Raw genomic sequence first — 71,709 nt, 5'->3', positions numbered from 1 at the left:
GAGGGTGATCCTCTGTGGCTGTAGGGAGGGCAGGCCATGGTGTGGGTTTCTTACTCTCCTTTCTAAGGAGCCGTGTGCTGTGTTGTGTGGTTTCAGAACACAGCTGAAAGAATTGAAGTCGGTTGTGAGAAATGGGACATGTGCAAATTGAGAACATTGGCGTAGCTATAAGTTATGTATATATGGCAATAAATCAAAGTTGGTTATGCAAGTAGTGCTCATCTTTGTACTTTATTATTGACAACAATAACTGTCGGTACTTTTTTCCAAGTTTTCAGAGTAATGTATCGTTATCTAAGAGAATGTCACTTTGAAGTTGCATGGCTTTTTACGGATGTAGTGGCAAGCTGTTACATCGATCATGCTTGTTGGCTCGTTTTCAAGGGATCAGCGTTCAGGTGATGAGCTTGTTAGTTTGGTTGTCCTATCAATCCCCTTCAAGGTAGCAATTGAAAGGGACTATTTTTTATTCTTGTTGAAGATAGAATCTCATCAAACTAATATATACACTGGCAATTATTTACCATTTAGTTCTTACTAGCTATTTATTAACCTAATATCTAACTTGATGTTGACTTCGTCAGACGATCAATATGAACTGATCTACTCCGAGTGTCCAACCTAAGTAGTACTTTGTTTACTCCTAGTGGCTTCAATTTCAACAAATGAATAGTGTGCAACCATAAAACTGTATGTGCGTGGACCTGGAAAAGGAAAAAAAGATCCAGATGAGGTGGAGAGAAAAGAGCTATAAACGTGTGATGGGGCAGTGTGATCCTCTGTTGTTGCTAGGAAGATCTGCATGGCGTGTGTTGTTTCTGGCATATTATTACTATATTAGTGTAGCTATATACTCCAAAGATAATCATGTGTATGATATCAAGGTTAGGTCTGTATAATTATGTGGACATGCTTTTTTTGTGCTATATTCGACGTGTGGATGTTGGTATCTTTCCTGGTTTAGTTCTTGTAGCTCATTGATTTTTCCTGGTTTTGCAACGAGGGTATCACAAATTAACAGAACTCACTTTACTTTTGAGTCTTACTAATGTGCTGCTTGCAATACTTTTCGTCATTGCACACTACACAGAAGCCATTATGTACTGGATTGCCATATATTAGTTCCATAGTTTCTCGTATGTGCCAAGGATGCTACACCATACACATCTGAATAAAAGAGTAATAATTTCTCCTTTTTTTTTGCGATTACACAGTACAACTCAGACACTCACAATGCATGTACACTCACCCCCCTATGAACACACATATGCAAATCCTACACCTATGAGTATCTTCAAAGACTAAGTCGGCAAATCCTCGAGATTGACGAAGTCACCAAATGTGTCTCGCTGTGGACGGGAACGTCGCCTACAACTGAAAGCACAACGCTGTTAAATCCTAGAATATTCGATCCCACGAGAACCACAGGTGCTACTGAGGCTTGGAACCATCAGACTATATATAGGCCCTTTTGTAATAATAATTTCTCTTCTAGGATATGTTTTTTAGCGATTCATCCCATGACCTCCAAATTGTACTATGTGGTACTACAAGCTAGGAAGAGAGTTAACATGTTCTTTAATTTTTGTACCTTATTCAACTTCAAATTTAGTATATGCAATACTCCTACTTTTCTTTGCTCATTAATTAGTCCATTTAAATGACATGATGAATCGCAACCCAATGTCCTATGCACTTCAACCAAAGTCGTAGAAGATCGGAACCAGGTGGAGGTGTGGTGGAGCTAGATAGAAAGTGAAAGTGAGTCCAGATGGAATCAAAGGCAGTTGATGGGAGAGAGAGAGAGATCCCAAACCCATGCATCAGGTCAGTGGTCACCACTCACCACACCCCAACACACCATCCCCTCCATGCAAATCTTTTTTTTCACACGCTTGTGACTGGCGTCCTTGTCCTCACACGTTGTCCTCTTGCTCGACGAGTGTTGGGCGTGGAATAAAGGCCTCACAAAGAGGAACTCCCATGGTGGTTTGCATGCCTGCATGGTATGGTCATGGTGGCCTGCTCGTGGGGGTGGTTGCCATGTCCGTTTCAGCCGTGGGGCTGCTGGAAAGGTCGATCTGGGCAGACGGCGTCAATAGGAGGAGGGCACTGTGGAGCTTTATTGCCATCAACGTACGGTTTGTTGGGAGAGGACCTTGATAGAGTGTTTGTCCAAACATTGGGCAAGGTGTGTGTGGTTGCCCTAGGGGCATGTTTAGGGTGGAAAAAATGGACTAGAGGGAGACATTGGCTAGGAACTCAATTGGAGTTAACATTAATTTTTGGTTTTATTTTGGCAAATGCATATAGCTGACAGTAGATGATTGCAAGCCATTTCTTTCACTAAACTACATAATGTGTATCTTGTAGATGTTGGAAAGTGGTTATCTGATCCGCAGCAACGATCGCGTGCTTGGAAGAAAGAATATTGCATCCCCCATAACATGATTTGGGTTAATTATGTTCCGAAGGTTTCATCCAACTTTTTAGAGACCTTTGATTAGCAAAGGGGGTTTAGTATACTTTTGTAACTATGGATGGGCTTAAGATATCTTTAAGTTTTCTATTCTTTGCTAAGACTTGAACTTGGGGAAGCATATAATCCAATTTTCTAGCAGCAGTTTTTGCCTCGCAGATTTCCTCGGACTTTTAATATTATCTGGATCTCCAGATCCTAAAATAATGTTTACTTATCCTTGAAGGAACTTAAGCTTAATCTGTTTACTTAACTCACTAGTATGGAGCACCTCATCCGTGCCAGTGATGGAGCTAGCACCATGAATTCGATAGTAATTGTTGCAGCAGTGATTAGAGGAGACAGCTAAAATATTTTGAACTCATTAGGACATACGCAAATGTTTGTGCAAAACCAAAGAACTATGTTTCATTTTCTACACAACTCTTATGGTATTAAATCTTAGAGTGTGTTTTGGAGTACATTAGCACTCTATAGTTTCTTTCTGAAAATATCTTACTCTAGAATCAAGGTTATTATGCATGGCAGCATATATAACAGTCACAAACTCACAATGCACCTCTCAATTTGAACAGGATGCAAATGAAGCCAAAGGGACCAAAACAACTCAATGCAACATTGGTCTATGCACAGCAAAGATGAAATCGTGATGCCCACGTTTTCCTGGTGCGGGGCCAAATTAAATTGACACTTTGTGCCGAACAGGAGACTGTTTCTCTCTTTGGTTTTTTCTTTCTTTTGGCCGGTCGGTTTTCTACTTTTTTTGAAGACATGTGCTTGGGCTTGTACTGTGCTAACTTTTAGTTGTTGCCCGTCGGGCACCCTCCTTTTTAATATAACGGGCAGCTCTCCTGCCGGTTTGTTTCAAAAAAAAATTTAAAATTGCCCCCAAATCATGGTGGCACACCGACAAAATCGCGGTAGGTTGATCTTGACAATAATTTTAATTGACACTTTGTGCCCTCTGGTCTCCCTAAAAATGGTTTATGTTTTAAATTCATCATTTCATCACCAAACATAATGACATACGAAAGTGCAAGAGAAATTGCACCACAATTCCTTTCCAGCTAACACATGGGTGGTGGACCAAGCTGGTTGTGCTCACCAACAGTATAGGGAAGCTTCCTGTGTGGGCCGGCCGGGTTAGGTGCATGGGCTGCATCATCACTCATCAGCAACTGTGGCCCTTGTCATTTTGCATCATGGGTCACACCATAGGTGTGTGGTTGTGTTTGGATGAGGACATGAATGAATAGGCACCCAATTATTTGGTGCTTGGGTTTATCTTTGGACTTTGGAGTCATGTGCACAGTTGCACATACATGTAGAGTTGTGGGCAAAGGGATGGAGAAGAGGAATGAGAGGAGATCGTGCTTGTGCCAAATGATTGTTGCTTGCTAGATGGACAGTCATTTGTTGCAAGCTGATTGGGGTCCTAGATAGATTCCTACCTGTTTACCTGTTTTTTAAGCAACCTCGCTTTATATTGACTGGTGAAACTTCAACCAGGAAGGCATGTGATTGCTTCCAGTAGTACTTGTTCGTGGACCATAACATATAGTATACATATGGCAATACTCGGCCCATTGGTCAGTGTTGCTGATAAGGCCTTGTCCAACAGAACTACAGGGTTTGATGGTTCACAGATGGGAAAGCGAGAGCTGAAGTATCTTCTCAATGCCATAATAAAAGGAATATATACTAACCTCTGTTTCCAAACACTTTTCACTGACAAAGGCAACGTAGCAATTTTGACTTCTTTTTCTGCAAAAGAATTACATATGCTTGAAACATTCTTATAACAGATTTATTATCATGAAGCAAATTTTTTTAGTACTATACACTTCAGGCCTGGTAAAAAAAAAACACCAGGCGAGGCCAGGTTAAAAGGGCAATAAATATTTGTGAGCCCGACCTGAGCATGATCCCGGACCAAATATTTACAGCCCATGGTGGCCCTTTTTGAATTGGGCTGTGTTTGAGATCAAATGTTTGGAGCCCGCACCCGGCTCCATGGTGCTGTAGGCTGAAGATACGTGCTAATTCATTCACCCGGTTGGTCAAGAAGGTTTGGACTGGGCGCTGTTCGGGTGGGCCGAGTAGTGTTTGTCAGGTCGGGCAGCTAATGAACATGTTTATTACAGTTTTATAAGAATATAAACATTTTTTTAGAAAACAAGTTGTCCAAGTTGCTACAGTAATTTAGTAGTGACGAGTAATCTGAGATGGAGTTACTGAGTCAGTACCAAATGATAACTGGATTTAGATTCTCTTGTTGAAACTTGGGACAAATATGCAGAGTTCAGAGCTTGATTTACCTTCGTCTCCAAAAAAATTCCATTTTTTTCTTAAAAATAGCTTGATTTACCGGCAAAAGAAATTTCTTGTTAAATATATTCAGCTGGAAAATAGCAACAATTGTTCCCCGTTAGTTCAGTCTTAATTCTTGCTTTCATTAACTGAACTCTAGGTATAGCTGAATATAGGTGAAAAATAAGATAAAAGAAAACACGTTAGCGTCATCAGCATGTATGAAACGGTAACGAAGCAACCATATGTATTTACCTTATAAGAGATCTTGGAAAATGCCAGCAATATATGCACTCATTGATAGCCGGAGAATGATATTAGTTGGAGACACCAAATGCAGTGTACATATGTATATACGTACCTTCTTATCCCCGAAGGAAAAGGATTTGTCTTAAACGGCTCTGCTTCCTCGACGTGGCCACGGCCATCCTTGCTTTCCCAACAATTTAGTCCGGTCAATATTGTCTTAAACGATAGTGCTCAACGGTTAGTAACTCTTTATTTAGTGTTTACATGGTTTGAAACGGTATTTAAATAAAATTAAACAAGTTGAATGATTTTTATATCATATCATCAAATATGTATATTCATGATTGCAAAGTTGAGAATTTTAACTGATATATGTATTTATGCATACAAAGATCAAGCGTATATATTTATGCATGTATGGAATCAAGTATACATATATAAATATGTATACATGTAAGAATGCAAGTGGATTTGTCTTTATTTTACTAAATAGTATATTAACCGGACATTTAGCCTATCTAATAATATTTAATTCTGTTTTGTTATCCGTCCATGCCATTTACACCTTTATTTACCATTTATTAAACACCAACCATCTAATAATTAATACACCATTTACCGTCTAAATATTAGAGTTTACTTCTATTTGTGGCCGTTTAACCTGTTTACACGCCATGTAAATGTTGCACGGTGCCTAGATGTATCCATTTAATCAACCTTTTATCCCATTTAATGATCATATAACCCGTTTAAATGACCGTTCAATCCGATAAATAGCTAAACAATAAGTGACTGGTCGTTTAGCGTTTAAAGTTTACTGTTTAGACTAATATTGACATTTAAATGCTGTTTAAATGGCCGTTTAGACGAACATTGAGTGTGAATCTTCTTCCTCCTCCGCGATCACGAGCCTCCAAGCGTGCCGTCCTACTCAACTTCGTAGGCATCCTCCGTCTCAAGCTTGCCTTGACCACGACACCTCTTGAAGAAGGCAAGGCAGCGCCCGCACCCGACACCCTACAGCCCCTCTTTGTAGGTTGGCGCATGATGAAGAGTTCGTACGATGGCAACCACCGGAAGAGCCATGAGGAGGTCAAATTCAGAGGTGTCACCAGAGTCACTCATGCTTGGATGCAGTTCATATCGGTACTATTTATACAACTTTAGGGATTCTATAAAAAAAAACTAAAACTAGGGCATTCCCTTTACATTCTCAATTTCTTTGAGTGGTCAGGCTGAGCCACCATGTGTAATTGCGAAATGGGCCAACCCACTTGGTGATTTCTTCGTAAGTGCAGAGCAGGCAAAACAGAATGAAACGCTGTAAAAGCACATAACTACTATTGCAGTCACGACATATATTGTACATACCTTGTTTAAAAGAAGTTAATCACAATATATATTTCCTATACTCTGTACGGGTGCGGCGTTAGGATGAGAATGGGCCGGCCCGGACCTGGCCTTGGACCTGGCCCCCATGGCCTCAAGACCAACTTCTGAGGCCATGGACCGACCCAATCAACATTTTTCCTATGGCTTTGATGGTCCAATGGGCATCACGGGTCGGCCCAATTAAACCTATGTATATGTAATCATTTCAGGCATCTGCATGTCCCATTATGCAAGAGATATCTTCACAGTTGGCAAATGCTATTACAGTTATAAATCTCTAAAGTTAAAGGTCATTGCAGCAACAAGGATCAATTCTTTTTTTTTTTTCCTATGTAGACTTTGTTGCTATATAATCGCACTGCCAGTAGTGCATATACCTGGATTCAGATTAAGGGAAATAATGCGAACCAAGCAGAGAACACCATGCGTCAAAAGACAGAAACTGCCAGGACACGTGACTCAGGATGTTGCATCTCAAAAATATAAATAAACAGCAACCATCCTTAGTATTTGCTGACAGCAAATAAAAGGGACTAGTAATGATGAAGCTAGATTTCATGGACAGAGTGAACTTTGCTAGTAACAAATAAACAACAACAGGGGTAGAAGCATTGAGGTATGTACCTATTAGACCTCCAGCAGCAGTACCTTTTGCATCCATCGACCTGTACAATTCAGACAAATTAAACGCATTGGGAGGCGATTTTGCTGTGGCTGCAAAGATCTTCGAGCAACCCAGTAAGCAGTAAACAGTTTCTTTGCATCGGCAGTCAGATTTTGTACGTGTGCGCGGCATCTCCCGCCCGTGCCTCTGCTGCTTGGGCCCGCCGAGGCAGATCAGAGGAAGGGGCAGAAGTCTTTTTCCTCAACTCAAGATTTGAATTGAACAAATAAGGAATGATTCAAAGACAGCATCCAAACTGATTTCCATTCAATTCATTGATAGATAGATCGGGCTTTTGCAGCCTTACATCAAAACAAAGATTGAGAACACTACGCCACCAAGATCTTCCGTCTGACATCTACTCATACTAACTAGGATGACACCAAACTTGGTAGATTGATCGGGCGATGAGGATGATCCTACCTCCTCCTACTCAACTACCTTGGGAATGGTGATAAGGAAGACGCCATCTTTGATGGCACTCGCCTCGACCTCCTCCAGCTTGAACATGTCTGGTGGGAAGTACAGATAGTGCTCCTTGCCATCGTCCTCCTGGAATATCCAAGGTGGGAAGTCGCGCTCCTCGCCATCCTCTTCCCCCCTGTAGATCAAAATATCTACCACTAGGTGTAGTGTGCCAGGTCTACCCCTAAGGCTGATGAAGCCGGGAAGCCAGAAGTCGTGCTCATCCTTCCAGCACGAGGTCATGACCACCTTGTGGTCCTTGCCGATGTCCAACTTGGTCATGACCCGGAGCCTCAGGGATCCCTGGAGGATCGCCGCGCGTCTCCCAGCTGTTGTGGGGGTCAATGCATTGGTACTTGAGAAAGTCCTCCCAAACATCGAACTCCCAGCCGGAGTCGTCGTCATCCTCCTCGCAGGTGGCGGAGTCGGTGACGATGGAGTCGTCGACGGCGGTGGAGTCGTCGTCGTCCTCCTCGCAGGTGGCGGAGTCGGTGACGGCGGAGTCGTCGACGGCGGTGGAGTCGACGATGACCTCCTCGCCGGTGGCGGAGTCGGAGGAGGAGGAGGGAGGCGGCGCCGGTCCGGTGTCGTAACGGCGGCAGAGCAGGCCCCTCAGGCCAATCGGGTACTCCACGAGCCGCCTCCCCAGAGCGCTGGAGCACGCGGGGCGCCTCCTCCTGGATCTTAATCTAGGCGCGACCCTCCCGCTGGAGCAGCGCCTTGCTCAGCTTCCGCGCCGCCGCGGTAGGCCCCTGCCCCGCGCCGGGAGGCGACACGCGCCAGGCACAGTGAAAACATCTCTCACACTCCTGCCTCTCCCTCTCTCTCCTTCTCCTTCTCTCTCTGGCGTGGCGGCGGCGGCGGTGGCAGCTAGGTTGCGGAAAGGAGTGTGACCCAATGTTTAAAATAGCGGGTTAAGGCATTTAGCGTTTGGTGTTTGTAGAAGATAAGAAAGGCTATAGCGGGTATAGTGGGCTATAACCTAGCTAATCCATTTAGCGGTTCTATAAATACCATGTATTGAGAAATCCGTGCCCCTAACCTTGACACTGACTTCTGAAAAGTTGTACCTAAGTAGTTTGATATCAGTTCTTATGTGGATTCTGCCGGGTTTTTTAACAAATCCATGGCATCAATTATTTGCTATTAAGGCGCTGACGCGCCCTAAGCCTTTTCTTGGCTTGGAGGTCGCACATTCTCCTCGTGGATATTTGGTATCTCAGATCAAATAACGTCATGACTTGATCACTCGAGCTCAACTCAATGATGAGAAGACTGTTGACACTCCCTTGGAGCTTTACGTTAAACTCCGTCCGACTGATGGCTCACCACACTACACCAAGAAGGCCTTCACCTAAACACTAATATGAGATATCAACTCTATATGGAAACTTAACTCTTTATTCACCATAACTTATTACAACACATGACTCTTGCACTCTTTATGTGGCTACCCTGTCATGACACTACTACACTATATGGCAATCTTGCCATCTCCTACTTGAGACCTTTTATGCTATGGTATGACAAGAGGGGAGGGGAGTACTGCTATTTATAGGACTCCATGGCTTATATGGTTTTTTCATATTTTCATCTTTTGCAGACTTCTTTACAAATATCTAACTCTAAAATTTTCTTCATACTTATCTAACCATACAAATATCTAATTTCCAGAGTATTCCATATTTCACCAAGAAGCATGGTGACCATGGTTCATGCATACTCTCTAATATTCTAGGAGCTTCTCACAATTATATATTTCTATCTCAACATCATGCATAAATCTCTTAGTAATTTTGCATATAAACATGAAATAAAAAAATCATGTACTAAAGTACGTCTTGAACTTCATTCCCTCACTACATCGTTGACGAAATACTAAATTTTGTAAATGGCAAAGTTCAATACTAAACTAATAATAAATAAAGACTAACTATATGATTTAGCTGGCTATATAACCATTAATTTAGCGGCTATAGTGGGATATAACCTGCTATTAGCGGATTTAGCCTTTTAGAGCTAAGCGATGGATGTCCTAACTTTCTCCTCTCCCAAAAGCTATAGCAGGCTATAGCGATGGCTATAGCAGGCTATTTAGAACCTTGACTGGATGTTACTGCATCGTTGTTGCTATATTATTATAGTTAAAGGAAATATCAAGAAGTTTTTTGTTGGATTAAAACATATCACAACAGATCTGAGTGGAAGAAACAAGAAATCTTAGCTACAGAAAAAGAACAATCGGGTGTTGGCTTGATAAGGCCAGTACGGGCTCTGGAGATTCAGGGTTGGAACGGCGGACGAGCTCTCGTGTTCAATCAAGCATGGAGATCTGACGAAGAGACATCGTGTGGGAAAGGAAGGAGAGACGAGAAGCTTATCGGAGGGGAGATCTGCCGGAGGGGAGGGCGAGCTGCCAAGGGGAGGACAGCGCACCCGCCGCCGCCTACTCACTCGCCTCCATGCCAAAGCGGAGGAGTCTGACGGCGCACTTGTGGAGGGGTCACGTGGGGAAGTATCACACCATGGGTCGACCCTATCGTCCCATCGAGTCAACAGGTGTCGGCTCTAAATGGACCGTTTCTCATTTAAGGCCGACCCGGTGGCCCATTGGCCTTACTACTGTGGGTCGGGCCAGCGACCCAATGGGTCAACCCGGCCCATTCTCATCTTGAGTGCGCGCGGAGCGCGCCGTTCGTCCTAGTATGTATCATGTATGCTATGATAAAGGAAGGGACAGCGTTTGTTGGTCTGACTTGGGCTCTCATGGTCGTGGGCTGCTGGCCTATTAGTACTCATGGCCTGCTAGGCTGCTTGAGATGGTTATTAATTTTAGCGAGCTGAAACATGAACTTGGCTTGATTAAGGAAAAAGTCTTTATCACCTCCCATCTATGAGAGGTGGACTACATAACCCCAACCTATGAAATGGTCTATATCATATGCTGAACTTTCCAAAACCGATCAAATTACCCCCTAATGTAGTTTTGAAAAATCATAATAATCCACAGAAAAATCATAAAATAAAAAATCAAATTACCCCCTAAAGTAGTTTTGAAAAATCATAATAAATCACAAAAAATCATAAAATGAAAAATTAAATTGTGTTAGACTCCAAATGAGTAGATCTACACAGTGAATATATAATATGGTATGCTTCAATATATTTTTTGCTGTAGCTTTAGATCTATACTTTTCTTCATAGCTGTAAAAAAATGTACTAAAGTATACCATATTATATATTCACTGTGTAGATCTACTCATTTGGAGTCCAACACAATTAGATTTTTTATTTTATGATTTTTTTGTGATTTACTATAATTTTTTAAAACTGCTTTAGGGGGTAATTTGACCCGTTTTGGAGGGGTGATATAGACCGTTTCATAGGTTGTGTGGTTATGTAGTCCACCCCATAGGTGAGGGAGTGATATAGACTTTTTCCTGTAGTCTACCCTCCATAGGTGAGGGGGTGATATAGACTTTTTCCAAAAGATAATGAGCCGAGCTGAGTGAGAAATGAGCTGTGATTTAAATGAGCCGTGATTTCTTGTCAGGTTTAATGATTACAACTTTACAAGGTGGTAATTTTCATAAAAATTCAAAAGGACATTTAAAATTATTTTTAATAACTTAGATACAATAGGGGTACTTTAGATTATTTTCATAATAACTATTGGAAAAAAATCCAATTTATTTCCTTAGACAAAGTTTGAATAACCCACTAAACTATAACTTGGTTCAATTTACCCCCTAGACTAAGTAATTTTGTCCATTTTACCCCATATATAATTTGTCTTTTTTCTCTCCATACACAAGTCGAATTTTAATTTCAAATTTTGCAGGTTAGTAGAAGACATCACAATGCATATTAAATTTTTTTATAACTTTTTATCATTATTTTTCATATAATTTTGTACTTCAATGATTAATTTATTATTAAATATTCTAACCTATCAAAATATTGATAAAAAAATTATGATTTTTTTTCTAAGATGTGTTATGATGTGTATTATCATCTTGTACAATTTTAACTTAAAACTCCACCAATGCATGGAGAAATGAAAAGGACGAATTGTATTAAGGGGTAATCTGAACCAAAGGGCATAGTTTGGTGTGTAAAATAAACCAAACGATTGTTTAGGGAGTTATCCAAACTTTGACTATAGTTTAGGAGAGTAATTTAGACTTTTTCCATAACTATTAGATTTTTTATAGAAGGCCATTTAGATTATTTAAAAAGAGATAGACTAATAGATTTAGATTTATGGGTTACTATAGATTTAGACTTCTAGTGGCAGATCTATGTGATGTTTTAGAAAACAGAACATATATAATCACTACAATTATCCATAATGATTCAAGTCTACCAAATAAAGTAGATGATTCCCCGTATGTTGGTGCAAGATTTGAGAGAGCTTTTGGATAAACTATGATAGATAATACAATAATTCTTCAAATAAAACACTATGGAGGGAGCTTTTCGAGAACTATGAGCAAAAACTGAAATAATTATTTGGATAAAACGCTATGGAGAGCATATGTTATTACAAATAAGCAATTACACACACATATTATATCAAGTTATCAAAAAAAACTTAAAATGGTATATTTTAATAAATAAAATATCATATAAATGGTGCATTTGTAGAGATGACGATGTTGGAAGCCATATGACAAATCTCATGCATCAAAATCATCATAGACTTCTGAATTACTCTTTGGTTAATTAATGAAATAAAGAGGAGAAAGAAACCAATAAGGTATGCATCTCATGGATAGAGACATGCATGAAGTTGATCGGAATGTAGATGACATGCGTAATTCAGAGAAGAGGGAAATAGTAATAAATACTTATTAGTTGTCGTTCTTCTTCGTAAATCGATCTGTTCAGCGATTACAACATGAACGATCATGACACTTTTCCAGAAACACACTATCGATCCCATATAACATCGACATTGATGACATGATGAAGTCCACCGCCGCCCTTCATCCCATCTCTTGCCCTCAGTTGTTGTTGTCTCTTTAGTGTAAACACCCGTTCTTATGCTCCTCTTCCCACCGTTGCTACCTCCTGCAGTCCTGCTAGTACCACGTCGCCACGGCCTGCTCTCGTGGCAGTTTATTAATTGCTTGTTAGTGGCAACGTGGATCATGTAGTGGATTGAAAGGGCAACAATGCAATTAAAATGACTATTAACTTTTTGAGTAATGACTGCCAGTCTTTCAACAATCAATGGGGCCAAGGTGGGTGTTGCATGCTGCCATTTTCTTAGTTGCTCGCAACAATGACTTGAGTGGAAAATTAACTGGTGAGACAACATCCAACGACCCAAATGAAGATATCATGTTACATCTGATGTACAAAACAATTGAGGTGATGTGGCTGCATGAGGATTGAGAGAAATAGCATTTAATGGCTTGGTAGTGGGGACCAACTATATATGTTTTATAGATGTGGGGATGTTTTCAATCTTTAGAAATTTCTAAATTTTTATATTAACGTGTCTCGTGAGTTTAACGTGGAGGCTCCCAAAGGAGTCCTCCAATTAGTAATTGTAAGAGCCTAAGAGGGAAGTATGCTTTATAATTTTTCACAAATATTATATGTAAATGATGTAGGTCAAATCAATTCAAGGTAAATTAATGAACCAAGAAGATTGAGCCTGATCTCAAATTGGATGAGAAGTATCTTCAGAAATCTCCCAATAAATATTTTCAAACAAAGTGTTATTTACCATTTTTATATATTATTGGGAGAGAGAGTTTTACAGTTCCCCAATGATCATATCTCAGTACGGGAGTGATTCTTCGCTCCCTTTATTTGAGGGAGTTGGGGTGAAATGTAGGACAAACCAATAATTATTAGGACAAGAAAGATGTATTTGGAAAATGTTTCAGCAAACCTTTAAATTTGTATCGAACAGACTACAAATTTGTAGCTAAATTTCCGAAGTCAGGTGTTGGGGTTGACAAGGGATCACTCCCCACCGCAGGTTATAATTGGGCAACTCAGGAGCACCCGTGCAAGTTTAAACGGCGACATGATTTACCTAGAGAAAAAAGCGCGGGAGCCAGGGCGACCTCCCGGTATCCTCAATTAGGCGCTCCGAGGGCACCCGTGTCACGTCCCGTTCCCCAAACCTGGTGGCCGCCCGTCCGCAGCAATGGTCGGCGGCCTGTCACCGCCCCGGCGGACGCTGTCCATGGGGAGCGGCGGTGCCATGGCGCGCCGCGCAGCCGCTGCCGCCACCGCCACCGCCACCGACAGCCCCAGGCCCGGGCTCTCCCGGTCCATGTACGCATCGTTCTTCCACGAAGACACGTTATTCGTTCGCCTTGCGCGATTGAACAACCTGATCGGTCGATCTCTGCCATGACCATGAATGGGATGAACGCATGCAGGACCATGGGCGGCGAGCGCACGGTGAAGCGGCTGCGGCTGTCCCGGGCGCTGACGGTGCCCGAGAGCACCACCGTGCTGGAGGTCTGCCGGCGGATGGCCGCGCGCCGGGCCGACGCCGCGCTCCTCACCGACTCCAACGCTCTGCTCTGCGGCATCCTCACCGACAAGGTCTCCCCCTTTTCTTCCTCTTTAGTTTTCCTAGCTAATTTCCTTTGTAACCAACCATCGACGAATGGTCGGAACAAGATCAAATGTGCCATGGCTTCCCATGCGTTAGGACATTGCAACGAGGGTGATCGCACGGGAGCTCAAGATCGACGACACGCCGGTGTGGAAGGTGATGACGAGGCACCCTATCTTCGTCCTCTCGGACACGCTCGCCGTCGAGGCGCTGCAGAAGATGGTGCAGGGCAAGTTCAGGCACCTGCCGGTGGTGGATAACGGCGAGGTGGTCGCCATGCTCGACATCGCCAAGTGCCTCTACGACGCCATCGCCAGGATGGAGAGGGTGACCGAGAAGGGGAAGGCGGCCATCGCCAACGTGCCCGATGGTGACGACAAGTTCTCCATTGTTGAGGCTTTCAAGGAGCAAATGTGCAGGCCGTGCTTGTCCGCAATCGCCAGCACAGACTCAACGTTGGTTCGAACACCCCTTCCATGGAAAATATACTGTTCATCATTTTCTGCAGATTATTAGTCAGTCTAAAGACATCATCTCACATTTGTGAACTGAACCTGTGGATCTCGGACAGAGTCGTCATGGTATCGCCCGGTGATTCGGTTCTCGCAGCGACGAAGAAGATGGTCGAAGCGCATTCGAGCTCAGCTGTAGTGGCTGTGGGGAATAAGGCTCAAGGCATTCTGACGTGAGTGCCTGCATTGCTCTCTTGTGTCCATCTAAATTGTCTGAAATTTTTTCCTATTAATTTCGTACCGTTTTTGGTTCCTGATCATGCTTGCCAGTTCAAGGGATATCTTGATGCGCGTTATCGCCAAGAATCTTTCTTCGGACTCGACTCCGGTTGAGAAGGTATGTGCAATTGAATTCCATAAACCAACTAATTTCGCCTAAAGAGAAGGCCCAAGGGACTGATTGAGCTTCAGAGGTCAAGGGATTTACTTGATGCAAACTCTAGGTAATGACTCCTGATCCCGAATGCGCCACGATTGACACGCCAATACTCGACGCGCTACGGACAATGCAAGAGCGCAAATTCTTGCATCTCCCTGTGATGGACAGAGGTGCATCATCTCAGGAAAAAAAAACGTTCACTACAACCTAAAAAAACGTTCACTACAACCTGCAGGTTGTGACCAGTCTCAAGATTTTTTTTTCTTTCCGTGTCAGACGGCTCCATCATTTCCATTCTTGATGTGATCGATATCACACATGCGGCGATCTCCATTGTAAGTTCTGTTCACATCCATGATCCATATGCCAAGCCGATTGCATGTTCGGGTTGTCCAAGATGCCCAATTGATTGTCCAAGATGGGACAGGTTGAGAGCAGCGGCGAAGGGAGTGAAGACGCGGCGGCCTCGATGATCCAGCGGTTCTGGGACTCCGCCATGGCCCTGGGCCCCCTGGACGACGAGACAGACACCCAGTCCCAGATGAGGTTTGCCTGCACAAGTAGTCCTGAACTTTCTGAATCGAGCGATCACCGTCTGCACCTGTCAGTTTACACATGCTTCGTTTCTTTCTCCATCGATCTTTGTTCGCCTAATCAGTGAGGCGTCGAGGTCCCAGATGATGTCTGAAGCCCAACACGATTCTGTGGCCGGCAGCGAGGCGGCGTACCCCTCTGTGTTCTCGTTCAAGCTCCAGGACAGGCGAGGCCGGATGCACCGGTTCAGCTGTGGTACGCTAGCATACTGAAACTTGCCGTTTTCACTACAGTACACACAGCTTCTGTTCAGCAACCATTGAGCACTGTAGCATTTCCGACAAAGTGAATCTTCTCCCTTTCAGAGGTCCAGAGCTTGACCCCGCTGGTGACAAGCATCCTCCGGAGGCTCGGCGCCGACCCCGACCGCCTGCCGCAGATTCTGGTACATCATCGTTCCGGCAAAGAAACACAACATATAGTATCGTGTTGATCGATGCTATATATAGAAGCAAGTGATCAGTAAATTGTGAAAAAAAAAACTTGCAATTGCTCCTGTGGGTGCAGTACGAAGACGAGGACGGGGACAAAGTGGTGCTCGCGTCCGACGACGACCTCGCCGCCGCGGTGGACCACGCGAGGCTGGCCGGATGGAAGGCACGCATGCTCAGCTCAGCGAGTTCCCGGCTCTTCCTTTTGGATTCAGCCGATGCGTCTGGTCTCTGACTGTCTGTGCTGAATTTTGCAGGGCCTGAGGCTGTTCCTGGACTACTCCGGCACCACGGGGCGTAGGAAGGCTGTGGCCTCCTCCTCCGGTGGCGCCATGGCGGTGGGCATGTCGAGCCGGGATGCGTGGGCGGCGGCGTACAGCGGCGTGGCCGCCGGTGCTGCCCTCGTCACCGGGATCGGCGTGATGGCGTATCTCCGAAGATCTGGATAGCTACTGATACCACGCCATCAAGTTTTTGCTATCTTGAGACCGTCGTCGTTAGCATACGTGGGCAAATTCGAAAGTCTCGAGCGTGAATTCAAAAGAAATTCGAATATGTGGACAAATTTAAGTGCGTTTTCCCTGAAGCAACTTTAAGACGAGTTCAACCAAACCTAGAGCACGAATTCGAAAGTCACAATCTTGTTTATTGCTAGAAACAGGCACGATGCATGCCATCACATCTTTAATTTTTGCGTCCGACGACCGATCTGACTGGTAAAACACCTGATCATTTCAACTACTACTCCATCAACTTGGACGGTAAGGATCTGAAGACCCACTCCAAAAATCCTTTTAATGTCAAACCCTAACGCACTAATCCAAAGTAGTTCATAGATTGACCACATGTGAAATAACAATTTGCGAAGCTATCCGTATCTTGGTTCAAATGGTAATTTGGTACCAAATTTTTATACACAAGATCTCGATATATCAAATTATAATTTTGGTACTTCTCTGTACCTTTTCACGGAGCATATAAAACCCCATATATTAAAAGTGACAAGAATTTTCTTACAATTAAATAATTAATGGACCCAAAATTCTTTCTAGGTCAAATAAAATAATTTTCGTATACCATTAAATTAATCTGGAGCGAATATCCTAGCTAGTCCGCTCAACTTGTCTAGGCACTTAATTCAAATTTTGTAGTCATTAAAACATTCCCGGAATATATGACCACGTCAGTGGCATATGCGTCATTCAATGCATATATTCTCCAGGCCTTTAGAGCAACCTCAAATAAACTTATGATTGGGCTGGTCCACCAATCCATCGAGGTCAATACCAACCCTACCAATCCTTGAGCATCAAGAAATTAAACACAGCCATATATATATGATAAAGAAGAAGGACAGGAGACAGATAACAAAGAGCAGAAGCCTCAAAACTTTTCCAATCAAGCTTGCAACAACAACACCTCGCCAATAGGCCACTGTTGATCTGTTGCTGGAGACAGGGAAGGAGGAATTGCTAGGCCACCAATAACTAATCCAGGTATGATACTCCATGGAAAGTGGCAACCATTGAAGCTGTGGATTTTTTTTTCTTTTTCACTCAATATGGGTGTGCCATCATATCAAAAAGATCATCTCTTGGTTTTGCCATTAAAAATTTGTGTTACACATTAAGTTTGTTCCCATTTTTCTTTCCATTTTCACCCTGAATGTCCACTGAGGAGTGTTGCTTGATTTTTTGACAATTGTTTGGCTTCAGTTGTAAGCAAGGCAAAATACCACTTATTCAAACTTATAGTGTACTTCCTGCTCCTCATCTAAAAGTTGCAAGAACGAAATGTATTGGAAACTTTCGGTGGTAAAAATGTAAGCTAAGTTTATTTGTTGACACCAGGGAAGATGGAGATTGCAACGAGTGAGATGAGTTCCCTCCTCCTCAAGCTGGCTGAGCTGCTAACTGATGAATACAAGTTGCAGACAAGCCGAAGGGGTGAGATCATGTTTCTGAAAGCCGAGTTCGAGAGCATGGAAGCTGTCCTCGAGAGGGTGTCGAAGGCTCCTATAACTGAAAACCAGGTTAATATATGGACAAATGAGGTGAGGGAGCTGTCCTACGACATCGAGGATAGTATGGATAAATTCATGGTGTGCATTGACACCCATCCATCAGCCACACGACAGGGATTCAAAGAGTTCGTTAGTAGGAGCATGAGATTGTTGACAGCTGCAAGGACTTAGCATCAAATTGCAATGGAAATTGAGGATATGAAGACCCTTGTCAAGGAAGTGGCTGAGCGCCGCAATAGGTACAAGGTTGACACCATTGTAATCCCACCTTCTTTGGCAGCTGACATCGACCCTCGTTTGCATGGTATGAGTGGCCAAAGAGAGGAGTGGCCAAAGAGAGGAACTATTTGAGTTGCTTGTGCAAGAGGGCACATGCAAGCAACTGAAAGTGATATCCATTGTCGGAGTTGGTGGTTTGGGTAAGACAACTCTTGCTAATGTGATGTACCAACAGTTGAAAGAACAATTCGAATGCATTGCTTTTGTGCCAGTGTCCCTAAATCTTCATATGAAGAGAATTTTGAGCAGCATACTCTGTCAAGTTAGCGAGCAAAGTTATACGAGCATTGAAACATGGTACGTTGTTGAACTCATTAACAAAATCAGAGAAGTTCTTGAGAATAAGATGTAACACATACGCTCACTTTAGATCTACATTCTGTCTCTTCATATCCCAGATTGATTTTTTTTAGTTTGAACTTGGAATAATTAAAATTTCTCAATGAAGCGTCCCCTCATAAGAGAAGACTTAAATGTGATACAAAACACCAGTCCCAGGAGGCTGATGCCACATTTATTACATCAGATGGTTCAAAACCGTACAAACCTTGGAGGACACTCGATACAGATGATAATAATAATTAACCAGGCTACGACATAACACCAGACCGCGAACCACATAGGGTCTACTACGGGCTCAGAGTACTGCGACAGCGGAGGCATCTCAACAGGGCCGGTTCCACAGGCAAGGTTGGGTGTAGAACGATAACCCTACTCGGCGTCGTCTGGTACGAAGTCCGGGTCTTCTTCTGTAAAAAGTAAGAGTGGGGTGAGTACAAACGTACTCAGCAAGTCCAACCACACCCACGGAGGGGGTTATAACAGAATAATATGCATAGGTAAATCAAGGATAAGGTTACGGTTTAATTTGCAGAAAAACGACATTTTATGCAGGGGTTTATTTTACGAAAAACCTTTTAGAAATCAGTTTTTGCAGTAACACAGAGTTCAGGTTTTAAAACTGCTACCGGACTCCCCGTCCGTCGTAGCACACGGCACAACTGCCGGAACCAATTCCAAAACAACTCACACCAGCCCATCCCAAAGAAACACTAGTTATGTGACCACACCGTAACTCGCCCAATACCGTGGGCACGGACTATTCGAATAGATTCTTAACTCTGCAGAGGTGTGCAACTTTACCCACAAGTAGGATACCACAACTCGAACACCGTCGTGTCGGTGTAGATCCCAACATAGCCATTACCCACCATAGCTAAGCCTGACTAGCCATCACGGGATGCACCAAGGGGTCATTGACCATTCACTTAGGTATAACCGGGCATAAGCCACTCGGGGCTTATCCCTTTTCCTTAGTTACCCGTTGCTCTCAGCTCTCCTGATGGCTACCACACCAACTAGTGGGATTTATGCTACGCCGTTGCCCATTCAACGGTCGAGTGGTTTGCACGATAGTGGAGTTAGGTGAGATGACACACCAACTCGGTCCTTAGACACGACAAGATGGATATCTCCCTTCTTTGCCCTGCCACACAGGCATAAGCACACCAGTCGGCAATTCACACAGAAATGCCGTCCATCCCGTCCATACTCATCTTTCGAAAATCCACGTTTTATCCCTTCCCTCACGCACACATTTTCTTTATCAAATAAATTATGTTATGAGTAAAGTCCTAAGCGTTCTAATATCAATTAACGTCCAAGCAAAATCAGACATTAATCTAGGTGGTCAAGGAATGGTCATCACAAATCAAGGGGTAGCTATCCAACCGTGTTTTCATGCAAGTAAAACATATGCAACTTTATAAAACAGGCCATTGGGTCGTGTTTATAAAAACTAGGACAGAAACATGCATCAAAGGATGGGGTTGAACTTGCCGTCTTCAAAGCCTTCTGGGATGTCCTGTCCTTCGGGCTCGGGGTCGTGGAACGGGTCCTCGTTCACTTGCTCACAGTACTGCTCACTGACGGGCTCTCCTACGTTCACTCCGTGGTCTACAGCGTACACAAACAAGCACACAATCAATACACAGAAAATAAGGGTCTATCGTTGAGCTCGATTCGGGAACACATAAGATATAGGGTATGGAGTGATATTTTTGGGTGTGCTTCTAATGGCATGGTCAAAACTATATTAAGAGAGACGTGGTAAAGTTTTGGGTCGATCAGAGTTGTTTTGGCGCATGAAATGATAAGCCGATCGAGTTAAAGGATTAAATCCGGAGCTTTAGGATTAATCGGTGATTACTTTATAAATGAGAAGGGCTTAGTTAGAGATGTTAGTGCTACTCTAAAAATGAGCTCGACAGAGACCAGGGTCACTGAAAATGATGGTATAATAGTTGTGTGGAATTTAGAAGAGAGAATCAATGGAATCGGAGTTGAATTGAAAAAATACGTGGGACATATGGCTGGCTGTTTTAATAATTCCGAAAATGATTAATCCTAAATGGGGGAGGGGTTCACGTGCACGTGCTAGGCTTTAATTGGGTTGGGCTAATGGCTCATAAGCCTGGCTGCTGATTTGGGCTTGGCGATTGGTACTGGGCTGGTGGAGGGGTTCTTTAGACAAAAGAAAGGAAGGAGGGGGCTTTGGGGAAAATCCCCTTTCTTCTTCCTCGCGTCGACAGAACAGGGGACGGGAGAAGGCCGACGGGAGGGGGTTGGGCGCCGGTGCTCCGAGGCGAGATGGCAGCCGGGAAGTGAGGCAAAAGGGAGAGGGAGCCGAGGGGAGTCTATCCCCCTACTCACCTCGGGTGGAGGCGGCGTGAAGTGGCCTGGCCACGGCAGCGGCCCGAGCTCGGCGACGGCTCTGGTGGCTACGGTGCTGCAGAGCTTGGGAAGGGGAGGTGGTGGCCGGAATGGCTTGGTGGTGGTGGAGAGCAGACCGGGGCGCCTTTTATAGACAAGGAGAGGCGGTGGAGGAGGGGAGGACGTGGTGGCCGGCCGGTGCTCTGCGCACGGGCAGTAATGGCGGCTGGGACCGGCGCGGCGCCGAGGAGAGGGTGGTGTGCAGCGGCTGCGAGGACGGGGTGTGCAGAGGGCGTTGGCGCGTAGCGAGGAAGGCGCGGCCAGGGGAGGTCGATGCGGCGGCTGCGCGAGCTCTGCTCGCAGCGTGCGCGAGAGCCAAGGCGGCGGCGCTGTGCCGAGCGGCGCGGCGAGCCACTGGCGGGATGGGACGCGTCGGGCAGGGGCGCGTGCGCGGCGTGGGGCTCAGGGAGCAGTGCGCTTGCGCGGCCGGCGGTGACAGCGGGCACTGTGCGGGCGTCAACGACGGGCGGGGGTGCGAACGGCGAGGTGATGCGACGCCTCGGGCAGGCGGCGACCGTCGCAGCCGGCGCTGTGCCAAGGTCACCGGTGCTGTGCGCCCAGAGCGGCGGCGCGTGCGCGCGGGTCGCGGCTCGGCGTGTCGAGGCCGCGTGCGTGTTGCAGGGGTGCATTGCCTGGCGTGCTTTAGTTGTTTGCTTGCCTGCGTGCTGGGTGCGTGTGCGTGGGTCAAGCATGTGGGTGTTGCAGAGTTGGTCTCAACAGGAAGAAGGACTAGCAAGAAGGAAGCTAGTTGGCGTGATCATGGATTAGAGAAGAAAATAATTAGGTGATACTTAGGCCAAGGAAGATTTAGAGGCTCGATCAGAAAAGGGGTTTAGGAATGACTTGAGCTCAACAATAAGAAATTTTTTTGAAAGAAATGTTTTGTCACGTGATTTAATTCGGTAAATTTTTGGGATATTACAAACCTACCCCACTTAAAATGAATCTCGTCCTCGAGATTCGGCTGGCTCCTAAACAGGTGGTGAAATTCTTTCTTCAGAGCGTCTTCACGTTCCCACGTCGCTTCTTCTACTCCATGTCTGCTCCACTGGACCCTGCAAATCCGCACTTCGGAGTTTCTGGTCCTCCTGGTGACAGTGTCTAGAATCTTAACCGGTACCTCCTGGTATCGCAGGTCTGGCTGCAGATCTATCGTTTCAACTGTCACATGTTCTGCTTCGGGTACCCTCAAACACCTTCTTAATTGCGAGATGTGGAACACCGGGTGTATATCCGACATTTCTTCAGGTAGCTCTAGGCGGTATGCAACTGCTCCAATTTTCTTCAGAACTCGGTACGGTCCAATGTACCGAGGGGCCAATTTTCCTTGTACCTGAAATCTTCGGGTTCCTCGAATGGGTGATACCTTGAGATACGCGAAATCTCCTAGGTTGAAACTTATTTCCCGTCTTTTCTTGTCCGCATAGCTCTTTTGTCGGGACTGGGCTGCTTTTAGCTTTTCTCGAATCTCGGCGACTCTTTCCTCTGCTTCCTTTATGAGTGCGGGGCCGACTAGGGCACGTTCTCCAACTTCTGACCACATCAGAGGGGTTCTGCATTTTCTTCCGTAGAGAGCTTCAAACGGTGACATGCCCAAGCTTGCTTGGTACCTGTTGTTGTATGAGAACTCGGCATAGGGTAAGCTTTGTTCCCAATCTTTTCCATAAGTGAGGACACACGCTCTCAGCATATCTTCCATAATCTGATTCACCCTTTCCGTCTGACCATCCGTCTGCGGATGATAAGCGGAACTAAAGTCTAGCTTGGTGCCCATGGCTTTATGCAAACTCTTCCGAAATCTTGAGGTGAATTGGGTCCCTCTATCTGAAACGATTCGGCTGGGCACACCATGCAATTTCACTATGTTCTCTATATAGAGCTTAGCTAGCTTCTCCCCGTCATAGTTGGTCCGTACGGGTATGAAGTGAGCTGATTTAGTAAGGCGATCCACTATTACCCATATGGAATCGTGTCCTTTCTGGGTTCTGGGCAAGCCCACTACAAAATCCATTCCTACTTCATCCCATTTCCAAACCGGAATGGGTAGGGGTTGCAACAATCCTGCCGGCTTCTGGTGTTCAGCTTTGATTCTCTGGAAAGTATCGCAATGGGCGACGAATCGTGCAATATCTGCCTTCATCCCATTCCACCAATATTTCTGTTTTAAGTCCATATACATTTTGGTGGATCCTGGGTGGATGGAGTAGGCTGAGTTGTGGGCTTCATCCATGATTATCTGCCTGAAATCTCCTTTCTGGGGCACACAAATTCTGTCTTTATACCACAACGTTCCCTTATTATCAACTCGAAAGTCTGGGGCCTTATTTTCTCCGGTTTGCCTCCGGATTTCCATCAGTCCCTTGTCCGATTTTTGGGCTTTCCTGATTCTTTCTTCTAGAGTGGATTGAACGTTCATCACTTGGCTGGAACCTCGAGGGACAATGTGCACATTTAATCGTGCCATTTCCTCTCGTAAATGGTTATCCTTGGGCCCGTAGGATTTCCGACTTAAGGCATCGGCTACTACATTTGCTTTACCAGGGTGATAATGGATTTCCAGATTATAATCTTTAACTAATTCCAGCCATCTTCTCTGCCTCAGGTTTAAGTCTGGTTGGGTGAAGATATACTTCAGACTTTTATGGTCGGTAAAGATTTCGCACTTATTTCCAATCAAATAATGCCTCCAAATCTTAAGTGTGTGCACTACGGCTGCAAGTTCCAAATCATGAGTTGGGTAGTTCTGCTCATGAGACCTGAGCTGGTGGGAAGCATATGCAACAACTTTCCCGTCTTGCATCAGCACACAACCCAACCCTTGTCGGGATGCATCACAGTAGATGACAAAATCCCGATGAATATCCGGCAGGGTTAGTACTGGGGCTGTCGTCAATCTTCGCTTCAACTCCTGGAAGCTCCTTTCACACGACTCCGTCCAGGTGAACTTCTTCTCTTTCTTGAGCAGCTCTGTCATGGGCCGGGCTATCTTAGAAAATCCCTCAATGAATCTCCGATAATACCCAGCTAATCCGAGGAAACTCCTGATCTCACTGACATTGGTTGGTTGCTGCCAGTTGGATACTGCTTCGACCTTCTCGGGGTCTACTGCCACTCCTCCTGCGGTCAAAATATGACCAAGGAAGGCTACTTTCTCCAGCCAGAACTCGCACTTGCTGAATTTGGCGTATAACCTATGCATTCTCAGCTTCTCTAGAACTACCCTCAGGTGTTGCTCGTGCTCCTGAATACTCTTTGAGTAAATAAGTATGTCGTCAATGAAGACTACGACAAACTTATCTAGCTCGTCCATAAACACTTTGTTCATGAGGTTCATGAAATAGGCCGGTGCATTTGTCAGTCCAAAAGACATCACTGTGAACTCAAACTGTCCGTATCGGGTGACAAAGGCTGTCTTCGGGATGTCGCTTTCCCTAATCTTGAGCTGAAAATATCCGGACCTTAGGTCAATCTTGGAAAAGTACTTGGCTCCTTTTAACTGATCAAAGAGATCATCGATCCTGGGAAGGGGGTACTTATTTTTGATAGTGACTTCGTTTAGTGCCCGGTAGTCTACACACAACCTCATACTTCCATCCTTCTTCTTGACGAATAGAACCGGGGCTCCCCAAGGAGACGAACTTGGCCTGATGAAGCCAATCCGTTGTAACTCCTCTAGTTGTTTCTTTAACTCTGCCAAATCAGAGGCTGCCATCCTATAGGGTCTTTTGGCTATGGGGGCGGTTCCAGGAACAAGATCAATGACAAATTCTATGTCCCTATCTGGTGGCATACCGGGAAGTTCTTCGGGAAAGACATCGGGGTACTCATTCACTACTGGGACTTCTTCCAAGGACTTGGCTTCCATGCTAAACACCATCGGGTTTGCTCCACTTTCCCGGGTATGGCAGGTCACTCGGACTCCTTCTGGGTTTGTTAGGTGTACTACCTTGTCCGTACAACCTATGAGCCCATTATGTTTGCTTAGCCAGTCCATTCCGAGGATCACATCTATCCCTTCTGACTTAAGCACTACTAGGTCTGCTAAAAACTCTACCCCACTTAAATTGATCCTTACCCGTAGACAACCCAGTTGACACCTGATGTCTCCTCCGGGCGTCCGGGTTAATAGGGGTGTTTTTAGTAGTACCGTAGGTATTTTATGTTTCTCCACAAAGCTCGAGGATATGAATGAGTGTGATGCTCCAGAATCAAACAGTACTGTTGCAAGAGTTGAGCTGACTAGGTACTCACCGAGTACTACGCCTTGGGCTCCTTGAGCTTCCTGTGCGTCGATGTGGTTGACACGGGCTCGTCCAAAAGACTGCTGGGATTGCCTCTGCTGGTTGTTGTTGTTGCTGCTGTTGCCACGGAGGGGCACTCGGTTGGCACCGGTCAGAACTGGCTTGGGTCCGTTCACTGTGTTGGAGAAAGCCGAAGTAGCAGGCTTGTTCTTGGCATAGGGGCAGTCGGCGATGAAGTGACCCGTCTCACGGCAGTTGAAGCAGGCTCTCACGTTGCTGTTGTTGTTGGTGACCTGGCTCGCATTATTCTGTGAGGCCCTCATGGTGTTCTGGCTTCTGGGCTGTGTGTTAGGGGCCCGTGGTCCTGTCACTTGAGACTGAGTTTTGTACTGCATTGACGCTTGGGACCTTGGTGCGTTGTAGCTGAAGCTTCTGGGCTTCTGAAAACGATCCTGCTGGCGTGACTTACTCTCCAGGAACTTGCGCTTGTTCTCTTTTCTTTCCTCAATCTTAGCCCTCTCGGTGAGGATTGCCTTGTTCATCAAGGTGTTGAAATCAGGGTAGATCTGAGGAGTGAGCAGGGTCCTGAGTTCTGGGTTTAGTCCCTTCTTGAACATGTCCTGCTTCTTCTCGTCGTCGTTCACTTCATCTGGCGCATATCGAGACAGCTCCATAAACTGGTGAGTATATTCTTCCACCGACATACTCCCCTGCTGAAGTGCGCGGAACTCATCTGCCTTGCGCTTCATGGTGGCCGAGGGGATGTGATAACGGCGGAACTCCCTCACGAATTCATTCCAGGTGATGGTGGAGGCATCTCTGGCAGCAGCGCAGTAATTCTCCCACCAGGCTAAGGCAGTCCCGGTGAGTTGATGTGCAGCCAGAAGAACTTTATCTCGATCCTGGCACCCAAATGGCTCGAGCTTCCTCTGGATCACGCGGAGCCAGTCATCTGCATCCAAGGGGTTGCTGGATCCGGCAAAAGTGGGTGGCTTGGCCCTCAGAAAAGCTGTCAGCTTGTCATTAAAGGTCTGCTCTCGTGGCTGCCTGTTCACTAGAGCATTGGCCAGTGTCTCCAGTATGAGAGTCTGGTTATGGATTACTTGTGCCAGGTCCACGAAAGGTGGTGGTGGTGGTGGTGGCAGCTGTGCACCATGATTTTCTCCTCTGCCCTGACTCACTTCTTGTTCTTCCTGAGGATGGTTTTGCCCATCAGGGTGTACTCCTGCATCAGCAGCTGTAGGGTCCCTGACGCGGGAGGCCCTTGTGAAGCTCCGGGAAACCATCTGCAGATTGGGTAGGGTTTTTGTGAGATTGGGATTAGGTGATGTTTAAGTTGTTTAACTCGTATTTTTGAAAAGGCAGAATTAACCTTCTGCCGAAGGGTACACACAACAAGGCAAACAAGCAACCTTCACTAAAGCAAGGCAGGGTACAACACGGAAACACGACTAGAATGCGTACTACACCTCCGGGTACACAACTTTAAAAGAAAAAGGGGCACATCACTTCTTCGGACCACACGGCTTCATTCCTTGTCGGTTGCTCGCGCTTCAGGCAGACTCATTGGCTTGTGTGGGTTCCTCCCTCAGAAAGAAACTCGCGTTCTCCGGGGAAATGAGTGGTCCTGGCTCGCCATTCTCTAGATCTCCGTTTTCCCGGGGTTGCGTTGTGGCTTCTCTGGCGGCGGCGGCCGTAGACCTTCCAGGGTTCTCGGGTGGGGCTAGTGGGTTTCCAACGAGTGGTCCCCATCCTATGACGGGCGTTCCGAGCAGAACATGGTCTTCTCCTATTGCCGGGACTGGGGTTCCACTACTAGTCCATTCTTGCATACGCCGGTCTCGGGCTTGCCTGAGGCTCTCCTGAGCAACTGCTTCACTGCTGACCGCTGCTGCGGCTCTTGCCTCGGCTTGGACTGCTCGGATCTGCTGCAATCTTAGCGCGAGCTCTGCTTGCTCGGCTCGATGGGTCTGTTCCCTCAGCAAGTTGGCTTGCTCGTCAAAGAGCTGATCCAAGGAGGCTAGGTAGGTAGCTACTTGGTACAGGAGGACTTCTTCATGGCGGCGCCGTTCCAGGCTTCTCATTCGAGCTTCCCAAACTGGTGTCCTGATGGCTGGTGGAAAGAACCTCATTGGTGTGGGGGTGAGGTGTCCTTCGAAAATCCGGCATAGATAACGAAGTGCTTTCCTGATGGCTAGGGGATAGGTGTCCTGGTGCCTAAACCCTGTAGTAGTCACTCGCCATGATAGGATGTCGGGGTAACGGTCACTTCTGGCGACGACTAGGATCACCTTGCAGCGGAGAGTGCCATGATGCTCGTACTCTCTGCTGTAGTACCTTGGGCGTTCCGTGACGCCAAGGCTCTCCAGGGCGTTGATCAAGAGGCTGGGGAAACCAGGTGCAGCTTGGCAATCGCCCTGGGTCCATCCTTCCTCAGCCATCTGAAAACAAAGATAGGGTGAAAAATTTGCACGATTATTTGAGGTACACAAAAGGGGAGATTATTTTTATTTATGGCATCACGGTGGGGGTACAACTTCATGGGTACATGATTATTAGAGCAAAGGTTCTAGCTTAGAGACTACTCCTATCATGGGGACTCTTCCTCGATCCTAAGAGAGCGCTTCTTCAGTGGGAGATACTGATCCGTGGTGTCATCGGTCTGAGTACCCTTATCCCAATGGGTTTCCTCGGGCTCTTCTTCCTCTGTCTGAGTACCTACGTCCCAATGGGTTTCCATGGGTTCTTCTTCTTCATCTTCCTCTATCCATCCGCCTATTCCCCAGCGAGCCTCGTACCTCCGCATACGAGCTTGGAGAGCGGCTAGCGAGTCCTCGGCGCGTGTGGCTCTTGCCCGCTGTTCTTCCAGTTCTTCCTCTTTTTCATCCATTTGGACTTGGAGGGCGGCTAGGGAATACTCGGCATGTACGGTCCTTGACCGTTGTTCATCCAGCTCCTGGGTTGCCTTTTCTGCTCTGTGGACTTGCTGCTTCAGTTGTGCTGCTTGCTCGCGATAGAGCTCATCCAGGCCGGTGAGATAGATGGATAGGTGAGAGACCGTGTCTTCTAGGTCTTCTCCTTCTCTTCCGAGTCCTCTCATCCTGGCAATCCATGTGCGTCCTCTTTCTTCAGTCGGCGGGAAAAATCCCATAGGAGTCCGCTGGAGGTGATGTCTGTAGATCATTCGGAGCCGTCGCAGGGCCTTACGGGCGGCTTTCCGATAGGTATCCGGGAAACAGAATCCAGTGGTGGAGATGAACCAAGGGTCCACATCAGGATAGCGGGTGCTCCTTGCTATGAAGATCATCAGGTCACACCGAAGAGTGCCCTTGGAGTCATACTCCCGGTAAAGAAACTCTGGCGGATCCACAACTCCAATGCGTTCCAGGCTGAGTATCAACAACTTAGGAAGGCCGGGCTCTGCGAAACAGATTCCGCCGATCCATCCATTGTCAGCCATCTGGAACAGGGCAAGAACCAAGGGTAAGTGTTTGTGTGAGGAAAGGATTAAGGATAGAAAAGTCCTAAGGTGAAAGGTCCTGAAAACGGTTTTCGCTCCTAGGGTCACGTCCTACGGCCAACCTACGGCTCTGATACCACCTGAAGCGTCCCCTCATAAGAGAAGACTTAAATGTGATACAAAACACCAGTCCCAGGAGGCTGATGCCACATTTATTACATCAGATGGTTCAAAACCGTACAAACCTTGGAGGACACTCGATACAGATGATAATAATAATTAACCAGGCTACGACATAACACCAGACCGCGAACCACATAGGGTCTACTACGGGCTCAGAGTACTGCGACAGCGGAGGCATCTCAACAGGGCCGGTTCCACAGGCAAGGTTGGGTGTAGAACGATAACCCTACTCGGCGTCGTCTGGTACGAAGTCCGGGTCTTCTTCTGTAAAAAGTAAGAGTGGGGTGAGTACAAACGTACTCAGCAAGTCCAACCACACCCACGGAGGGGGTTATAACAGAATAATATGCATAGGTAAATCAAGGATAAGGTTACGGTTTAATTTGCAGAAAAACGACATTTTATGCAGGGGTTTATTTTACGAAAAACCTTTTAGAAATCAGTTTTTGCAGTAACACAGAGTTCAGGTTTTAAAACTGCTACCGGACTCCCCGTCCGTCGTAGCACACGGCACAACTGCCGGAACCAATTCCAAAACAACTCACACCAGCCCATCCCAAAGAAACACTAGTTATGTGACCACACCGTAACTCGCCCAATACCGTGGGCACGGACTATTCGAATAGATTCTTAACTCTGCAGAGGTGTGCAACTTTACCCACAAGTAGGATACCACAACTCGAACACCGTCGTGTCGGTGTAGATCCCAACATAGCCATTACCCACCATAGCTAAGCCTGACTAGCCATCACGGGATGCACCAAGGGGTCATTGACCATTCACTTAGGTATAACCGGGCATAAGCCACTCGGGGCTTATCCCTTTTCCTTAGTTACCCGTTGCTCTCAGCTCTCCTGATGGCTACCACACCAACTAGTGGGATTTATGCTACGCCGTTGCCCATTCAACGGTCGAGTGGTTTGCACGATAGTGGAGTTAGGTGAGATGACACACCAACTCGGTCCTTAGACACGACAAGATGGATATCTCCCTTCTTTGCCCTGCCACACAGGCATAAGCACACCAGTCGGCAATTCACACAGAAATGCCGTCCATCCCGTCCATACTCATCTTTCGAAAATCCACGTTTTATCCCTTCCCTCACGCACACATTTTCTTTATCAAATAAATTATGTTATGAGTAAAGTCCTAAGCGTTCTAATATCGATTAACGTCCAAGCAAAATCAGACATTAATCTAGGTGGTCAAGGAATGGTCATCACAAATCAAGGGGTAGCTATCCAACCGTGTTTTCATGCAAGTAAAACATATGCAACTTTATAAAACAGGCCATTGGGTCGTGTTTATAAAAACTAGGACAGAAACATGCATCAAAGGATGGGGTTGAACTTGCCGTCTTCAAAGCCTTCTGGGATGTCCTGTCCTTCGGGCTCGGGGTCGTGGAACGGGTCCTCGTTCACTTGCTCACAGTACTGCTCGCTGACGGGCTCTCCTTCGTTCACTCCGTGGTCTACAGCGTACACAAACAAGCACACAATCAATACACAGAAAATAAGGGTCTATCGTTGAGCTCGATTCGGGAACACATAAGATATAGGGTATGGAGTGATATTTTTGGGTGTGCTTCTAATGGCATGGTCAAAACTATATTAAGAGAGACGTGGTAAAGTTTTGGGTCGATCAGAGTTGTTTTGGCGCATGAAATGATAAGCCGATCGAGTTAAAGGATTAAATCCGGAGCTTTAGGATTAATCGGTGATTACTTTATAAATGAGAAGGGCTTAGTTAGAGATGTTAGTGCTACTCTAAAAATGAGCTCGACAGAGACCAGGGTCACTGAAAATGATGGTATAATAGTTGTGTGGAATTTAGAAGAGAGAATCAATGGAATCGGAGTTGAATTGAAAAAATACGTGGGACATATGGCTGGCTGTTTTAATAATTCCGAAAATGATTAATCCTAAATGGGGGAGGGGTTCACGTGCACGTGCTAGGCTTTAATTGGGTTGGGCTAATGGCTCATAAGCCTGGCTGCTGATTTGGGCTTGGCGATTGGTACTGGGCTGGTGGAGGGGTTCTTTAGACAAAAGAAAGGAAGGAGGGGGCTTTGGGGAAAATCCCCTTTCTTCTTCCTCGCGTCGACAGAACAGGGGACGGGAGAAGGCCGACGGAAGGGGGTTGGGCGCCGGTGCTCCGAGGCGAGATGGCAGCCGGGAAGTGAGGCAAAAGGGAGAGGGAGCCGAGGGGAGTCTATCCCCCTACTCACCTCGGGTGGAGGCGGCGTGAAGTGGCCTGGCCACGGCAGCGGCCCGAGCTCGGCGACGGCTCTGGTGGCTACGGTGCTGCAGAGCTTGGGAAGGGGAGGTGGTGGCCGGAATGGCTTGGTGGTGGTGGAGAGCAGACCGGGGCGCCTTTTATAGACAAGGAGAGGCGGTGGAGGAGGGGAGGACGTGGTGGCCGGCCGGTGCTCTGCGCACGGGCAGTAATGGCGGCTGGGACCGGCGCGGCGCCGAGGAGAGGGTGGTGTGCAGCGGCTGCGAGGACGGGGTGTGCAGAGGGCGTTGGCGCGTAGCGAGGAAGGCGCGGCCAGGGGAGGTCGATGCGGCGGCTGCGCGAGCTCTGCTCGCAGCGTGCGCGAGAGCCAAGGCGGCGGCGCTGTGCCGAGCGGCGCGGCGAGCCGCTGGCGGGATGGGACGCGTCGGGCAGGGGCGCGTGCGCGGCGTGGGGCTCAGGGAGCAGTGCGCTTGCGCGGCCGGCGGTGACAGCGGGCACTGTGCGGGCGTCAACGACGGGCGGGGGTGCGAACGGCAAGGTGATGCGACGCCTCGGGCAGGCGGCGACCGTCGCAGGCTGCGCTGTGCCAAGGTCACCGGTGCTGTGCGCCCAGAGCGGCGGCGCGTGCACGCGGGTCGCGGCTCGGCGTGTCGAGGCCGCGTGCGTGTTGCAGGGGTGCATTGCCTGGCGTGCTTTTGTTTGCTTGCCTGCGTGCTGGGTGCGTGTGCGTGGGTCAAGCATGTGGGTGTTGCAGAGTTGGTCTCAACAGGAAGAAGAAGGACTAGCAAGAAGGAAGCTAGTTGGCGTGATCATGGATTAGAGAAGAAAATAATTAGGTGATACTTAGGCCAAGGAAGATTTAGAGGCTCGATCAGAAAAGGGGTTTAGGAATGACTTGAGCTCAACAATAAGAAATTTTTTTGAAAGAAATGTTTTGTCACGTGATTTAATTCGGTAAATTTTTGGGATGTTACACTCAAGTACTTTAGATTTCACAAAAAAAGGAGAATGCAAGTGTTTTAGTGCATTTGCTGTTGAGAGGCTGGAATGTTTCATTCCATATTACATGCTATTCTTTCTATAGAAAAATTGGGTGTACTCATACTGCTAACATGCTCTCACACAAAAGCACATGTCCTTCATTGTAATTGATGATATTTGGGATGAATCAACTTGGAATTTGATTGAAGATGCGCTCATTGATAACAACTGTGGTAGCAGAGTGATCACAACAACTCATATAGCAGAGTGATTAAATGCCTAGAATTCAGTATGCCAAAATCATTGTAAAAAAAACTTGTTATTGCCAAAATCATGACCATGCACATTTAGAGTTTAAACTGCAGCCTCACGTCCAAAAGCACAAAGATAGTTTGTAACTCCCATGCAATTTTTCTGCCAGTACTACATTGCAGGAGGGTAAATAGATGATGTTTTCACTGTAGATTAAAGAGACATTAGTTACATGTATAGGAGAGCACAATGTGTTTAAGTATAAGTGAATTGTCCATCTCTTCACATCAGTTTAAGCTTTTGGGTTGAACTGGCTGGTGCATGCAACTCAATGCATTGCCTTTTTTTAGTAACACATAGATATGTGAAAATGAAATTCGATTTTTAATTCTACTATTTTTTGCACCTTCTATATAACTCAGGTTGTTGAAAAGAGAGGGCCATGGGGTGGAGATGGAGGGAGCACTCACGATATCATGGTGGCAAACCATAATCCAAAGAACGTAATAATTTGTAGTGCTGTTGTGGTCGATGCATTTGGTTTTTCTTACCTTGACAAAAATGGGAGGGAACATAACATGCCACTTTGGGGTGGTGTTGGTGGAAGTACCAACAAGGTGAGGGCATATTCCTTGAAATTTTCCTCTTTTCTCTCTCTAGAGGATTATTACTTTGCACTATTAACTGGGGAGGAAAGAATACTATATATGTACTTCTTTATTTCTTGATTGAATCATCTTGGTTCAACATAAAACACAGTCCTAGCACGGTTTAGAAAACAGAAATCCACAAGAATCCCTTAGGGGCCCTTTGGATCCTCTAAATTTGGAGGAATTGAAATATACTTGATAAACTAGGCTATTTGTCTTAGAATTTGACATCCCACTACTTTCCAATCACTTTCCAAAGTTTAGATATAAGCCTATCCTAAATTCATAAGGTAGGAGATGTAAATTGATTCTATACAGCACCAAGTTATGTTTCTATTCTGTAATTTGTAGCACGCTCTTTGGCTCACTCCTCTATGGTAGAAATATAGTACATAAGTATCTCCCTCATGTGGTCAACAATACTATCCAAACATATTCTGTAATATAATCATATCAGATTAATAGATTTGTGTCCAAATTATGATTATTAGAATAAAATTCAATTCCAAGGTTCCAAACAGGACCTTATTGAAATTATGTTGTCCCAACCCGGACCTTGTGGTTGACCATCATGGTCTATGATTTTTTGACCAATATAAAAGCTCGCCTGGGATAAATTTTGGGGTGGGGGGGGGGGGGGCGGGGCGGGCATAAAGGCATTTTTTGTACTTTGGGAGGTCATGCAGTTTGATTATTCTATTTTCTTCTCTCCATTTGCAGATTAATCTAGGTCCCTCCAAGTTTGTGAAGGAGGTTTCTGGCACATACGGTCCATTCTCTCATCTTCCAAATGTTATTATGTCACTTACCTTCGTGACCAATTTATGCAGTTATGGACCTTTTGGACAACCATCAGGAACCCCTTTCATACTCGAGTGGACAAAACCTGCAACATCATTGTCTTCTTTGGCGCTCTGAGGCATATCTTGATGCAATTGGTGTTTATGTTCGACCTTAACGATGGTAGCTTCAAGCTACTGCTTCCTTGTATGTATTGATCTTTGGCAAACTGATGTTGCTAAAACAGTAAAACTTCAACATGTTGTTTTATCGAGCTACTATGATTTTATTTTTTTCATCTGCCTCCTTTATCTATTATTTATATTTGTTCTCTCTTATTTTTTAAATGAGTTGGTGGTAGTGTTCGGAATTTCGGCAAAAAATTGACAATTTTCGAGGAAAATCGGCACCACTGGTAAATGGTCATACTAGTATTACTGGTATTTTTGGGTCTCAAATTCATCTGGACTTTCAAATTTTAGTCAAATTTAGCCAAATTTCAAAAATAATCAGCTGAAATTTTGGTTAAATATCGACCTACCATTCAAAATGCACCCCTCCGAAAGTTTTTGTTAAACTGGTAGCTTGAACACTGGTTGGTGCAAGGGGACAATTTTCTAGTCGGGCACCAAAGTTGACTATTAGGCTCTGTTTGGCATAGATTTGGAACAGCTTCATCAACAGCTTCATTTGAAGCTGTACCAAAGAGGCATTTTGCAAACAGCTCCATGCATGAATCACCTCATGAAGCTGGAAACGACTCACACTACGCAGGATGAGCCAAAAATACTAGTTCCACAAGGTTCACCTCCTCTATCCACTCATGAAGAATAGGAATAAATTGTTTTGCTAAATATTTTTTTTAAATTGCTTCAACTTCATCAGATAAGCTACTCCACCAACTGTTTTAGAAGAAGCCGAAGCCATGCCAAACGGGACCTTAGAGATGAGATGACCAGTTCAAAGTATATTACCAAAGGCACCGGTAAATTGAACTATCATCGAGGCTATTGCGCGTGGCATAGTAAGTGGGAGTAGGAAAAAGGAGCAGAGAGGAATGGAGAGGGTGGACATTGTCTTCACAATCCAAATCAGGACATAGAGGAGAGTGAGTGTCCATGCGGTTGACTTCAGGGATTCTTTTGACTTTTTTCCAATCCTTCATTTATTCTTGCCTAGAACAAATACTGCTTATTAGAATACTAAGGGACACTACAGGGCCAACTGGCCAAGTACTTGGCAAATAAAGAAACCTTGCATTGGATTAATTCGAGATCCATGGAAACCCCATGGCAAACTAGAATCCTTGTAGCAGCGGCGGGATGCTCTGCTCGTTCCTGAAGTAGTCGCCAGGATCCACCCTCCCCTTCACCGCCGCCAGCCGCCGGAAGTTCCCCATGAAGTACTTCTCGCCCCACACCCGCCCGCTCTCGTACGTCGTGACGCCGTCGCCGCCGACCGCATTCTCGCCGATCTCCAGGTCCCGGTAGTTGGCGTACGCCTCCCTGGGGTTGCTGGTCACGAACTGCTCCATGTGCCCGTACAGGCCGCCGAGCCACCCGGTGGCCGCCGCCGCCACGGTGCCGTTGGCCTCGCCCGACCAGAACACCACGTACTGGACGTTGTACAGCACGCCCTGCCGGTGCGGGTACGGCGTGGCGAAGTCCGGCACGCCGGCGCTGACAGCGCCGCCGTGGGGCTCCAGGATCATCAGCCCGGCGCCGTACTGGGACAGGTGCTGCTGGAAGATGCCCTCCCAGCCGGCCAGGCCGATGGCGCGGCGCACGTAGTCGGACTTGTTCTTGACGAAGGTGCCCAGGTTGTTGGTCCGGTTGAGGAGGCCCTCCGCGGGCGCGTCGGCGGCACCGAGCGTGATGAACGCCATGGCGCGCAGCCAGGTCATCTCGCGGCAGTCGGCCGGCGCCATGCCGAGCTCCGGGAAGAAGGCGCCCATGGCGCGGAGGAGGCGCGAGCACCGGCCGAGGAAGAGGGTCTGGAAGAAGGCGTGGCGGTCCTGCACGACGACCCGGATGGTGAGGTCCGGGAGGTACGGCTGGAGGATGAGCGTCTCCCACTTGGCGACGAGCGCGGCGGCGCCCTCGTCGAGGGTCCGCTGGAGGTTGACCACCGTCACCGTGTCCTCCACCCTCGAGAGCCGGAGCCGCCACGCCACGACGACGCCGAAGCTCTCGCCGCCGCCGCCGCGGATCGCCCAGAGGAGCTCCTGGTCCGCGGACGCGACGCTGGCGATGAGGTCGCCGTCGGCGTTGACGACGCGGGCGTCGACGACGCTGTCCGCGCCGATGCCGTACTTGCGCATCATCAGCCCGATGCCGCCGCCGCTGAGGAACCCGCTGACGCCGACCGTGGGGCACGCGCCGCCGGGGAACGCGAGGCGGCGGTCGGCTGCGCCGACGGCGTAGTAGAGCTCGCCGAGCGTGGCGCCGGCGTCCACCCAGGCGGCGGCCTCGGCCGGGCGGACGTCCACCGCGCGGAGCCTGGACAGGTCGAGCACCGCGAACGCCTCGGGGCGGACGGAGCGGTAGGACAGGCCCTCGTAGTCGTGCCCGCCGCTGCGCACGCGGAGGCGCACGCCGTGGGCGCGGCCGCAGCGCACGGCGGCCTGGACGTGGGGGACGCCGGACGCCGTGACGATGCACAGCGGCCGCACCGTGGTGTTGGTCGCGTACTTGGGGTTCTGGACCGAGGACTGCAGCACGGACACGAAGCTGCTCGAGCTCTGCTGGTACACGAGCTCGTTCGGTATCGTCTGCGAGAGGCATTGGAGGAACTCGTCGGAGCCGGCGTAGGAGAGGAAGAAGACGTTGCAACAGCAGAAGAAGAAGATGGCCAGTGTCCGAGCCATGTTCTTGGACGTAGCCATGGATATATGCTGATTGGCTTGTAGTGTATTTGGAGCTAGCCAATGGTGATGCAGCTGAAGAGCCCGGCCGGCTAGGTTTGTATATATAGTAAGTATCTGGCCTGTCCGCCAATCATCAATTAATTACCATCATTAGATTCGTCGCGTAAAATTACACCTATTCCTGAAGAGATTTTACAAATAGATTTCATTTAGTACTTTATGCGGAGCCTAGAAGACGCATTCTAGGATGTCCAGAGATAACCAAACAGGGCCATTTAATTAATTAGCGGTCAAAGTGCCTTCTAGGCATTTTAGGGAAGAAACCAAACGGGACCAATGGCATGGTGCATTGAGGCTGCAGGGGTGTTCGAGGAGCTTGTAGCTTGTAGTTGTACAGAGCATGCATGCAAAAGCGAAGGAATGGTCTCAGTTTTTATGCAAATAGTATCACTTTTATACAAGTTTTGGGTTTTAGGCTTTGTTGGAAATTATTTAAGGTGCACAACCTGCTATGCAATTTGTTTGTTTGTATGATAATATAGACAAATGTCCATCCCTATACTTGGATATGACTATTCATATTTCACAGATGATTATTTTCAATGGCTTGGAAAATGCATATATGGTGGCTCACCATAATTAGAGAATTACCTAGTTGTCATGCAAAAAAAAAAAGTGAATGTGATATATAATACACTATATGTTAGTCTTTTTTGATGAAGCAGGTAAGCCTCTACTGGTTATATATTAAAAAGGAAAAAAAACAACGTCAAAGATCCGTACAGAGAATTAGGAAACAAAAAAAAAAACAAAGAAAATGAAAAAGATTACACAAGAGCTTCTAGCCATAAAGACATCTGGGATTTGCATCTAGGCTTTGCTCTTAGAATAACTAAGGTAAACTATAGGTTAGTCTTACTGCATGAAAGGTCAATGTCTCGATAGATTAGTGAGAGCTCGATCTCCTTCGGGAATCAGACACGAGCTCAAACTTTATTACTCAGCTGGAGCTTCGAGCTAGAAAATCCAACACGAGGAATCCCATGCAAATAAATTAAACACAAATAATTCAAATTGCAGTTCGAAGTACTGGCGGAACTGAATCACATTGGCACTTGATCTGCAGTTAGGTTGACCGGCACAGATCTGTTTTCAAAATGGCTGCACGTGCACACAACATTATCAGTCGGCATCCAGTGTTGACATGTAGACCTCGATGGACGTTTCAGTTCAAGGTCATGCCCCGTACCTATACCAAGCAATGAAACCGGCCACTGCCCTTGGATGAAACAAGCTTCTGCTCGGGTCTTCTTATTAGTTATTAGAGCAAGTGCATTCCTTCACGTGAGTAGTGTTGGAGAAAGGGTCATGGATGGTTGGCCCGGCCTCTTCGATTGTGTTAGAGCATTATTAGTGGTGTGTTTCAATCAGAAACACATATACTATTACAGAAAAGAATTGCAAATGAGCCATCACCGTCGGTTCAACTCAAACTGGCAGTGACATGTTTCACAGTTAGAATGTAAGTAGGTAGGACCGTGGCTGTTGGAACTAGCAAAGAAACTTACTATCACCTCTGATTTGAATCACACACCGGAGGTGAAAATGTGAACGATCACTGTTGTCAGTCCGTCACACGAGTTGCGGTGATGACCATTTGTAAGGAAAATGGCCCCATTAGGCCATTGTTTTGTGATTTTGGTGATTGAGTAACAACGCAATCAATGTGACTAATGAGTTTGTCAAGTGAACAATTATAGATCCTAGGGATGAAACAAAAATGCCAAGCAAAGTAAAACACGAAGAAAGAACTCAAAGAATCGTTGAAATGGACGAGTTCTACTGCTTTCAGTAGCACCAGATGATCCGACCCTAGGGCACCAGAGTATCCGGTTGGCACCGGATAAACCGACGCAGTGGCGTCGGTGCAATATGCTGCGCTGGTGCATGGTCACGTGGAGAAAGCCCAGTGGCACCGGATGAACCGATGCATAGGCGTCGGAGCAATGAGATGCATCGGTGCATGGCCACGTGGAGAAAGCCCAGTGGGACCGGATGAACCGACGGGGCCAAGTTGGAGCGTCGGAGCATTGGCCAGAGTAATGATCAGAGAGCATGTCAAGCACACTGAAGTGAAGCCTTCAGCACCGGATGATCCGACGTGGCATCAGACTAATGCGTCGGTTTATCCGGTGACACCTACAGAAGACCTAACGGCTACCTCGAGCGCAGAGTGACCGGATGCACTGGTGCTATACCGTCGGATATTCCGACGCTTGCGCAGAAAGTTGGGTAACGGCTCTAAACGGCTAGTTCGACTTGGTGGGCTATATATATGTCATCCCCTGGCCATTTTGGAGTTGCTGGAGTTCAAGATCATCACACCCACACCAAAGAACATCGCCAAGCCATCCAAGAGCTTAGTGATCATATCCTTGTTCCTTAGCACATACTTGAGAGTGTTAGTGCTAGATTAGCTCTTTAGTGAGTGAGAAAGCAAGGCCTTGAGCCTTTGTGCTATGGTTCTTTGTTGAACCAAGAAGATATCTTGGTGTGACGGCCCCTTGGAGCTTTGTGGCTCGCCGGCAACGTCATTGACCCTCCGACTTGGTGTGGAGCGGCGACGACAACCTTATGCGGGAGACGTGGAGACCCCCATCCTTTGTGGAGAAGCTCCTTAGTGGAACCTGGGATCAAGGTGATCGTGGTTGAGCCCGCGGAAGAGACTTGATTTCCGAGAAGCCATACTCTAAGTGAGTGCTTCAACAACGTGGATGTAGGTGTGCCTTTGTGGCTAACCGAACCACGGGATAAACACCTGCGTCAAGAGTTTGCTTCCTCCTATCCCACTCTTGAAGCTTCCGCATTTCATACTAGCAATCCTTGTTTGTCTTTACTTTCATAGAGTAGAATCTTGATAGGAAAGGCTATAGGTTGCTAAACTCTTTTGGGATAGGGATTTCACACTAGAAAAGCCATAGTTGCATATATAGATAGCATGTTTTAGTTTAATATTGTGCAATTTAGTTGGAGCCATAGGTTAAGGTTTTAACTTGCCTAATTCACCCCCTCCCCCTCTTAGCCTAGAGCACGGTCCGATCACTTTCACCATTTCATTGCCGCTTCGTGGTTACAACCAGCAGTTACAAGTGATCAGTATAAAACTCAACCCCCTTCTTCTTCACCCTAATGGCCCACCATTCTTACCACCAATGTTCCAGCTATTTTCTTTTACCAAACTGCTCATGGAGGATACATATTTTCTTAAGGATACAAAAACAACCTTTTCTAAGGTTGGTAACTAGCAATCCATTTTATTCCTGCCCTCTTTTTTTTTTGTTTGGCTAGATCATGATTTTTAATGAATTGTTTATGGTGAGCCTCTTTCTTCATTTTAGGGTCATTTCTCATCAAAATTTTTCATGGAGGCTCACAAATTTTGAAGGTTGCACATCACTCACTTGATTCAAGGTTGGTACCTATACCATTCTTGTAATTGGTTGCTTGTATGCTTGGTTAGTTCGTTTTCGAAATTGAGATGATCGTAATGTAGAGCCTCTTTCTTCATTTTATAGGAATCCAATAGTTTAATCCATGCATGTGCAGAGCCAACTCAAACTAAGAGTAAGACAATAGCGTGAACTACCCGTATATGCATGTGCTAGCAATGTACAATTTTGGTGTTAGTGAAGGAAAATGTACCCATTGAGTATAGGTACTGGACTTTGAAGGATAAGACCTTGACGTACCAGACTCACTCAAGCAAAAATGTTGGAAGAAGTTGAAAAACAAGTTCGGGGTCCAGAGGAACTAGCAGGAAACTAGGCAATATATCTTATGGGCAACTCATTTAGGTATTTTTGGCTTCAATTGAACAAGCATGTAAAGAATGGAACCGATCTAGACTGGAAGAATTTCCCAAAGTAGCTGTATTACTATGAAGAATTTGTTAGTTATAAGTTGAGGGTGGAGGCAGAGGAAAGTAGCATCACAAATACAAAGAATTTTATGAAAAATGATATGTCCCATAATACATGAGAAGGAGCAGCAGGAAAAACTGGTGACAAAGAGTGGTGTTACGCTCCACATAGTCGAGTGTGATCTGTAAGGTATCTTCTAGGAGGGGGGGGGGGGGGGGGGGTTCTTACAACCCCGTTTGCTCCCTTTGTTTAATAAATCATGCTACCAAGGATCTAACACATAAGGTTAAGGCAGCTCACGAGGCTGTTGGTTAGGTGTTTTCAAGCCAGACAAAGAGAATGATGAGCTAACCAGGCATTGGGAAATAAGGAGCACCCTAGCCGGACATGAGAGACTGGATGTGTTCTATGGGCACTTGCCTCCTAAGAAAATTTCGGCACATACAGAAGTCATTCGAGGATCGGAGGAAGGCTCCACATGAGACCCAGTGGCAAAGTCTTTTACAATCTGTCCATGCTAAAGTATCCTAATAGAACGGGAGATTACACACAGCTTGCATTGAGAAATCATTTAGCTAGCGTGCTTCAGCGGTAATATATAAGAAGCTTGCCAAGTTCTCACAAACCCATTAGTGTTGGTTCAGAGTAGCTATGGAAGCACCGCGCTTGTTGATGATGCATCTGTCAACTTCCATGGATGATATGACAAAACTAACACATTTCAACTATATGTGCCGCATAAATTCTTTAATGAAGAGGTGGCTATTGGTTATTATCCTCGTAGTGGGGAAGGGTTTTATTGCATTGTGGTCCATTACCAGATGGCTACACCAAAGTTATTCTATATGCTCTTGTTAAGAACAGTTATTGAATCGTGGAATTAGATTTCCCCAGATATCGTATAATAGAAAAATGTCTTATAAGTGTCTAGGCCCATGCAAAGGTGGAGTCTGAAGTGGTCTAGGCCCAAAAATAATCTAAGCTGAAATAAGAAAAATGTAAATGGGGCCAGAAAATGTACTGATAGAAAAAAAACAGTTTTTTCTTACATGGGCCAAACCCCAAAACACATTGAGCTTCTAGCCGGGTTCAGCTGCCTACAAATTGATTTGTTATGACATGAGCCTTGTTGGGCGGGCTGCAAGATGTTTTATGATATTTTCAGAACTTGATAATGATGAAAAAGAGCATAAATACGTGGTGACCAAGGATTGTCACAAGATTTATAATGAAACACTATGTTTTCATCATAGAACAACCTTTAATTATAGAGAAATGGCTGACAAACTAATTTTCATCACCTAAGTGTCACATATTGCAAAACATGACAGGATTTTCAGTTTAATGATAGACATTAAATATCATAGAAGGCCACTTGTGTGATATTGTGTTTAATTACCACTTGTAGTTCGCTAGTGGTGATAGCTTAGTTTTTATATTTAATACTCCCTCCGTATCAATATTAGAGGTCGTTCTGCGCGCTGCACACCAGAGCGTAATAGAAGTCGTTCTGCGCACTCGTGGGGAGTTTGGACGTCCCTGCCCCTCCTTAATTGCGCCGCGCCGTAACTGCCCCCATCGCACGCCTCGCGTCGTAACTGGCCGTATCATCCTCGCATCGCCTCGTAACTGCCCCCGTCTCACGCGCTTAGTAAATAACGCTGCATGCTGGCTTCCTTCCTCGCCTCCTTCATCGCCTCGCCTTCCTTCATCGCCTCGCCGCTCGCGCTTGGCTCCGTGCAGATGGACGCCGCAGAGGACCTCGCGTCGGACTCCGTCGCCGCGTCGCTCGTGCCAGGCTCCTTTGCGCCGGCGTCGTCGCTCGACGCTCGTCCAGGACTCCTTCGCGGCGCCGGCGCCGGCATCGTCGCTCGTCCCGGAGTCAAGCTCGTGCCGGACTCCTTTGCGCCGCGCGCCCAGGCAAAACAAAAAAACGTACCCAGCGTGCGCCCAGGCGACGCCATGTATGCAAGCTAAGCCCATGCAAAACCGAAACAGACCTGCAAAAAATGAGGGAGGCTGCGGGAGTTCGAATCCGCACCGTATTGGCCCCAGCACCGGCCTCGATGCGCTAACCAGTCGACCATTCGTGTGTACTAGTATGAAACATAGCCTCAGATTCATTTAATAAGGGTAGAAAGGAAAAACTTACCCCCAATTAGTCACTCCTTGGTATGCACACTCATGTCCTAAACGACCTCTAATACCAGTACGGAGGGAGTAGATGTGCGCCGCTAGCATGCCACAAGGTAGCTGCCCACATGAATAGTTCACTTTTTCTTTTTAATGCACAACTAAAAGTTATAACTGGTATTTCTTCATCATAAAAACTCAAAATTTATTGGTTCTTTTTTCTTTTCTTATATAAAATCATGATCTTTCATCTGGTAGTGTTTATTTGTATGTTAATTGCTATTTTTAGATCTTTTTTTAGTTTTTTTATATGGTTCATGTTCTTCCATCATGTAGAAAATAGAAAAATATATGTTTTATAACAATTTCTAATGTAACTTTATATTTTCTAATAGTAAGGTAAGCAAAAGGTTGTGTCCGAATTTGAAGTTTATACGAGTTCAAAAAATATTATAAAGTATGCAAACTTCAAAGTTTGAATTGAGTTATAGGAAACTATACAAGAGTTGTATCATTTTGTAAACAATGCATAATGTCACTTTATTAAAATCATATGAAATGTTTTTGACAAGCTTGTGGACCTAAAATGTAATGGCATATCAATTTGTAATATTTTCATACCGAATTTGGATATTATTTAAGTTTAAATCATCCCTAACAAACATTTGAATTTTCATCTGTTTTTAGGATATGAGCTATAATTGTTTTGCTTAAATATATTCTTTAGGATTTTTTACATATTATTTGGGATACTTGTAGTTCAAATTGTCATTGCTTTCAACAACCATGCAGAAATTAATTTAGATGGTAGAAAATACCAAATCTATTTGAAAATTTATGAAACTCCTACATGACAACTTAGATGTTGTCTATTACATGTAAAAATTGTTTTGGGATATATAAGATAGTTAGTTTTGCAATTTACTTCACAAGATTGTATTAGTTAGTTATTTAAAATATAGAAAACAACTTCTTCGCACAACGAGTGGTAATGTCAATCCAAAAATGTTAATAGGAAGGTAAAGGTAAGACTTTTTCAAAAATTGAGGTGTATATGAGCAAAAAAAAAAAAACTTTAGAGTGTATAAACTTCAAAGTTTGAGTTGAGTTGTGTGAAACAATGTGAGAGATCCAGCTGGGAATCTTGCAGCTTGGTCAATGGTCTAGCAGCCTAAGGACAAAGGAGGACTCGGTGTCCTTAACCTTAGGTTGCAAAATGATGCTCTCTTGTTAAAACAATTACACAAGTTTTATAGCAAGCAAAACATTCCCTGGGTACAGCTCATTTGGAACAAGTAATACACCTCTAAAGTACCACATGCTGCAGCTGCCATTGGTTCCTTTTGGTGGAGAAATATCATGAAGCTTTGTACACTTTATAGACGAATTGCTACCTGCACAATTGGTGATGGGTCCAGTGTTACCTTTTGGAAAGATCTCTGTGATGGTGAAATTTTTTCAGATGAGTTCCCTCGGCTATTCTCCTTTGCAAGCAAGCAATCCTGACATCTCAGTTAAACAGATTATGCTAGCAGAGGATCTGGATTCGATTTTCGACTTGTCCCTCTCTCCCAATGCTTATGATGAGCTGCTAGATTTAAGCCACTCCTTACAATCTATATCTTTTGACCTGGACTCCAAAGATGTGTGGAAATTCATTTGGGGAAATCAAGTTTATTCATCCCAAAGATACTACAAAATGGTCTTCCAAAATTTTCACCCTTCTCCAATCTTCAGGAAACTCTGGAAGTCCAAATGCACCCCCAGATTGAAATTCTTTGCTTGGCTGCTGTTTGTTGATAGGCTAAATACAAGAAGCATGTTGATCAGAAGGCATTTTAATGTTCAACCAAACTCTTGGTGTGTTCTCTGCTCATCTAATTCAGATGAAGATCTGGAGCATTTATTTTTCAGCTGTCCCTTTGCTTCCACTTGCTTGCAGAAGCTTGGGTTTCACTGGCCGTCTATAGCAGATATCAAAGAGCGTCTTCTGAGCCCGATGGCAACAATGGGTCTACCCTTCTTCATGGAGATTTTCATTATGGCGACGTGGGAAATTTGGAAGCTTAGAAATTCAAAAATCTTTGATCGAAGGGCTCCAACAATAATGCTCTTGGTCCGAAATTTTAAGGACCAGGTCATTCTCCAACTCGTGAGAGTTAGAGAGGATCAACAACTTTGTATTACCCAATGGCTAGAGACTTTCTCTTAAGTTTTGCCTTGTATATTCTTTTCCCTTTGCTTTGTAAGCAATCCCCTGCTATACTTGTTACTTTACTTTTTATAAATTTTTGCTATGGGAACTCCCCCATAGTCTTTGCGTCAAAAAAAATGTTAGAGATCCATTCCATTTTGTGAATAATGTATGCCCTAATTTTGCAAAATCTAATGAATTTTTTATTCCAAGCTTAGCCATCCATAAAATGATTCTATGGCATTTTCCAAAAGTTTTGGAGAATTTTTAGATATTATTATCATTATTGTATAATAAGGTATCAAGTAGAAGTTTGAATTATCCTTAACAAATATTTAGTTTTTTTTTCCATTTTCATGGTATGAGATATAATATAAAGGAGACACCTAAAATATATTTTTGAGCAATTTTTATATATTATTTGAGATACATGCAGTTCAAATTGTAAGTTCATTCAATAAACCTGCAGAAATTCATTTAAACTATTGAGAATAGTAAATAAGTTTGAAAATTACCAAAACTTCAATGACAAGTTATATGTAGTCCATTATATTTAGAAAATATATTGGTGCATATGAGATAATTATTTATATGTGTTACTTCACAATGGTGCAATAAAATGGAAAAAGAAAAAAAGAAAAATGTTAAGCAGAAAGAATGCACATGGACCGTTTTTGCCCAAATGGTCTAACTATTTCTAGCCATCCATCATTGATCTCATGGCTTCGATTGCACTCACATGATATATAATCTACTGCGTCCACTCCAAACCCTAACTCTTGCTCCTCCTCGCCCAGCCTCTTCAGCTCCGCTCGACCCTCTCCTTGCCTCCCCTGCCCCCCTCGCCTTCCCCACGATGGAGTAACTACGGGTGCAGGTGCTGGTCGGCAACAGATCTGGCCACGACAGGCCTGGATCCGACCGCCGCGAAGCCAGATCCGGTGGCAAAGGCTCACAACCAGGCGGCCTCGGTGCTGCGACCACCGCCACTGCCGCCATTGCCACCGTTGCCATCGCATCTCCTTGGTTCATCCACAGTACCTCAACGGCTCAGCCTATGAAGTTGTGGACTCGTGAGATGGTGGGAGCCCCTACTTGTCAAAATCGGGAGGCCACCAACTGCTGAGGGCCGTGCGCACCAGCGCTAGCTGCAGACCTGCGACACCAGCTCCTCCGGCTTATCAAACTGTGGGACTAGAATGGGCGACTAGAGGGTGGGTGAATGAGAGCCGATAAAAATCTCTCTGAAAAGCTGACTCTAATTCACAGTCCAAAACACCTCTGTTCTAATCGCCAAGATGACACAAGTCAACTGGTGACATGCTCATCCTAGGAACGATCAGGAAAATTAATCAAAACGCCGAAAGCTCGAGACTAAGGGCCTGTTTGGAAGCACTCCACCTCAGCTCCACTCCACCAACTCCACTCTACTTTCAGCTCCACTTCATCATTATTATACCACTCTGTTTGTGAGAGCTCCACTCAACCATGCCCAACTGCCCTTATCACTTCCACGCGGTCCCCACTCATCAGGTCATTCTCCTGCCTCTGATTCCTTCCCAACTCGTGGCGCCTTCCCTCACAGCCCATGCCTCCCGCGCCGCCGCAGCCTATTGCTCACTGTCGCCGCAGCCCAAGGACGCCATCCTGCCGCCGTCCCTAAGGCAGATTCCGGCAGTCTGGTCCCCTCTCGATTCCCCTCTGCCCCCCTGGATTCCCCTCTGGTTGTCCGGCCCCCTCTGGATTCCCCTCCGGTCCGACCCCCTTTCGATTCCCCTCCGGCTGTCGGCGACCATGTCAACGGCGAGCACGTGGTTGAGATATTGGTGCCGATCGAGCTCTCCAAGGCGGCGGAGGCATGGGCACGCGAGGTGCCAGCAGTAGTGAGGAACCAGTCTGGAACCGAGTTCAGGCGGAGGTAGGAAGGGCCACGGCGGCGGCGCTGAGAGCTACGGCGGTGGTGCTCGCGTGCCCCTGCGGCGGTTTCTGCGAGCCACCGGCGGAGGCTGCGAGCACCGGCAAGGCGACCCTCAGGAACCCATACAGCAGTTTCTGCAAGCCACCAGCGAGAGGCGGCAGCTAGCCCCGGCCGAGGTGACGGCGAGCCCAAGGGGCAGCGGCGGCGACGAGCCTCGGCGGGGGCGAGGTTCGGGCAGTGGGGAGCGGTGTGCTCTGTTAACTTTTTCTACTCTTTGGGTAAAAGTGTATGGGAAAATGTGTGACCAATGGCAGGTGGGTAATTACCTACAATACCACCAGCTCACAAAATTGGTGGAGCACCTCTTGAGGAGCTCCCAAAAAACCTGGAGTGGAGCTAATATTTGCTGGAGTAGAGTGGAGCTGGTTGACCTGTTTGGATTTTTTTGTGGAGTGGAGCTGTTTATTGTGGGGCAGAGCTTTTCCAAACACCCCCTTAGCGGAAGCAAACTCAAAGCAACCTGCTCGAGGAACTCTATCACAAAAATTTCACTAAACCAAACATGCAATGATTTAACAAAGATTAGCACATCTCAAAACCAAGCGGAAGCAAAGCTTTTCCAGAAGGCCGATCAAAAGTCTCACCAAAAGGATTAATCAATCACCACAAAAGAACCCTAAGTTAACCTTGCAAAAGACTAACACAAATATCAAGCACAAATGCTAAAGTTCATTTAGTCAACAAGCTAATTAATTATATGATTTGCCAAAGGATGCAAGCGCCGATTACCAAGATTAGTAACACAAAGATACTAATTAAATTAACTAATCATGCAATCATAACGACATGAGCATGCAGAAAATAAATGAGAGAAGAAAGGAACTAGCTCACTGTGCAGCTGTGCCCCGTCGGTCTGCTGGCCACCTGCCAGGCCGGCCTGCTCCTTCAGGCACGAGAAGCGGCCATTTTTTCTTTTTTATATTAAAAAAAAATCAAAATTTCAAAAATATATATCTGTTTCGAAAAATTTCGAAAATATACCTCGGTCGCCCGTCCCAAGGGCGACAGAACCTTAATGTAATTTTTTCTTCTAATTTGCAAAGAGGTCCCTAGCCGGGGGCACGTGGGGGCAAGGGGGCCTATCGCCCCCCCCCCCCCACGGGCGACAGGGGGGCCTGTCGCCCCCCCTCGGGCGACCGGCTCTGCCCCCCCTTATATAAGCCCTAGAGCCTCATTTCCTCCTCATTTGAGCCCAAAAATTCTACCAAAAATCCAGAAAAAAAGAGAGGGGTGAGGAGAAGGGAAGCGGCGAAGCCCTGGCGGATTGCACACTTGTGATCTGCAGGTAAGTACATTTAACTTAAGTATTTTTCCATTGGTATTGTAGAGTAATTTAATTTAATTAGTGCTATAGTAGAACCATTTAAGTAGGAGTTTAATGATACTTTAGTTATGTGTGAAGATTAGTACTACGCGTTTATTATTACAATTGCAGTACTATTAGAGACGTGTTTATAAATTAATTACGATTTAGAATAGAATTTCGCATATGCAGTATAGAATTTGAGTGTCATCACATAGTTATGAATACTTATATGTTGTAGTTGAAAGAGTAAAGTCCATTTTTGACCATCCAACTATCGACTGCGTCCGGATTTGGCAATGCAACTCTAAAACCGGACATCTGCAGCCATCCAACTCTCAAAACCGTTCATGTTTGGCCATCGAGCTGTTTTGCTGGGTGGTTTTGCTGAGTTGGACGCCACGTGGCGGTGGGACCCACCTGTCAGCCCTTCCTCTCCCTCCTCTCTCCTCTTTCTCTCTCCCTCTACCTCTCCTCTCTCCTATCCAACTCTGCTACCCCTGCGTCGGCTGCCGTCCTTCCCGCGCACGCCTCTCCAACTCACCCCGCCGGCAGCTCTGGCTCATGGCGGAGCTCGCCCGGCGTGTTCCCACCGGCGGCGAGCCGTACGGCGGCGGCGGGGAGATGGGCACTTACGATGACGGCCTGCTCCGCCCGGTCTCCGTCCACAGCGTCGCCTGGGTCCGCGCCGAGATCCGCCCGCCGCGCCGCCAGGGGGCTGCAACCGAGCTCCGCACGAGGGGCCGCGGCGCCTCCTGGTGCCGCGTCAAGCTCCGCCTGCCGGCAGAGGGAGCAGAGCTGCGGCGCGACGCCGAGGAGGGAGCTGCGGCGCGGCGAGGTGATCCGGCGGCGGCACCCCGAGGGGACGAGGACAGAGGAGGAAGGAGGGAGGCCGGCGGAGCTCGCCATCGCCGCCGAGTCTCCACGGAGCTCAACCGCCAAGGGAGGCACGGCGGAGCTCGAGCTCCTGATCCGCCGTAGCAGGAGGGGCGGCCCGGCGGGGGAGGATGGCCCGACGAACGGCCGTCCCGCGGCACCGCGCGCGCTCGCCGCGGCCGCGCCACTCTCTCGATGCCGAGCCGCGCACTCGCCGCCATCCCGCGGGCCCCCGCGCGCGCCGTGCTCCGCCTACTCCCTCTGTGCCTCCGTTCAACCGCGCGGCTGCCGGGGCGCGTTCGCTGTGCTCTCGCCAGACCGCCGGGGCCGCGGCCGCGCCCCGCCACCCCTGTAGTTGAGTTGGGGAGGAGGCCCGCCAGCAGAGCTCCCCTGCCCACGGGCCGCGGCGGCGCGGAGCTCCCCCGCCCGCGGGCTTCTGCTCCGCGCGCGATGGCCTTGGAGAGAGAGGTGGGGACGGGCAGGGAGCCAGGGAGGGCGGCGCCGCCGGGGAGAGAGAGCGGGGAAGAGAGAGAGAGAGCGGGGAAGAAAGAGAGAAACAAGAGAGAGAGAAAAAAAATTAAGCTGACATGTGGGCCCCACCGCCACGTGGTGTCCACATCAGCAAAACCACTCACCAAAACCGTCCGATGGCTAAAAATGAACGGTTTTGAGAGTTGAGTGGTTAAGGATACCCGGTTTTGGAGTTCGATGGCCAAAACCAAACTCGGGCAATAGTTCGATGGCCAAAAATGGACTTTACCCTAGTTGAAATCCATACTTTGTTTTTACGGATTATTGAATAAGGTAGTGAACTAAAGAGTATAACTCGATAAGTATTCTGTGATATACATATATGTCGAGCAAGATGCAGTTTCAAGTATTTTTTGGTGACTACAATGTTTTGTATGGGCCAAATGGAGTAGACCTTTCTATCTTTAAGTGCACATCTAGGGCCATAGATAAACCTCTGGAGAGGAGTTTTGGTTCCATATATAAGTGGCTGCAGCGTGGGTTCCGTGTTGATCCGGAGGCACATGTGATGACCGTCCAGTCTCTTGTTAATTGGGAGGTAGAAAGTGATTTATGGAAATTGATGATGGTACACAGCACTGATGACTGGCAGAAGTACATGCAAGCAGCTCTAGAGCGTGGGTGGCCTCTGGCCATTCTTGTTCAAACCCGTGAGAAGACACAAAATGAAATCCAACATGGTGCAGATCAAGCAACTTCGAGTATTCGAAGAGAGACCAACTATGTCGTGGTGTGCAAACCCACAGCCGGGTGGCGTAGTGCACCTGCCTAAACCCAGAGGGTGAGTACTCAGGGGTTAGCTAGGATTAGCAAAATCTCAGAGGAAGAACACGATGAACACAGCTGGTTTAGAGTGGTTCGGGCCGCCGGAGCGTAATACCCTACGTCCACTGTGTGTTGTATTGCTTGCGCTCTCCAGCTGAGTCTCGAGAGAGTCTAGCGGGCGTGCTCTCCCTTTTATATGTCCAAGGGGAGCACGTACACTGAGCGGGGCCCTGACATGTGGACCCGGCGATGTATTATAAACTACACTTTGGCCTTCAATGCCTCAGATCCGGAGATCTTGTCGTCGGCTTCAATGCGTAGCTTCTGACCAGGGATGGTCTTGAGCTGTCCTGTCAGAGTAGAGTCTAGCCTCTGCAGCCGCGCGTCGAGGTCATGATGAAGCGCCAAACTACTGACTCAGTCCACTGTAGCAATGTGCACTGTTGCTCTAGTCAGTAGCTGGTCATCATGACTCGTCGCCCATGCTCATGGCGCTGAGTCTTTAATGCTTGTCTCTGTAACTGACGAGCCGCCTTGGTAACTGGTGATCCACAGTGTGGACTGACAAAAGCTACCCCGTGCCTAGAGGCAGCAGAGCCTGCCTCAACCACTCGCACTTAATGCGGGTGGGTGAGGGAGCTTACAACGGAAGGCTTGCGCCCGCGCCCGCGTCTACGTGACACGTGGCGGCTCCGGACCCCTCCCGAGCAGCTAGATGAGCCGAGAGCTCACGGGGGTCTGGATAGGCACGTGGAGGTCCTGGACCCATCTGCGGGAGTTCGGATGGCACGTGGATGTCCCGGACCCACCTGCGGGGGTCCGGGTACGCGGTCACAGGTGCTGAGCATTTCCACCTCTAGGACACGTGGTGACACCGGACCCGTCCCCGAGCGGGAAGCGGGTCCGGGACCGTTGGTCCGGTGAGATGGAGTCGGACCCCAGGGGTCCAGCTGCTCAGCTCCTTAGGGCGTAGTTACGGATAACTACACGAGTCTTGGCACAGTAGGAGTGGGTACCCCAGCTGCAGGGTACCGACAAACTATGTTGAGCAAGATGAGTCAGAAGAGATAGAGAACCAAAACATCGGACCACAGGGCCTTGCTGATGAGGGAGAGATGATACATAGCATTATGGACGAGATGGAGGCAGAAGACTAAACCGCAATGGAGATGGAAGAATATGAGGGCTCATCTGATGACGAGCAGTACTCATTGCCAAAAGAGTGGAAGGAGCATGGTTTTGGCAATCATGTCGTAGAAGACGTACGAAATTAGGAGTGGGAGTACAGAGGGAATGAGGTAGTGCAAGGTGCAACATATCCAAACATTGAAGCCGTAAAAGATGCTGTGAGACTATGGGCAATATCATTGAAAATGAGAATTTAGAGTCATAAAGTCTGGCAGTAAAGAATATGAGGTGAAGTGTGTGAATGATGGATGTCCATGGCGAGTACATGCATTCAAGGGAAAATGGAAGTCGAACCGGAAATGTTCCATTGTGACAGAGCACACTTGTTTGCTGTCAGAAGTTCTTCCCTCGCATCGCAATATATCATGCGACTTTGTTGCAAAGCAAATATATGGGTTGATTATGGACAACCTAAATTATGAGCCAAAAATGATTGTTCGACACATTGAGCAGACTTACCAGTACACCATTAGTTATTTGAAGGCATGGCAGGCTAAACAAAGGTTGTTCGAGATGTGGTTCGGCACATACGAGGCATCATATGATAACCTACCTCGTATGTTATCCCAGGTTGCTGCTAGAAATCCTGGATGATTTTATGACACATACCTCGTACCAGCCGTGACTAGGGGGCAAAGCATTCTGCAACGAGCCTTCTTTTGCCTAGGTGCCTGTGTTAGGGCATTCAGTGTTGTCTTCCGGTGATCTGCATTGATGGCACATTTCTGACTGGAAGCTATAAAGGTCAGATACTCACCGTAATCGGGGTAGATTGCAACAACCAAATAGTTCCGCTTGCATTTGCATTTGTTGAGAATGAGAACTTAGACAGTTGGTATTGGTTCCTTGAACGAGTGAAGGTTCATGTTGTTGCTGCACATCCAGATGTGTGCCTTATTAGTGATAGGTATGCAGGTCTGCTACAATCAATACTGAAATTGCAACGTGGAACTGCGACAACGCCTGCATTGTGGCCCGATGTCCAAAACAGGTGGTGCATTAGCCTGCGACAACACTCATGGCAACTCGTTCTATAGGATTCTCCTTTCGTATGCATGGGAGATTGCGGATGGGGACGACGACGTACCACCCTACAGCTGGGGTGAGGCGGTACTTGCAGCCACTTACCGTGGACTTTGCGACGGCTGCAGGAAGACACATGGGAATGCTATCCTGGCGGGATGCCCACTACTGCTGCAACTTTGGTCGTACGAGAAGCTAGCCATTGGTCAGCCCATCGTCAGCCACGAGCCTTACCACGAGGCCATGTATGGCGACGAGGAGGACGACAGGCCCACTATGGGAACTCTCTGGATCTGGCATCAGGTACGTTCGCAACAAATCTAATTTTGTTATTCATTGTTACACGATGCATTAGCACACTTTTAATTTTACTTATTCGGACTGTAGAGGTCCTGGGCGCATGCGCAGGTTAGACGTGCATATCCTAAGTTTGTTTCGGAGCTCGACATGCTAACGCCCGCGGACGTTGTCTGGGAGCCTTACAGCCCGGAGGCTGTGTCTACCCGTGCACCAGCAGGCCTGTCTTTGCACTGCTCCGCGAATGCGAGCCTGTGGCTTACTACAGCCGTCCTGGTTTACGACATCGCGGTTGAGGCATATTGCCCCTGGAGAGTCAGGAGACAGTTTGGGCAGCGCTAGGAGTTTCCGGTGCCCACCGCGTTGGAGCGTGTCCGTCACTAGGACCACATGTAATTATGAATGAACTTGGCTCATACATTCGTGTCGAATCTAACGATTCTTCGTGGTCCACTTTTGTAGGTTGTCAAGGAGTGGCTTGCCATGCTCTGCTAATTGGCTCACCATGATGCAGCCGTGGGTGGACCAATGGGAACAGGTAGACGAGCACTTGGTCCATCCAACAGGACCACACAAAGACAGCTCCTTTAGGGCTTACCTCACCTGGTACTTACCCTGGACTCGGGCTCGTCTGGTTTATGTTGACACTCACCCGCAGGCACACCAGGCGAGGCCTCAAGATGGCTATGCCCGGCACCATGTGGAGGCACTAGCTGGCGCGGTGAGTCTCTTGATCATATTTGCATATATATATATATTAATGTTCATAAGATAATTCATGTGTTACTAACTGTTCCTTTACTCAATGGATGCAGTTTCGCCTTTCCAACATGATGGAGACGGACTGCTCGACTTACCTGACGAGGGTATGTGCCGGATCCCTAATGACCCAGTTTGAGCAGACAGAGGCATGGTCGAGGCAGCGTGACCAGTTGCGTTCAGTACTTCACAACTTGGGAAGCCATGTGCAGTATGAAGATAGCCACGGGTCGCCCCAGGCCTCGTCGTCGTTCCCGTGTCCGGCGACCGTGCACCGGCCGACGTCTCAATACTACACAACTGCAGATAACGTAGATATCTCTTTAAAATTAGATCAAGTGTTGCTACATATTTACTAATATCACAAACAGGATACGATCCAGCTACTGCGTTTGGCCATACTGGAATGTTTAGAGGGGCACCACCAGTTGGTGGACCGTATCCAGGGAGGGTACCGGGGCCACAGATACTGGCCTACACAGGTTAGTTTATGTTTCGTATTTCAGTTTCTACATGTCATGACGAAAGACACGAGCGTACGCTAACATCCGCATTTTATGCGTAGGATTCTACCCCGATGCGGGCGCCAGACCTACTTCCTCCTTTCGACCTGGTACAAAACACTCTCTCAATACACTCACTAATTTACCACGCATCATATGTTAGTTTGCGTTTATATGTTACGCAGGGTTTGTTTCGAGTACGTTCGTTCTAGATAATGAGGGCGTCACCTTAGACGAACTCGACAGCTTGACTCCAGACTCACCTGGCGCGCATGGTGACCCCGATGTCTTGGGGTATTCACAGCTAGGAGGAGCACCACTTGGGATCTCTCAACAGCAGACACCGCATCCCTCTTTGCGTCCTGAGCGACAGGTGAGGTCTCCGGATCGTCACACCTACTCCGAGGGCCATGTCCATGCCCAGCAGAGGGCTAAGAGGGTCCGATGCCCTAGGGGTGGTTAGATATATCCGATGTTTGTATCTCTGATGTTTATTTGTAATGAGATAGTTGTGGACCGCTTATTTGTACACTTCAACATTCGCCTCTGATCACTCTCGTATTTTCCATTACATACGATAGATGGTATGTTTATGCTTCGATGCTCCATTACGACTAAGTACGATTCAAACTCGATATTATGTACATGTCCAGTGAATGCAAGTTAGGTACGAGACATACATACAAGCATAATACAGCATTAACAATACTAAATGCGAATACATCTTAAACCGATGAACATCATATGTTATAGATCATGGCATGAAATCATCTAGGTCGTCATCCCAGTTGACAGATGGTGGTGTAGTATGGCTCGACGAACCTCTTGCCTTTCCCTTTCTCTCTTTTCTGGATCTACGTTCATGTATAGGGGGAGGAACATCATGTGTTGGAGGCCATGGTTTGGGGGGCATGAAGTCATCCATGTCGTCATCCCAGTTAACACAAGTTTGTGCTAAAGGTGGTGCAACATGACTTGACGAACCTCTTGCCTTTCCCTTTGTCTCTTTTCTGGTTCTAGGTTCATGTAAAGGGGGAGGAACATCATGTGTTGGAGGCCATGGTTTGGGGGGCATGAAGTCATCCATGTCATCATCCCAGTTAACACAAGTTGGTGCTTGAGGTGCTGCAGCATGACTTGACGAACCTCCGGTCATCTGTTCTTGCGCAGGCCAAGTACTATCACCAGAAGATCTTATCCACCTCCTTCGTCTAGTTTGCGGCATAAGTCCACCGAAGATACATACCAATTTACGGAAATTTGGTATCGATTTATTAATCAACTCCGTGTCCTCGGGGTAATCCTAGCATATAATTATACAACAATGTTACTGTTTCATAAATATGGATTCCAAATGACGGACGGGATTAGAACTAAATGAGAGTTACCTTAATGTGCATCTCATACACCTCTGGCCGCATCCATATCTTACAAGAACTTTGTAAGAATCCAATGATATTAGGATGATTTGCTAGTTCACATACTCTCATGTATATCTTCCGACGTTCTAGCAGGTGTCCCTTTACATCTTGCGTTGTAATACCTCGAAATAATGTGAAATCTTTAAATTCTACTACTTTGGACAACACCATCTCTATCGTACCATCCGCTAACAGATCGAACTTCTTACTAATAACAAGATGGGTCATGATATCAAGTATTATACTAGATTTTTCTTCGGTCCATGAAAATCCTCCACAATTGGAGGCAGCCATTGCCTTATGCTGCAATATCAATAAGGTACTGTCATAATTATATTCTAATTCATAATTAATTTAAAAACAAGTCTGTAATAGTACTGAAATTGTAATACTAAACGAGTGTTCTAAAGCACCAAATCTAATTCACCTAATCCGCTAATTAAATTAAATTGTTATACAATATCAATGGATTCATACAGAAGTTACCGGTAGATCACAAGTGCGCAATTCGGCAGAGATTCGCCGCTTTTCTTCTCCTCACCCCTCTCTTTTTTTCTGAATTTTTGGTGCAATTTTTGGGCTAAAATGAGAAGGGAATGGAGGCATGGAGGCCAAGGCTTATATAGGGTGGGAGACCCCCTGCCGCCCCCCACGGGCGATAGGGGGGGGGGCGACAGGACCCCCTCCCTCCACACACCCCCGGCCAGGGACCTCTTTGCAAATTCAAAAAAAATTACATTAAGGTCCTGTCGCCCGTTGCTTGGGCGACAGGACCCCTGTCACCCCTGGGGCGGGCAACCGGGGGCCATTTTCGAAATTTTTCAAAACGGACATATATTTTTGAATTTTTTATTTTTTTTAAATATAACGGCGCCCCTCCTGGTCTGCTTGTCGCGAGTTGGGCCGCCTACCTTGGCCTGCTCCGAGCCCACGAAGCGCTGGCCTGCGTGCGCTGCAGCGCTGCCGCCGCTCGCCTGCGCAGCCGCGCCTCGCTCGCGCGCAGCCGCTCTCCGCGCCACGCCTTGCCTTGCAGCGCGCGCTACTGCGTCAAGCTCCCACAAGCACTTCCTCTCGTGCAAAAGCTTCTGCTCACCAAAAAAACAGAGAAAGAAAGAGGGAATCAAGAACTCAAAATTAGATCGAATTGATCTCCCTCTTCATGCAACGGATCAAGACGAGATTTGAGACGTAGGTTCACTACCCAATGGCAAATAGATCATTCAATTACTCCTCTAGATCTGATTACAAACGAGTTCTAGTAACAATCAAAGCTAGAATGACAAAAAGTTCAAATCAAAGAGCCAATCTCTCAAACCCTGATCCTAACTCTCACAACTAAACGAGAGGATCTCGATATGAGAGATGGAAAGTTGTCCCTTCCCTCAACCATGGACTCTCTATATGGACGCTCTGGCAAATGACTAAAATGTCCTTCCATTAAGCATACAACCCAAATACCTCTGAGGAGTATAACAGTCCAAGTTTTTATCTGACCACTAGACGGACACGCTACGTTTACGACTCTACTTCTCCTTGACACAAGTTTTGTGATGACGCCACGTGTCCTCCACCACCGCCATCCGGCCGCACTGGATGCGCCCCTGGTTTTGAGGTCCATACCGATAAACCTGCCTCCACCTGGTTTTGCGACCCGAATCGGTAAATCTGCCACCACTGATGTCGACGCATGTCCGACCTCCCGCCAAGTGCCACAATGCCTTCAATATCTTTTGCACTCCCGCTGCACGGGCAGCCTACTCGAACTCGCCATCGCCTTCCTCCTTGACTTGGCCGACGCCGTCTTCATCATCATCTCGTCCTTCATGTAGTCTCGCTCTGATCGTGCACCATGTGGACTGCCCATGACTCCACCTGGACTCCTCGAGTCCCTCGGCGCCAAGCCTCCACTTGTTTTTCACCACCGCATGATGCATCGGCGCCAAGCCTCTTGCTTGCCCGTCATCACCGCATGGTACATCACACACAAGCTGGAGCTCGGCCTTCACCACAGTGCCGTCGACCATCACGTCGCATCCTACACCTCCACATCACAAGCCAAGAGATATATTAAATCCACAAGATGTTGTCAGTCACTCATCATCCAAGGGTGGCCACACCATTGGTCCTCACCAACTCCAAGTTGGCAGGGACACCAGCATCCAGGTGCTACCTGCTACAAACCCCAATCCAATTACTCTATTTGTCCCTTATTTCCTTCATGCCTGCTTTTCAGATCTGAGATTCTGAATATTTTCTCCACATACGTTATGCTAAATTGCTCACTAGCTAGTTAGTAACTACTGGATGTTCCCTAGCATGTACATTGATTGTGATGTGTACATGTGCTCACTAGCTACTGGATTTGCCATACTGAGCCCTCCTAGAAGCATGAAAACTACAGTTACTTACCTGCTAAGATGTATAACATGCAACTAATTTATCACTTGAACTTTAAGTTATTGTCCATGTTAATTAATTAGTTTAAGCACTGGTGTTTTCATGCTATCTTAGATGTATTAGGGTGATGCATAGTTTGTTAATTCTTTTTATTTGTCAATGATAAGTATTTTTTGTTAATTCATCACTTGAACTTTAAGTTATTGGCCATTTTTTTGTTCATTTCCCGATTGAAGTTAATATGTAAAACATTTGACTTTATAGGTTGACTGATCACTTAATTGTACATTGATTATTATGGATTTCTTGAGCTCATACCAAGTGTTATTGTGTGAAAACTGTATGCTATGAAAAAATAGATTCCAGAATCAAATGGTGCTAACCGTATGGTATATGCAGAAAATATATTCTAGAGTGAAATGGTCCTAACTGTATGCTATGTAAAAATTGATTCTAGAATCAAATGGTGCTAAATACAAAATGTTTATAAACCAGTTGTTGGTGTAAGATACCCTTCGGGGCGAAGTGGTATAACAACAGTCCGGTTCGACGAGGGCGAAGCCACGAGAGAATAATAACAACCACTATAATAGCACGAAAATTAAGGCACAGGTGAAATCACTCTGTATTCAATGTCCCATCACAGGCAGTTACGCGGGTATTTATAGCCGGCAGCTCTACTACCCGCCGGGGTAAATTCTCCGTAATGCCCCCAACTACTACAGATGCGGAATATTTCATGGGTACTTAGGTAACATTACATCAACAGTCACGGTAGTGGATTACAGCTGGACTGGCAGGTGGACCTCCCCGTAGCTTTGAGACCTTTGCTGTTGACATTTTCCGCCAGGCCTTCGGGCCCGGCCTCTGTCATCCTAGTCATTCATCCCTCCTTCGGTCGCGCCCTTTCGACTGCCATCCTTCGCCCGCGGGCCTTCGCCATCATACCTTCACCGCCGAGCCTTCGTTGCTAAGGCTTCGTCTGGATCATCCCACACGCCGAGATTTCGGGTCTTCGCTCGGGGTCTTTGCCGAAGTTGCTTCGCCCAATGGCAATCGTTTTGTCCTCGGTCTTTGGGCTCACATGGCGCCGTGCCTTCGCCCTTTATTCGAAGGTGGCTCCCCCAACAGTAGCCCCTCCAGGTTGCGGGTCCTCCTTGGAGCACCCGAAGGCTCAACGCCCTGGCGTGTGAAACGCTGCCTCAAGCGCCACCCTTCGGTTGGGCCAGCGCGCGAGGGCGACCGGAATACCTGCACTGTCACGAAGATAGAGAAAAAATGCTGGCTATGGCGGTGGTCGGTTAAATAATCTTCTCGAAGTTTTAATGGAAAAAGAAAAAATAGATATTAAAACAGAAAAAGTGAGGTGGTTGGGATTCCGGAAGAAAGGACGATGGTGCCCCCGCGGCGATTCGACTTCATTCGCATGGCGTCAAGGGCAAAAAGGACATTTTACCTTGTTGACGCGTGCTCCCAGGCACCAGGGGCGGGCGGCCAGTACTATATAAGCCGACCCCCGGGGGAGGGGGGGGGTAAGGTTTCACGCTCTCAGCACCCAAGCCCCCGAGCCCCCAAGCCCCCCTTCGCTCCAGCTCTCCTACTTCGACGCTTCGCCCGTCGCCCGCCATTTGTTTCGCCGTTGTTTTCCAGTTCAGTCACGACAGCCTCTTCCGAATACATGGCGCCGCCATGGGAACGAACTCATTTTCCCCCGATCTGTGTCCTTGGACGAAGCTACATGACACAGGACATGATCGAAGACATGGAGACACGGGGGTTTCTTGAAGTTGGCTTCGCAAGGGTTCCTCCTACCGGGGAGACTTTAGCGCATCCTGAATGTGATGAAGTGGTGGTCTTCTGCGAATTTTTCTTCGCCGGCCTTCGGTTCCCCCTCGACCCAGTTGTGGTCGAGATTTTCAAGCTTTTCGACATCTATATGCATCAGATGACGCCAACTTCCTTTCTTCAGTTGAACCTCTACATGTGGCTCACGAAGACCTGCAAGCTGAAGCCGACTGCCACGGGCTTCGTGCGCCTCTTCCGCTGTCATTTTTAGCTGAAGACTGTTATCATGCGGACCGGTGAAGAGACCTCGGAGGTGGAGCCGCAGTTCGGCGTGTGCGCCTTCACTTTCAAGAGCACGGTGCCAAGCCCTGCGACCACCTATCACAACAAGTGGGGTGAATGGACTTTGATGTGGTTCTACCACAAGGTCCCCCTCGACGAAATGACCCAGAGCCACCCTCTGGTGGTGAGGGAGGTCGGTCTGCTCAAGGAGCAGCCTTTGGCCATCGAGGTCGACAAGGGGTCGTCAGAGGCGAAGACCCACATCGCAATGCTCCGCGAAGTGTCAAAGGTCTTCGGGACCCGAGACATTGTTGAAGAGTACATTGCGTACAAGTGCTTTCCCGTCTGTGAAGGGTGGTCGATCTCTTCGTGGGTGGGAAAGGAGAGGCGCATGGGTGGTCTCCCGATGCCCAACTTTTCTACATCTTTTGGGGTCACGAAGAGCGGTAACTTTTCTACATTTTTTTTTAATTTTTGTTCGCTGTCTTTGCAGATGTGAACCCCATTTCCATCGAAGTTCTTGTGGACGAGGACCTTGGGGCCGAGGCCACCAAGGAGCACACATTGCTCAAGGCTAAGTTGGGCGGCACCCAGAACAACCGGGTGTTCGCCTTCTTTGGTATTGAAGCCCCTCAGCGCGTTCCCGAAGCTCAGCTGGCTGAAGCTGAGGGGAAGAAGAAGAATACGAAGGGCAAGCCCACGGGAGCGGCTGGGGGCAAGCCCAAGAAGACGTCCAAGGGCTGTGGTAACACCACCGGGGCCCTGGAAATGAAGAAGCTCCGGGGCGAAAGTGGTGGGGTGCAGCTGAAGAAGCTTTCCCGCTTGATCGACACTTTCTTCACCCAGTCTTCGCTTCGCAGCAAGGGGGACTTTAAAGAAAGGTTTGAGTCGAGCGGGGATAGCGCAACAGCAGAACGAGCCCCTGCTGCTCTAGTTTCTATTGTTCCTGTGCGCGCGAGGCCTGCCTTCTCGCAGCAACTGAGTGAGCCAGAGCCGAAGAGCGACGGCAAAGTGTGGGCAAGGCCCCGCGCTGCGGCTGCTTCAGCTGTGGAGGTGGAGAAATCCTCGGAGTGGAGACCCTCGGCATGACAAACACGAGATTGATCGGTGGCCAGGTTGTCGTGAAGCTTCGCTTTGAAAGTGGTCAGCGTGAGCTGAATTTCCTGACTGAGGCAGGTGATTCATTCTGCTTTCCACTGATGGAGCAAAGGCTCATGATGACGGGCCCCGACCATGCATTATGTTGTGCTGAGGACCTCGTGCAGAAGGCTTTTGTGGAAGCGAGGTGCGCCAGCCCCCAGTTGAGTGCGGAGCACGAGCAGCCTCTGCAGATTGCAAGCCTGGAGCAGAAGGTTGCTGGTTTGGAGTAGGATAAAGCCGTGCTTGAAGCTGTGCTAACCACTTCGCGCGCCGACACAGAGACCGAGCTACAGGCCGCCCGCCGAGAAGCCGAGGCTGCGAAGGCTGAAGCAGCCGATGTCCGCCGACAGCTGGGGCGAAGGACCAAGAACTGAAGGATGCAGAGTGCCGGCATTAGGCGGCCAATCAGGCTGTCAATGCCTACCGCGAAGCCGTCCGGGCTGGCGCGGAACCCCTTCAGCTCGAAGTCGCGGATTTGTTGAGGACACTAGGTTTGGCCGCACCAGTTCTATCACCGACCGCCAACTCCATCTCCATCTCCGAGCTGTTCCGGTGGCTTCGGGCGTGCATTGCCATGGCGAGCTCCGGAAGCCGGGCAATGGACGACCTGAGCCTGTAGTGGTGGTGTGGTCGCTTAGCGCCGCCATCTGTAGGCTTCTTCCTGCTGATGGAGGTGCCAAGTCCTCCGTCATGAAGGCCCAGCTTTGGAGGATGCGTGATGCGACATTCGAATGGCCTTCGCCAGATGAGGTTCTCCCTGATGCATTCCCCCCTTCTGAAGAAAATTGCCAAGAACTTTGCGGGGACTTTTTTCAAGACAAGTGGGCGAGACCTCGTCCGGGCCAAAGCGTTGCGCCTCCAGAAGCAGGTACTTTATCGCGCCTGTCTTTTCTGTGACTTCGCTAATGGTTGCTGACTTTGCATTTTCTACAGCTTCAGGAAAATGCCCAAGCCTACGCGCGTGCCCTCCTCAGCCCTGCCAATGCTGGGAACCTACAGGTTGCGCCATCACGCGAAGAGGAGGCACTTGCTGCTAGCAAAGATGATCATGAAGCTCCCCCGGCCAATGACGATGTAAATGCCGCGGAGTGATGAATTCTTAAAGTTGTAATTATATTTTGAGAGAAACAACTATTTTGTAAGACACTAACACCTTCGGTGTCTACGCAGAACCCTGCATTGGAACCTGTGCGGATTACAGAAGGTATCCTACCTTTATGGATGAACCGTGGTTCTTTCTGTGTGAATGATTGGAACGAAGATATGATGCTGATAATGCGAAGGCAAAACGTTTTTGAACTGAGTTTTCGCGGGTCGTGGAAAAACAAGCGAAGATTCTCGCAGACCGTTCACTTTGTCGTGAAATGAAGCGCATTTTAGGTACGGATAGTCCTTATGCGCCCGCGATGGGGCTGCTTGAACCTAAGCCGGAACCCGTCGACGAAGCCCACGATGCCGGGCACTTCGCATTTCGTGTTCGAGGGGATGTTCTATCTGAATGAGAATTATGGCGAGCTTCGTTCGTTTACAGGGCCGGCATTCAAAGCTTATTTGCGGAGGACAGCCGAAGAGATTATAGATCGCGCGGTCCGCATGGTCATCGAAGACATGGACCACACAGTGTTTGAGGAGGAAGTGTCAGATGTAACTATGTAGATGATTTGGTAGGCGAAGCCCTCTTTGTAATTGTGACGTAAATGTATTCAATATTTGTATGTAACAAACTGGGCGAAGCCCCCTTTTCATTATTATTTGAGCCTTATATGATTGATCTTGATTAATTACGAAGTGCCACCCCGCTTTGTCTTCTGGCGATGTTTTGGGATGACCTAAAGCTGCAAGTACGCAACATATTTATTCGTGAAGCGCCACCCCCCCCTTTTGCGTGCTTGGAGGAGCGGGGCATGCCAAACATCGTCATTTGAATTATGGTTAGAAACTACGATGTGCCTTCGAAGCTTTGTATTGAAGGACTTTTGATAGCGGGACCTTCGGCTCTTTGGCTCGCTTAGGTGGGCCCTAGCCTTCGGCTTTCGCACGATAGGACTTTTTGATGCCTTCGGCGTTCTGCGCGGAAGGTATTTCCTATAGGGGGGCCTTCGGCTCTTTAGCACACTTTAGGCGGGCCCTAGCCTTCAGCTTTGGCACGATAGGACTTTTTGATGCCTTTGGCATTCTGCGCGGAAGGTCTTTCCTTTAGGGGGCCCTTCGGCTCTTTAGCACGCTTAGGCGGGCCCTAGCCTCCAGCTTTCGCACGATAGGACTTTTCGATGCCTTCGGTGTTTTGCGCGGAAGGTCTTTCCTGTAGGGGGCCTTCGGCTCTTTAGCACGCTTAGGCGGGCCCTAGCCTTCGGCTTTTGCACGATAGGACTTTCCATGCCTTTGGCGCTCTGCGCGGAAGGTCTTTTCGACTTGGAAAAATTAAGCACTGAGACCAAAGGGTGCTGCGGGCCGTTCAGCTTCGCAAGCCCTGGGCTCATTTCTCCAAGTGGCATTCACTTATAATGCACCGATGACTCCCCCCTTCGCTGCGGTGAATGGGGATAGATGCTTCGGTGCCTTCTCAGATACATGTTGTTCTTTTTTAGGGACCTTGTTTATATTTCACAAGAGGTTACATAGGGTTGCCGCCTCATTAAAAATCTCACACCTTCGACAACCACAACGATTTTGCGAAGGCTTCACCTGTGAGAAAAAGAATACGGGCCCTTCGTTACATGATTCAAACTTATTGCGAATAGAGTTTACAACTTATTACAAAAACTAAAGGAAAAAAGGTCTAGACATAGTAGCGCTGGAGCATGTCTTTGTTCCAGGAGTACGGATCTTCGACTCCGTCGAGGGTGCGAAGTCTACATGCTTCGGGTCTTGTCATCGAAGTGACAAGGAATGATCCTTCCCATTTGGTGTGCATCTTTCCCTTCAATTTGTTCTTCGGAATGTGGCGAACGATGAGGTCGCCTTCCTTAATTTCTCTTGGTCTCACTTTTTTGTTACGCCACCTTCGGGTCTCCTCTTGGTACTTGCCAAGGTTGATGGCTGCTTGTGTTTTGATGGTTTTGATTGTGTCAATTGTTGGCTTGATGTCTTCGTCGGGTGCCTCTGTTCTGTAAGACATGTGCCGAAGCTCTTCTGGGGACATTGCCTCTTTGCCGTAGAGGATCTTGAAAGGTGTGAATTTTGTTGCCCTTGATTCCGTTGTATTGTGCGACCAGATTACCTTTGGCAGTTCGTCAACCCATTTGCCCTTCGGCTGCTCAGTGATGTTTTTCTTGATTCCAGAGAAGATGATGCCATTGGCTCTTTCAACGGCTCCGTTGGATTGTGGGTGGTACACTGAAGTGAAGCACAACTTGGTGCCCAACTGATGACAGAATTCTCTGAAGGTGGTGCAATCAAAATGCTTGCCATTGTCGACAATTAATTCTCTTGGGACTCCGAAGTGACAAACGATGTTCTGCCAGAAGAACTTTTGCAAGGCTGCTGCTGTGATTTCCTGAAGCGCTTTGGCTTCAATCCACTTTGATAAGTACTCTACTGCTACTGCTGCGTATTTATAATTTCCCGGAGCTGTTGGCAGAGGGCCTACGATGTCGATGCCCCACCTGGCGAGGGGCCAGACCGGAGGTATGTGGTGAACTTCATTGGCCGGGAATTTGCTGTAGTGGGCATCTGCCACTACCGAAGGCTAGTAGAAACCTTCGCGGAATGCCTTACCCACTAAGGCCCTTGTGTCGATGTGCGAAGAGCACATGTCTGAGTGTATTTCTTGCAGCAGCTGCTTGCCTTTGACTTGTGAGATGCATTTCAACAAAGGTGCGCAAACGCCCCCTCGATACAATGTGTCGTTGACGATTTTGTAGTTCCGAACCCGAAGGGACATTTGTTTTTCCTCTCTTTCATCTTCTGGAACAAAGTGTCCCCGAAGGTATGCCATTATAGTGGATTTCTAGTCTTCGCTGGAGATAGCATTGACGAACTTCGCTGGCTCTTCGGCGCAATTTGCTGAGCCACTTCTGAGTGTTTCGAAGAACACTTTCGGAGGTAGTGGATCGTTTTCTGCTGCAGCCTTGGCCAAGACATCTGCCTGTTTGTTCTGCAATCTGGGGAAGCTTCGCACGCTAAAACCCAAAAAAATACTTCTCCATGCTTCGGACTGCTGCCAGATACTTAGCTAGCTCAGGTTTTAGTGCTCTGTATGTTTCGCCAATGTGGTTGGTGATGAGCTCGGAGTCGGATTTGATGGAAAGCCTCCTCACTCCAAGTGCTTGTGCTTTGCGGAGGCCTAGAAGCAGGCCTTCATATTCAGCGACGTTGTTTGTGCATCATGGAAGTCCAGCCTTGCTGCATAATTGAGCTGAGTCCCCGAAGGTGCTGTAAGGACTGCTATAGATGGCAACGGGTAAAATCCGCGCGGATACAGACTTGGTAGACCCGCACCCACGAGTCAAAACTCGTGTCCGCAACCCGCCACAGGTACAAAATAATACCCATACCCGTTACCCGCGTATACTGTCAGTGTTTACCGCCAAGCCTGCTCAGGGATACCCTTAGCAGTAAGGTCTGTAGGTAGGGATCGACAGCTCTGGAACTCGATGGTGCAAGGAACACAAAGATTTAGACAGGTTCGGGCCGCGAGTTGCGTAATACCCTACGTCCTGTGTGGTGGTTTGTATTGCCTTAGGTGTTGATGTGTTTCGAGGGGATCCCTGCCCGCCCTTATCTATCCGGGAGGACAGGGTTACATAGAAAGTCCTAGCTGAGTACAGTTGGAGTCCTACTACAACACAATCGGGTAGTTTCCTTGTACTGCAGCTAGTTTCTACGCCTATTCGGGTAGTTACAAAATAGGTAAGGTACATTCATGTGCTATCCCTTACTCTAGAATATTCTACGCCTGTGAGCAGTCCCGCTGCCCCGGGTCTGACAAGCCCCCGAGCTCTTCGTAGCCGAGTCCTACAGGCGTCGAGTACTTCTGAAGATGTCTTCGAGTGCTCTAAACATCTCTTCGAGTGCTTCTGAATCTTCAAGTGAGTACCTCGAGTAATCTTCCAATTACTTCCGATTGCTTCGAGGGTGTGAGGTGCTCTAGCCCCGATCTTGATCATATATGGTGTGCGAAGTACTTGCGCTTCATATGGAGTAGCCCCAGAGCCTTAGGTTGAATCATAGATTCAGGCTGAGGGTCACTTCAGTCTTTTTCTTCTTCTTTATTTCTGAAAAAATGAAAAATAAATCTCTGATACATATATTCTGCAGCCCCTGAGTCTTGAATTTAAATCCCTTCATTTATATTTAAGCATCAATGTAAACTCGTGGCAAAAGTAAAGACTTCCCTGAAAAGGAAAGAATCTGTTGGCATCCTAAATATTCACGAAATTGCCATCAGATGCCATATAAAATCGGTTGAAAACTTCTAAGGGTTTTACCCCTTTGCACTCCTGGCCGCCGTCATACTCAGATTCACATTTGCCTCTTCTCAGTTAGATTCCAAAAGCCCCTCTCGTAGCCCCCGAGCCAAGACTCGTGACTTTGAGATGGCTTCCAAAGAGAACAAAGTAAAGGTTGAAGTGGAAACTGTCGCCAATATGTCCACAGGTTGGCGTAAAAGCTAGATGTCCAAGTCTTTTGTGCAAGAATTGGAGAATATGGGTCTTCTCCAATCCCAGGGCGTGATCCAATGGCGCACTGGTGAAGGGGAAGATTACCCCATGGAAGGTACCCTTGAGACTGTTCCAATTTTGTGGAACGTGGTCTTGGTCTTCCGTTGTCGGAATTTTTCTATAAACTGCTCCAATTTTGGGGAATCCAATTACATCATCTTACTCCCCAATCCATCTTGCATCTTTTTATTTTCACTCATTTCTGTGAGGCATTCCTTGGAATTCTTCCCCATTTCCACCTTTTTCAACGTTTCTTCTTCCTTGTTCCTGTCCCGAATGCCACCAATCCTGCCGTTGTCGGGGGATGTGAATTGGTACTCCAGCCTGAAACACGAGGCGAGTACTTGGCTTATGATCCAGCGGGTAAAGGAGCTGAATGGAAAAAGTTCTGGTGGCAAGCAAGTTGAAGCCATTCTTCGTGTTATTGCCACTGTTAAAAACAAAGGAGTCACTGGAGATCATGTGGTCTTCTCATTTGTTAGTCGCCGGGTGCAACCTCTACAGCTGCGAAAGCATCTGTCAGACCCGGGACAGTGGGACTGCTCATAGGCATAGAATGTTCTAGAGTAAGGGATAACTCATGGATGTACCTTACCTCTTTTGTAACTACCCGAATAGGCGTAGTACTAGCTGCAATATAAGAAAACTACCCGATCGTGTAGTAGAAAGACTCCAACTGTACTCAGCTAGGACTTTCCATGTAACCCTGTCCCCCTGGATATATAAGGGCGGACAGGGACACCCTCGAAACACATCTAAACCTAAGGCAATACAAACCACCACACAGGACATAGGGTATTACGCAACTCGCGGCCTGAACCTGTCTAAATCTTTGTGTTCCTTGCACCATCGAGTTCCAGAGCCGTCGATCCCTACCTACAAACCCTACTGCTAAGGGTATCCCTGAGCAAGCTTGGCGGTAAACACCAACAGCTGGCGTGCTAGGTAGGGGACTCGGCGAGTTCATCGGTGAGTTCGATGGCCACTTTCGCTTTCAGCACCATGACGCCTCCCAGAGGCGCCACCTTCACCTTCGGTTCGTGGGTCTGCGTCACCAATGGTTCAGGCGACTTCGATAGCCACTTAACCAACTCTCCCACGCCGAAGAGCTCCACGTCGGAAGACTCCAACAAGCTCGCCAGATCTCATGATCACGGCGTTATGTTGCTTCCCGACCTTGCCAAGGAGATCGAGCCGAAACTCGAAAACAATTCGAGTTCTACTCGGACTCAGATTGATCTCAAACTGAAATCCACTCGGATTGGGACTCTTATTGTGCAACCCATCCTTGGTTTGTGCAATTCATTGTCTGTTTACAAACAGATGATTAGATCCTCCTATGAAAATAGCTTGGATCACCTACTTCACATCGAAAACCAATCAGCCACCGCTAGCCGGGAGGCACCCGTTTTTGACGTTTACCCATATCCAGTCGAGTCGCCTCAAGACAGCCTGGATTTCATCACCAATGCGCTGGCTAAGATGCAACTCAAGTCTTGCCGTGGTCATACCCTCGCAGATTTACTCGACAACCTGCGAGAAGTCGCCAACATTGATGATCTCCCGTTTCAACACGGCACTCCCCTCGAAACCGAGAGGGAAACTGGCTCTGGTGGAACTGTCCTAGCTGATTATGAATCAGACCTAGAAAGCTTCTCTCACGAGCGTTTGGTTCCAGTAATCATCCAGCCCGAAGGTGCTCCAAGCCACCATGATCCAAATGAAGCCTTGGATCAGATCTCAGCAGACAACCTGACACAAGATGCTCCAGCTGATGAAGACGAAGTCACTCGTACAGCCTGCAGGGAAAGGAATCAATGCAAAGAAGTGCGCAGTACTCGTGCGGCCGAACGTGCTTATCTCCTGCCACGCAACCTCAACAACGAATCCAATAATGCTGTGGATCCCATCTTCAGAACACCAATCGCCGCAATGACAGAAGCAACCCTGCGACTCATGACGATGCCCTAGACTCCCGAGTTGGAACGAGTCATAAATCTCACCAAAAATGTTGTTGAACAACTTGAGAGACAGAACCCCCTGTCCTCACTTCACGGTACGCGATCAAGGGCTACCGCAACAGCAATACCTCAAGCAAGCTGTACCCCCGGAGGCCACCAGCGTCAACAGCAGCAGGAACAGCAGAACCGAAAAAACCAAGAGGATCAGGAAGCTACGAGTAGTCATCGCCCCAAAGGTGGCCAACCACAAGCAAATCAAGCTCCTGGCCCTCAGCCAAACCACAACAACAATAACCGTGGGAACAACAGGGAAGAGGTAGCCGATTCCATTGTGGACGCACGGGACATCTTCAACGCAAGATGCAAAGCGCAACCTGCGGACAACTCCGACCGCTTCCAAGCCCTGAGCAAGGCTTTCGACAACATCGAGTACCCTAAGGATTTCAATCCTACAAACATCCAAAAGTATGATAGTAAGCAAGACCCTGCTCAATGGTTACGTTTATACTCGACCGCTGTTAGTGTTATTGGGGGAGACACCAACACCAAGGTCCTCTACCTCCCGATGGCCCTGGAGCCCGTACCCCTCACGTGGCTCGAAAGCTTGGCGCGCGAGTCAATCCACTCGTGGGAGGACCTCAAGAAGGTGTCCGTCGACAACTTCCAAGGGTCGCTACATCGAGTAGCTACTCGTCACGCCCTATCCATGATCAAGCAGGAGCAAGGCGAGTCTATTAGATCCTACATCAAGCGCTTCTTCAACACAAGAGCTACCATCCCCAACGTCGCCGCCGCCGACGTCATCGACTACTTTTTGAGCAGCATCACCGTCCAGTCACTATACCGCGACTTTGGGCGTTATCGGCCGAAAACAATGGTAGATCTAAGTGACATGATGCAGCGCTGGGCAGATGAAGAGGAGCAAGAACGCAGTCGCTTTCCCCGCCGCAACAACGACAACAACAGGAAGCACCACAATGACCGTGGAGGGCCCAACAACTAGCGGGATCCCATGCGTAAGCGTAAGCCTGACGACACTGTCGGCACTATGGATCGCACACCACATGGTAAGAAGGGCGACAAGCCGCAGGACCAGTTCGACAAGATCCTTCACAACAAAAGATGTCCAATCCACCCCAAGAGCAACCACTCGATGTGGGAGTGCACGATCCTACGCAAATCCTTCCAGTCGGCATCTGCAACTGCTCCAAAGAAAGAACAAGACAAAGATGATGAAGATGACAAGAAAGACTGTGATGGTTTATAATAGCAGCAAAACATCGTCAACGTCATATTTGGAGGAGATTCTAGCTTCTCCAAGCGAGCTCAGAAGCTCCTACTCAAAGAGATCCTCTCAGTCGAACCAGCAATTCAGAGGCCACTCAAATATAGCGAGGTGCCCATTACCTTCTCCAGGGAGGATCAGTGGACCAGCTTCTCTGAACCTAGAAAGTTCCCGCTAGTACTCGATCCAGTCGTTCAGGGCTCCAAGCTTACTTGAGTACTCATCGACGGCGGAAGTGGGCTCAACTTGATCTTTGCAAGCACATTGGTAAAGATGGGCCTCAACTATATGAGTCTGCTTACTCCAAGCAAGGCTCTGTTCTATGGCATCGTTCCTGGAAACTCTTCTACACCAATTAGCTCGGTCACCCTCCCAGTCACATTTGGTACAGAACAGAACTTCCGGACAGAGTACATCAAATTTGAAGTAGCCGACTTCGAGTCCTCTTACCATGCTATCTTGGGAAGACCTGCACTAGCCAAGTTCATGGCAGTGCCGCACTATGTCTACCTGCTCCTCAAGATGCCAGGCAACACAGGAGTCCTTTCACTACGAGGAGACCTCCTCAAGTCCTTCGAGTGCAACAAGGAAGCAATAGATCATGCTTCTACTATCCGGGTTCCTAGTTCTGTATGCGAAATACTTGCTGCTGCTAAAGAACTCTCACCCAAGGAGTTGATGCCTTCCAAGAAGCCAAGGCAATCATCAGTTAAACCAACCAATGGTGTGGGCACCAAGACTATCCAGCTACAAGAGGGAGACGACTCCAAAACAGCCATCATCGGAGCAAGACTGGGTGACAAATAGGAACTCGAGCCCGTCAACTTCCTTAGGGCCAACCGAGACGTATTCGCATGGAAACTAGAGGATATGCCAGGGGTGTCCAAGGAGTTGATCGAGCATGCCTTGAAGGTCGACCCTAAAGCAACACCAAAAAAGCAACGGTTACGACAGTTCTTACGGACAAGCGAGAAGCCATCAAGAAAGAGCTAGCAAAACTACTCGCAGCTGGGTTCATCAAGGAAGTCTACCACCCTGATTGGTTGGCCAACCCTGTGCTCGTCCAGAAGAAGAACAACAATGAGTGGAGGATGTGCGTCGACTACATTGATGTAAACAAGCATTGCCGAAAGGATCCTTTTGGGCTACCACGTATTGATCAAGTAATTGACTCGACAACAGGATGTGACCTGTTATCCTTCCTCGACTGCTACTCAGGGTATCATCAGATTGCCCTAAAAGAAGAAGACCAAATCAAGACGGCCTTCATCACCCCTTACGGGGCATACGCCTACAAGACCATGTCCTTCGGGTTGAAGAACACTGGCGCTACTTACCAGCGTGCGATACAGCTGTGCTTCTCCGACCAGTTACATCGCAATGTTGAAGCCTATGTTGACGACGTCGTTGTCAAAACGAAGACCCATGATCAATTCATCACTGACCTTGAAGAGACCTTCAACAACCTCCGAAAATTCCGCTGGAAGCTCAACCCAACCAAGTGCATCTTTGGAGTACCCTC

At 47.4% G+C, this 71,709-nt stretch overlaps 3 protein-coding genes across 3 annotated transcripts; 2 read left to right on the top strand and 1 right to left on the bottom strand.

Moving 5' to 3' along the window:
* Nucleotides 1-13,725: 13,725 nt before the first annotated feature.
* LOC120686384 (CBS domain-containing protein CBSCBSPB5-like) lies at nucleotides 13,726-16,510 on the top strand. The gene is made up of 12 exons (XM_039968584.1): nucleotides 13,726-13,856; nucleotides 13,964-14,132; nucleotides 14,242-14,600; nucleotides 14,717-14,830; nucleotides 14,928-14,994; nucleotides 15,101-15,206; nucleotides 15,313-15,371; nucleotides 15,464-15,582; nucleotides 15,695-15,825; nucleotides 15,936-16,015; nucleotides 16,138-16,227; nucleotides 16,319-16,510. Exons 1-12 carry the CDS (start codon nucleotides 13,726-13,728, stop codon nucleotides 16,508-16,510), a joined length of 1,617 nt encoding a protein of 538 aa, XP_039824518.1.
* A 1,406-nt stretch (nucleotides 16,511-17,916) lies between these two features.
* LOC120684956 (disease resistance protein Pik-2-like) lies at nucleotides 17,917-18,255 on the top strand. Its single transcript, XM_039966809.1, has one exon. The coding sequence runs from the start codon at nucleotides 17,917-17,919 to the stop codon at nucleotides 18,253-18,255; it is 339 nt and encodes a 112-aa protein (XP_039822743.1).
* Nucleotides 18,256-35,054: 16,799 nt separating this feature from the next.
* LOC120686239 (berberine bridge enzyme-like Cyn d 4) lies at nucleotides 35,055-36,839 on the bottom strand. Its single transcript, XM_039968418.1, has one exon. The coding sequence runs from the start codon at nucleotides 36,799-36,801 to the stop codon at nucleotides 35,215-35,217; it is 1,587 nt and encodes a 528-aa protein (XP_039824352.1). The 5' UTR covers nucleotides 36,802-36,839; the 3' UTR covers nucleotides 35,055-35,214.
* Nucleotides 36,840-71,709: the final 34,870 nt, after the last annotated feature.

The sequence above is a fragment of the Panicum virgatum genome, chromosome 8N, assembly GCF_016808335.1.
Source record: "Panicum virgatum strain AP13 chromosome 8N, P.virgatum_v5, whole genome shotgun sequence".
Taxonomy (NCBI): domain Eukaryota; kingdom Viridiplantae; phylum Streptophyta; class Magnoliopsida; order Poales; family Poaceae; genus Panicum; species Panicum virgatum.
The sequence above is the reverse complement of the archived record's forward strand: the minus strand, read 5'-3'. Positions and strand labels throughout refer to the sequence as shown.

Coding starts and splice junctions, on each gene's coding strand:
- LOC120686384 (XM_039968584.1), top strand. CDS start 13,726: ATGGTCGGCGGCCTGTCACCGCCCCGGCGGACGCTGTCCATGGGGAGC. Junction 14,831..14,927: donor AAGGCTCAAGGCATTCTGAC/GTGAGTGCCTGC, acceptor CATGCTTGCCAG/TTCAAGGGATATCTTGATGC. Junction 15,826..15,935: donor GATGCACCGGTTCAGCTGTG/GTACGCTAGCAT, acceptor TCTCCCTTTCAG/AGGTCCAGAGCTTGACCCCG.
- LOC120684956 (XM_039966809.1), top strand. CDS start 17,917: ATGGAGATTGCAACGAGTGAGATGAGTTCCCTCCTCCTCAAGCTGGCT.
- LOC120686239 (XM_039968418.1), bottom strand. CDS start 36,801: ATGGCTACGTCCAAGAACATGGCTCGGACACTGGCCATCTTCTTCTTC.